At 38.7% G+C, this 66,882-nt stretch overlaps 3 protein-coding genes and 1 pseudogene across 4 annotated transcripts; 3 read left to right on the forward strand and 1 right to left on the reverse strand.

Moving 5' to 3' along the window:
- Positions 1 to 10,096: 10,096 nt before the first annotated feature.
- LOC104426326 (pentatricopeptide repeat-containing protein At1g74750) lies at positions 10,097 to 14,828 on the reverse strand. Of its 2 annotated transcripts, none has more exons than XM_010039327.3 (2): positions 14,597 to 14,828; positions 10,097 to 13,207 (listed from the first exon to the last, which is right to left on the reverse strand). In XM_010039327.3, the coding sequence occupies exon 2, from the start codon at positions 13,040 to 13,042 to the stop codon at positions 10,409 to 10,411; it is 2,634 nt and encodes an 877-aa protein (XP_010037629.2). In that variant the 5' UTR covers positions 13,043 to 13,207; positions 14,597 to 14,828; the 3' UTR covers positions 10,097 to 10,408. The 2 variants fall into 2 exon arrangements, with proteins under 2 accessions (XP_010037629.2, XP_010037630.2); XM_010039328.3 differs by lacking the exon at positions 14,597 to 14,828 and adding an exon at positions 13,917 to 13,939.
- Positions 14,829 to 25,986: 11,158 nt separating this feature from the next.
- LOC120289346 lies at positions 25,987 to 28,263 on the forward strand (annotated as a pseudogene).
- Positions 28,264 to 38,753: 10,490 nt separating this feature from the next.
- LOC104426329 (calcium-dependent protein kinase 10) lies at positions 38,754 to 44,045 on the forward strand. The gene is given in 9 exon segments (XM_010039331.3): positions 38,754 to 39,328; positions 39,964 to 40,282; positions 40,421 to 40,564; positions 40,691 to 40,843; positions 41,470 to 41,585; positions 41,691 to 41,858; positions 42,757 to 42,987; positions 43,417 to 43,480; positions 43,483 to 44,045. Coding segments are annotated over 9 exon segments (1,635 nt in total). The 5' UTR covers positions 38,754 to 38,995; the 3' UTR covers positions 43,590 to 44,045.
- Positions 44,046 to 53,563: 9,518 nt separating this feature from the next.
- On the forward strand, positions 53,564 to 57,309 carry LOC104426327 (protein NRT1/ PTR FAMILY 2.9). Its single transcript, XM_010039329.3, is given in 5 exon segments — positions 53,564 to 53,742; positions 53,839 to 54,056; positions 54,333 to 54,898; positions 56,282 to 56,672; positions 56,674 to 57,309. Coding segments are annotated over 5 exon segments (1,770 nt in total). The 5' UTR covers positions 53,564 to 53,657; the 3' UTR covers positions 57,184 to 57,309.
- Positions 57,310 to 66,882: the final 9,573 nt, after the last annotated feature.

The following is a 66,882-nucleotide window of genomic DNA, read 5'->3' on the forward strand; positions in this document are numbered from 1 at the left end:
AGGCAAATTGTATGGAGCAATTAGAATTGTATTGGAATTCTTTGAAGACAGATAAAAAGAAACAGTTGCTTTTGTCAAGGTTTCTGACTTTAAGCATTTTTATGAATATTAGTCAAGGTCTCTTTTTAAGCATTTTTATGGATATTCAAAAATTTATTTATTGACGAGTTTATAACAGTCTTTGAAATTGACAGTTCATGGAACATGATTTTATTTGTTTGTTGCAAATGCCAAGAGAAGTTTGGGAATTCAAATCGTTATAAGCTGTTCCAACAGAGCATTAGGATAACCACTTGAAAGAAATATAACTTGGTGTTGTTGGAAAGTGTTGCTGATACTTTGGATAAGATGATTGACAACTACCCTTGGGAACACTTGAATATTTTCTCAGCGTTAAACATGCTTGAAAATCAATCACAATGCTAGGATGTTGGAGAATCAGCTTTGTCCATACTCCAATTGGTAATTAGCTGACATATGAGGACTCAACGTAGAGCTCCTAAGAAAATTCAACAAAGGTTTAAGGAGTTAATAAAGCGTAAATTCCTGGCAGTCAGTTTTGCAATTTACAATGGATGATCTACAAGGCAGGTCCTCTATTTTAGAAATATGGACTAGGTCTCATGCCAATATGCTTCCTAGGAGAAATCCAACTTCGGAAAATCCTCAAATTCTTGGAGATATTCGATCGCTGTATTTGTTTTTAGATTCGGAGAAAAGTTGTACTTTTTTGGAGAAAGCAATCAACACCATTGGTGGATGAGAAAAGTTTCATCATTCCTAGTGGAGGATTTCCCTTGATATCTGGTTTTAAAAGGTCAAAGCTAACGCTGTTATCCTCTCATGATATACACATAATTGTACACAAGAAAAACATTGAAATCTTGGAAGAATACTACCAAAGAGAAAAGGCACAGGAGCTATACCACCGCAGCGTTTGCAAGTTAGAGCAAAGCAGAGGAGCTAGGAGCGCCTTTGGCTTAGTAGAGATTGCGTTCGCAAGTTAAAGCAAGGTGGGGTAGCTAGAATCACCGGGTTCAATAGAGACTGCGTTCGAATTGGGAGTTGGGACCTCCGAAAACAGTTCCAACTCTAGAAACGGAGAAACTGTCGGAGATGACTCAAGTCCCATGGTTTCAAGCAATGGTCACTTAATGTGAGTAGGAAGTTTCTTATGCTGGCAAGATTTAGGATGTGTAGTGCTTGTGACGAAGGAGAGGAGGAGGAAGTTGTGAGGAGTGAGTTGCAGGGCAAAATTCGAGCTTGACAGGACGGTAAATAAACGTTGAGGTGATTAGTTCCAGGTGGATCAGTTTCCACGCAAGAACCAGGAGCCGAATCGGTTCCCATTTAGGTGGTCCTGGACCTACTTGGTAACCAGACCGACTGGTCCAACTAATCTCACGACTCAGATGGAAGAAAGATCGGACAAGGTGCGCGTACTAAAACAAACAACTACACAGGAAAACAACTCCTCTCTCTCTCTTCTGTCCCTCATCCACCACCAACAGTTATTTGTGGTGTGCACCAACACAGAGAGAGGTGGAGAAATGGTGGAGGTGGCAAAAGTTCTGTACATGGTGGCAAAAGTTCTGGCAAAAAAAAAATCAGCCAAGGACAAATGCCAAATCAGCTGACCAATTTAGGCACCGGACCAAACTTCACGTGCCACCGAGGACGGAAAAGAACAACCAGCAAACGTCCGAGACCGACAAAAAAACCAAAAAAAAAACAAAGAAAGGAGAAAATGCCGCAGCCGAGGGCCGGAGATAATGCGGGGGAGAGGGCAATTACCAGGGCAATGCATGTGACTCAAGACGCGAGGGGAGGCGATAGAGGATAGAACCTGAAGGAAGAATTCAGAGAAGTGCTCGCTCTAGGTCTAGGGCTCGTGAATCCCGATCGCGAAGTTTGCTCTGCGCAAGAGAAACTAGAAAGGGAGAGTGGATTAGGCGTTTGTTTTTATTGTTGTAAAAATAATAGTTAAATACATACATACATATTTATTTATTTATTTATTTATATAGAAATAAGTGCACATGAAATCTTATCCAGTTTTAAAATTTTTAAAAAATACAATTAAATCCCAAAACTCAATCACGAAAATGAAATTGAGTCGTAAAATTTTAAAAAGTGCAATCAAGTAAATTAGTATAATCTAGTCATCCATTATGCATTATTTTAACTTTATTTTTTATTTTATTTATTATTCTTAATAACTCGTGCCCACTTCTAAATGACTAGCAATTAACATAGAAATTATTTAAGTTATATTTAGTGATAGTATCATTTAAGTTGTCAATTTCGCTACCATTGGATCAGGCATAATACAAAGGAGTATAAAGTAAAGCCTAATCCTATGGTCTAATATTAGTTTGAATGTTAAATTCACTGAATGGTAGAAACTAGAAACTCTCGACTGTCTACACAAAATGTAAAACGTCCATATTGTGAAAAAAAAAATTTAGCGGCATTTGATAATGACGACAAAGAGAGATTGCATGTGCTGATTGCTTAGATGCCCCACCGTACATTCGCCGCAAGGTCATACCTCATGTTAGGGTCCGCTTGCGGTCGGTAGCAACGGTGACTTGTGCTAGGACATCCCTCCGTGGCAGCAATTTCAGCAAATGCTTGGGCGACATAAATCGTGTTTGGTAACGATTCTGTTCTGGAGAATAATTTTTGATGAAAAATGATTTTTTCTGTTTTTGTTATTGGAAATAATTTCGAGTAAAAGAACACGTTTGGTAACTTCTCCAAATTTCTATTCTCGGGATAGAAATACTTTTGGTAAGATTCTTAAATTTTTTTATTTCTTTAATTTTTAATTCTTTTATTATTTTTTTACCAACGACCAACTTGGCGACGTTCGTTGAGCTTGCTGGAAGGAAGAAGAAGAAGAAGAGAAGAAGAAGAAGAAGAAGGAAGAAGAAAAAGAAAATCGACTCTAGAAATTGTTCCCAAGAACAAAAAGCTACTTTTTTCTACTTCTTATTTTTATTCCAAATATATTCCTGGGAATAAAAGTTTTACCAAACACGTTTTCATTTTTTTTTTCGGTTCCTTGGAACAAAAAAATAGAAATTTTTATTCGGAAAACATAAAAAATTTTAACAAACAGCCCATAATGACCATGGCAATGGCCGCAGCTATTTCGGCAACCAGCTAGGGGTTTGGATTAGGTTCCATGGACATGGAATTTTGGTTAGTGGATAATCTTGTGAACAATCTAGTATGTGTTTTTTTTTTACTTTCTATTCTACTTATCCTATTTGAACCTCATTAAATTGTCGCTCTAGTAAAGCTCATTTCACTACTTTAGAAGATGATCAAACAGTTTCATTACTTTTTTCTTACTAGGAAAAAAAAACCCTTAATTTAGTTACTTTTACAAATATAAATAACTTCTCATTAAACCACCACATTAGTGACCGCGATAGTTTGGGCTCTCTCCCCCTCCCGAAAGGGAGGAGTTTGAATCCCCTCACGATCGCTTGGGTCGTAAGTGGGACGCCGGGGGTGGTAGGTCCTCTCACTTACATGTCCCCCTAGGTTTACTCACCGGCTGCCAGCTATACGGGGTTCCTGGGTCACCAAAATAAAATAAAAAAATAATAATAATAACTTCTCATTAAAAATTTAAACGAGAGATTTTAAGTGCTCAAAGACTATCAACACGTTTTAATTAATTGCATGGAAATGTAAAGCATTAAGGTAATGAAAAATGATTACAATTGCACAGTCCACGTCAATAGGTTGTATTGCCTAAAAAACAAGCCTATAGCCCTCGATTAACTGCGAACTCTCCCAAGCCCATATAACTTCAATGGATTCTTGAGGATATTGTAATGAGAAATCGCCATTAGTCTATTCAGATTGACTAAAACCAAAGTAAGATATGAAAGTATACATCACTTCCTACAATACTAGAAAGTGTAAGGCTTGGGACTTAATTACACTAATTAATCAACTAGTATCATTTCAGTATATAAACTTGTTAATTTCAAGAAGATATTTGTTAGACAATTTGGATTGATTTTAAACCGATTCATTAACAAGGTGATTATGTATGTGCATAATCATTAAAATGATAATCAACAACCAAAGAATCATTAAATAAATTGTAAGGAAAGGCAAGAATCCAACATTAAGAAATATGAAAAATGTCATTCCTAACTAGACTTGAGGGAAACAATAATCAACATATTGAAAGTGCGCAATCCAGCGAAAATCGAAATATAATTGCACAATGACGACCTTGTATTTGTCTCTAAGAACATTAACACCCTATTATAAAATTCTAAGAGCTTGTTCAATGTTGAACACAATTTTTTTATTTTCAGACATTTTAAAAGAAAATGACTCAAAAACTAATATTTGAGCTTCTTCCTAATTTTCAGAAAAATAAAATAAAATTTTCTCACAATTTTTTTATTTTTAGAAACTGTTAAATATTTTGAATTTTTTAAATTTTTTTGAAAATAATTTTTAATCTGGAAAATAGTGACTCAGATTGGGCCTTAAGGCCCGGTCAGAACATGGGCTGAACTTCTACTCACGGCCTAAGCTAAAGGGCACAATTCAGCTAATCCTCAAACCCACTCCAATTCTTACCTTTCTAAGCCCAATTCATTAAAGTTTGACCAAAAAAGCCCAATTCATTAAAGAACAGACCTGGTCCAAATCAAGTCCTACCTAAACAAGGCCGACCACGCCAAGTAAAGCCCAATTAAGCCTAAGCTCAATAAGCCCAAAATCTACCAAACCTAGCTACACCCCGAAGCTCAATCTCTCCCTCTCTCACCCACTTCATCGCCGACTCCTCACACGCCCAGCTGCTTTCAACGCCTCGCCTGACATTTCCAGAACAACAAGACCCAAACGTCGATCTATATTGAGCCAGAAATCACGCGAATTATCGTTGACCACCACCAATTTTCGGAATAGGAAACAAATAAACCGTTTAGCTAGTTTACCTAATCTACCGCGACCACTGATGATTAATTTTCATGTACAACACTACTTAATTGGCAACAAGCTCAAAATTACGGGGAAAAAAAGTTGCTCCAACAGTTCCATGGTCATTGGTTGTTGGAAAAGAAAAGTTCCTCTAAAAACCTCAAGAAGCATGGGAAACTGTCTGTGTGGAAAACCCAAACGACAACTAGAAGGACGAGCAAATACAAACAGCTTTCATGGGGTGCACTCTTCAAGCATGGGATGCTAGATTTATCCATGTCCAAGAAAAAAATTTCAGGCTAGCAAATTGAAGGTCAATAAAGCAAGTGAACATACCAGAAATCATCGTAGTGATTCTCGATGCATGATAAATCGGAGGCAGTTATTGCAACTGAAGCACCACCCCCTGCGTGCTTCTTCACATGCTTTTTTTTTTTTTTTTTTTTTTTAATGGTTTTGATGGTATCAGGAAGTTCAAATAAATAACCTTCAACGATGAGGACATTTGTTTTGGAAACCATGCCAGCCAGGGATGAATCATAGTTAACAGAATGCCCTAACCACGTAAAAAGAAAGGTAATAGTAAGGGAGAAAATATTACATACCTTAACGGTGCCACCTCATTTTTACTCTGAAACATTCAGAGCGTAACAATTGTTTGGGCGGGTCCACATCGTCCCAGTTCAAACGGCCGAAGACAGGGCATTCTCTCTCCTCTTTACCTGCTCTCTCTTCCTCCTCCTCCGCTCGACGCTTTCTCAGCACTCCACCCCAACGCACTGAATTTGGCCATCGGGAGAGAGTGCGATTTTGGTAGAAAGACGTCGCAGGAGTGTGCCAAGAGAATGCAACCCTGAGGATGAGGCCATTGAGTGGAGAGAGAAAGGCCGTCGTCGGGAGAGAGTGATGGCTGTCGGAGGAAGCGCTAGACAAGAAGGTTCAGTGCGTTGGGGTAGAGTGCATAGAGAAGCATCGAGCGAGGAAGAAAGAAGGTAAAGAGGAGAGAGAAGACAGAGAATGCCCTGCCCTCCACCCGCGCTCTGGTTTGAAGTGGGACAACATGAACCTGCCCGGCAGGTGTCACATGTTGAATGGTTAAAAGTAAAAATGAGATGGCACTGTTACAGTATGTAATATTTTCTCAATAGTAAGGAGTGATTTACCATTAGTAACACACAAAACGAGATTTAAATTCAGGAAATAATAGTCTTTGGTACACATGCAGGATAAATGAGACAACTTTACAAGGCCCTTCCAGAGATCTTACGAGTTAGATTTCTGCCAGCTGAAAACCTTAAAAATCCATCTTCTGATGATTCGACAACAAAAGGAAAAGACCTTGCACAAAAAAGAATAGCACTATACTTTGGATGCTCATTGTCTTGCCCAGTGCCCACAATCTCCAGAACAACAAACTGGCTATTCCTTTATGCCTTAGTTACATGTCATCTAAAAAACAAAGTCATTCTTCTCGAAGCAGCGCTGCATAGTAGATTATGCCTCATCTTAATAGATCTTACAACTAATACTCAATCCATCAGATATTTTGGTACTTAGCCTATGTTTCCTGCACACTCTAAATCTTTTTCCATGTGTAAGCCCAATATCGTTTTGCATTTTAACTTTTCTATCTTGTTTTACTGAACAATGAGAAGAAGCCTACCCCTGATTACTCTCAGTAAATGACCTCTACGCTCTCAGCATCTGATGTGTTAGAGTGACTAAAGTTAAAATTAGTTCTGCAAATTTTCCTTTTCAGCCGTGTCGCTTGAGAACAACAGCTCTTGGCTTTTGTCTACCTACGCCAAGCAAAAGATGAGATAGGGTTTGACTAAATTGGATGATAAGGCTTGGCTTATTGAAGGAAAGAGAACCGAAGTAGGGAAGGATATGTTATCGGGAGAATTACCACAAAATGAAAAATCCCAACTTTAAGTCCTTAGATAGTTATATGCATCTTTCAGGCAGCCTTCAGTTTCCTGCATTTACTTGGATTTTCATTGTTGAATTAGGAACAGAGTGGGACCAGAGATGAAGATAATATAAGCAAAAAATTATGGGAACGAAGCATGAAACCTCCGGAAATTTTATTTTAATTTTTTAAAAAAGAAAGATTTTGCAATCAATCAACATCTCTGACTGATATCTCCAAGTTTAGGCCAAAACTTCAAAGCCACTGAACCGCTGTATCAGAGACGTATAAACTTTTTGGCTGGCCGGCTAAGACATTGCATTCTCTTGAAGAAGCATCAATCATCAAAGGTGAGAAGGGATGTTTAGGTTCGAATTTGGAAAGAGATGAGGGGGCCAGACCTGTAAAATCTACCCAAAGGGTCGCTCCCGACACTCCCAGCCATATCAATGCTCAAAGGAGGACCTCCAATGGGCCGAGTGCCAAGCCTCGACAGGGCGGCCAGGCTATTGGAGAGAGAGAGAGAGAGCCACCGGCGGAAGCTTTGTAACTGCAGCCAGCCATCCATGCGCGCAGCACCCGGCCCCCGCTCCTCGTGGCTCACCATCTTTCGGCTTACACTTTTCCAGTCCTAACCTCTCTAAGAAAGCATCATCGACCACTCCCGAAAAACCCACCTAAGGACGCAATAGAGAAAGCACATAAGCAGATACAAGAGGAGTAGGAAAAGTGAAAGTAGGGTGGGAAGTAGAGAGGGAAGGAACCATGTGTCGGGCACGGCAGAGGGAGAGGTGCTCGTGCTGCCCTCCCTGACATGGAAAGCCAAGTCTCCTTCCTCTTCATCGTCGTCTCCGTCTCCGTCTCCGTCGTCGCCTGCAGCAGCGGAATCCGGCCGGCGTTCCCCCGTCGCCCCGAAAGCTAGAGCAGGCAGAGGAGGAGGAGGATGGAGAAAATCCATGGGGAGAGGGAGCGTCGTAAAAGCTTTTTGTACCGCCGTCCTTTAACATGCATGTGGATGGCGAGCGTGAATAGGGGGAGTAGGTGGAAGGGACCAAAAAGCTAGGCTGGGAAAAGAAAGAAAATGGGCTGGGCTGGCTTGCCCTCGGCCCGGTTTCGCTTTTTTCTTTTTTTCTTTTTAAATTAATTATATTTGATTTTAAAAAAATTAATAAACTATATTGTTATCAATGCAAATGTTTCAACACCAATATGCTTATATAATATGGTAATGATATTTTTTGTTTAGAAGTTAGAAATTAATTTCTAATATTCTATGCAATCAAAATTTTAAATGAATAACCAAAATTAAGATATTAACACACATATAATTCCTTTTGATAAGTCATCGTGCAACTAAAGCTAAAAGTTGTGTAAGGTTAAACTTTTTTGACTTAACACAACCCCCCAATTAGAAATCCAACACGGACGCACACGTACGCACATAGACACATCTTTTCCATATTAGCAAACATATAAGCCATGGACAACAATAGTCCTGCTAGCGACAATAACGGCAACGCCATGTCCATTTCGTCAAAAGGAGGACTAGGTTAGCTCAAAGCAACGTTCCGAAAAATCGGATCATACTAGACCAATCGATTTGATCAGGTACTTGTCGGACCCTAGTCCATTCCTCACCTTAGTACAATTGGAGGTCAAAACCCTAGTTTGACCCGGTTTGGCAGGTTTCGCTATTGTACTGGATCTCACCTTTTTTTTTTTTTGGTCATTAAAAAAAAAGACGATTTAACGAACTTGCAGCGCATGCGACTCAACTATTGCCCAGTTAAAAAAGGAAAAAATCCCGTTTTTTCAATCTCCTGGGCAAATGTCCATTGTTCTAAGTTAGGCAAATCATAAAATTCGAATCGGTTTTGAAAATCCGAGAGAGACTGCGAGGGACAAAACTCCACCGTGCAACCTCAATCTCATCAACCAAACGCCCACGCCATGCGAGCTGTGCAATCTCTACACTAAACTACTCCATGCCACCCCTTAATCTTTATCACAAGACCCTGTTGCAGTATATGTTCAGCTCGAAACATACGGCTTATACACTACATCCCTGGTGGGAACCTATCTCTATAATCCAAACGCGAAATTACTTTGCTATTGGGCTGCCACGAGCAATGGTAATGAGACATCTAATTTACCGTCCGTTAACTAGGCATATGCCAAACTGAATAATGGGGTGGAAACAACTTTTGGACTGATTGCACACAAAGGGGCCCAAGGATCTACCCACCTTGATTTAGAGTTCATTAGATAAAATTTAAAGTTCCTAGGATCTAAATACTATAAATCTTAAAATTGCAAGAGCTCTATCTGTGTATATGTCCTTTTCCTCTTTTCCTCTTGCTTTATCGGCGATTGCAAGAGCTGCTCTAACATCTCGCTAAACCATGAAAAATTGCTCTTATAAATGTTAAATTGGTGTGTGTTCAACCTCTGTTTTGGTTGTCTCCTTATGATAATGGTGAAAACAAAGTCGAATCTAAGGGTACATCGCCGACTAGTAATGTTGACAATTTAGCTTGATAGATCTATCATTGTGAAATGAGTGTATGTTTAACCATGCCAATACTCTATCGATCCTCTTTGTTAATGCAGTATTCTAAACTTTACTCTATTTTGATTCGCTTTGCCATCATGCATTATTTTGGGCAACAAATACAATTTTTCTTCATTAAAAAAAAAAAATAAGTATATGGCTCATTGTTGTCATTCCATTTTAAATTCAAACCGTAATCAAAGAAAAACTACGTCTAATAAAATTGAATGTGTCATATTTAAAAGAACAGCCCTTTTGCAGTGACTTTACAGCTTTTATAAATCTTGTAGCGCACTCATTTTAACTTTTCTTCAATGTAAAACGCTCGAACCTTTTAAAATTTATCTTTCACCGACAACTAGAGAAATATGTAATTTTTCCTAAGATTTCAAAATTTTAATAACATCTTAAATTTTTTATAGGAAAATTATAAAAAAATACATCACTGCTAGAAGTTGCAACTAACAAACCTTGACGAAAGCTTTATCACTTTATAGCCAAGGATAAAATGGATCTCATACCATAACTTCCATCATCCACATCGGGAGCAAATGATCCCAAGGAAAACTCCTCGTTGGTTTCACTCTCGTGCTCGGTCAGGGGGCGGAGAGATTAGTCCTTAATTCACGTACTGTCATGCAAGTGCTCATCTACCGTGCTCGCAGGACTCATTCAAAGCAATGCAACTTCACCTTTAAAAAAGGCGATCCACAATTCACATGTCAAGAGGACCGATTATATCTACCAGTCATTGCAACTCGCGCGAAGCCAAGAGCAGTAGTACCATAAGAATCTCAACACACCTAATTATTATATCCCATACATACGCATTTAGAATAGATAAATTAGCAGCACTGGAATGCTAAAATTCAAGTGATGCCTACAGCCGCATGCTTCAGCCTGACATCGGCAACAAAATTGTTGGAAGCTGTGAGTTTCTGATGAAGAATAAACATAGCAAAAAGCATACCATTGTCGGTCTACTATAGTAGATGCATGCGCTCCACATAAGACTGAAGCAACCATCTATTGAGTGGTTCCCCACACCCGATGAAACAGCCGGAGTTGCCATTCTCGGTGAAGAAGGGGAAGCTGAATATGTGCAGCAGCTCCTGCACGGCATTCCTCACCAGAGAAGTCCCTGTCACCCGGCTGCGCCGACCCCACCCAGTAACTATGTCAATCCGGTGTGGGCTCCTTCCTGACATAAGCATCTGCCGACGAAACCAAGCAAGGGTCCTTGAAAGTGCTGTCACAGCAGTGCCATCCGACATTACATGCAAGTTTATAAGCCAATACATTGAGCTTTTCTCTCTGACGACATCTGGATACACATTATTCTCAGCAGCCACTTCCCAAACAGAGCCAGCCTCCTCTTTGAGCCCGGACTTGTGTAGGAAGTCCACGACTGCATCCACAAGTCCCCTCTTGCTCTCTCTATCCTCGCTATGCATCAGTTCCAAGAACCTGCTCATGTGATCCCTCACATTTTGGCCATCTGGTCCAGCTGCTGGCATGGACAGCAAGAACATGTGCGCCGGGTGGCCTGTTATTGCCATGAGCTGGCAACAGGACCCCATGTCCAACGGCGATTCAGCTTCTGTACAGCAACTGAGAAGCAAAGTGTAAGTCTGGAGAGACGGATGTAAACCTAAAGCCAGCATGCTCTCCAGGAGGTGAAAAGCATCTGATAGCCTGTGAAGCCTAAGGAAGGTCCCGAGCAATGAATTGCAAGTGGGTACATTTGGGCGCAGGCCCTCATTCAGCATGGTCTGATACCATTCCCAGGCCTTGTCAATGTTACCAGCCTTCCCCCACAAATCCACCAAGAGACCATATACTGGCTCGTCTGGCACCCAATTCTTCTGCCTCATCTCAACAAAAATTGCTTCCGCTTCCTCAAGATACCCACAATGGCCAAGCACTTCCATAACAATGCTGTAAGTCACTTTGTCAGGTTCATATCCAGCACTTAGCATGTCCCGATAGAGCTGCAAAGAATTCTCATAGTTCCTTGCCTTTGCCTGCAAAGCAATCAAGATGTTATAGGTAACTAGGTTAGGAGCACAACCATGATCGACCATCTCATGGAACAAACGGTTGGCATCAGCCAGATGGCCAGCTTTTCCAAGGCAGTTAATCATCACACTGTAGGTGAATGTGTCAGGAGAAAGACCAGCCATTTGCATTCTTTTATACATATCCATCGCAATATCAAGAAACCCAGCTTTTGCATGAATGTCAATAAGTGTGCTGTAAGTGACACGATCTGGTTCACAACCTGCTGCTTGCATTTGATTAAAGACATTCATCGCATCATTCAGGTAATTTGCTCGGCCATAACTATGAATAAGCCGATTATAAGTCACCACATTTGGCTGGCATCCATCCCTCACCATTTGTTCAAGCAATTTGTTTATTGCACCAAACTGCTTGGCACGACCAAGGATGCCAATCATCGTGGTATAAGTATGCCCATCATGCTTGTATCCAGGCTGCTGTTTCAACCAGTTAAAAAAGCCAAGGGCGACTTTATGGTCTTGTAGTTGCTTGAGTACTTGGTTTGCTTGATATGCATCCATTGCATAATTTAGCCGTCGCAGAGCCTCCTCTGTGGCAGAACCCCACTCTTTCTGCAGCAATATGCGAGAAACACTTTCTACGATATGAGCGGCATTTGAAAAATGCCTTGGAGTCGGAGCAATTCTTGAAAGCGCTCTAGTATCTCTTGTTGGTCTATTGAATCCTTCTACAGAGTACTCTACAACCTTCCTTTCAGAAGAATGAATAGAACTAGTAGTTGACGCAGACCTATCTGGATATGCTTTTGGTTTCTGAGAATAATGGGTATTTCTTCTCTTATTGTGAGTATCCGAATATACATTTCTTGTATTTTCAACATGATTTCTAGCCCCAGCATCATAAACACCTCTAAAACCTTCAAAATTAGATCTCCCACCTTTCTCCCCTCTATCATGGGCATAGTTATAAGTAGAAGTATCTGAAGCAGCTACTGTGTTGGCTGATGATTTTGGACGAACCTTTGAGAAGTTCTCTCTCTTGACGGATTTCACATTAGATGATTTTACATTTGCAGCCGGCCTGCTTGGATCAACCATACAGCTTTTGGGCAAGTTCAAAATGCCACTATCTGAGCTGGGAACCTTATAATTTACCAGATCAGATAGGATATTTACCGCTGCAATGCCTGCCCTAAAAACCTGATCAGCCATGAGTGGTGCTGATTTCCCTGCATCCCTTTGGGAAAGGTTTGTATCACTTGCATAAATGACAGACTCAGATTTCTGCAAGATAGGAACAGATGCAGCATTTGGTAAGAGACTCGAGTGCTTAACATTCTCAGCTTTACAAGGGCCCACATATTTAACAGGATCTCTTGAAGTCAAGGCTCCCACTCTTGCTGAAGTTTTGGACACAAAGGTAGCTGATTCTTGTGGAAAAGGAACATCAGTAGTTGTCTGTTGTCTTCTCGGGATGCAGGTTTCATCTTCCGAGCATGAGCAGGAGCTTCCATCTGTGGTGCCACAACGTGAACCACTGACAAAAAAGGATCTTGCACTATTGGAGAGGTTATATATCTGCTTTGCCCGTAACATAGCTGTATATCTTGTGATCCTTCAGACGAATGTCGAGATGATACAAGTCAGCCCCAAATGTTGAGATGATACAAGTCAGTCCCAACTGACCAAAAAGGACCTTGCACTATTGGGGAGGTGAGAGATCTGCTTTGCCCATAACAGAGCTGTGAATCTGGTGATCCTCTAGAAGAAAATTTTAAGATAATGTAAGTTAGTTACGACTTTCCATAAAAACGTGATGTGATCATCAGCTTTATTGAGCAATACAGGATAATTTTATCAACTTGGATCCCAAGTAAATAGCATTTTTTATCTAGAGTTTTACAAGTCAAACAGTGTGAAGGAACTCATGCAGAGAAGCATTACTAGATTCACAAAACGGAAAGATAAGAATCTAATATATTGTAAGAAGTTGACAATATATGCACGCAGGGAAGTTTTCAAGTTGACCAGAATCCAGATCCAAAAGGAACATTGATAACTATGAGGAAAGTGTCCCTTTAGAAAATTTAAGACTGAGGTAACATCGGAATCTAATGTTCTCAACATTGTATATTTCAAAACAATCAGCACTTGACAACCATGTAGTGCATATTTCACTTGTAACGTAGCCAAAAAGCAGCAATCAAATTCATGGAAGCAATGAACAAGCATGCTGGAGCAGAATGGTCGTTGACAAGTTATCCCATGAATGTGGGAGCAATTTACTGCCATATGATCCTCCCTTTAAAATCATGGATAACCGTTATTAAAAGCATGCAAAAGATGCAAAGCTAACTTCATAGTCCACATGGAACATTTCACGGTTCGATGGCAGAAGTGAGCAATTACAAGGTAAGGGCAGCTTTTTCACAGAGCCAAGAAAATTCGGCATATGGGTGAACACACCTACCTAGACTTTCTCACATTCTTGAGATTCAGCTAGAAGCAACTAGTAACTAAAAGTCTTCCGTCCCCCCAAAAAAATAAACAGCAGCCTCCGCGGTTACAAATTTCCCACTTCCCGTGTATCCTCCACAGCCATGGACATCCAACACGTGAATCCGAAAGTCATCTCACCAATTTCCAAAATCGACCTCCACTTCAACGATTGTCAAGTTTGAACCCAAAGGAACTGCCTCTAGCGGGGGCAAACAAGAATGACTGGATATCATCTGACCTGCCCTTGCAATTCCAGATTCTTGACATTTTACCGTTACGCAGACCATCAAGACACCAAATTTACAATCCAAGAATCAAGAATCATACTTTCTTCCAGAATACTCGCCCAAAGAACCTCGTAAAAACAAAAGATCGGCAATGAACCACTCATATCCCATCGAACCCGCAACCTCGTTCTCCGGACCCGGACAAGCGCCACTCACCAAGAAGCACAGAAGATTCCATTTCTAAACGCGCGCTCGCTGACCAAAAAGCACCGAACAACCGTAAAGTCAACCCGAGACAAGCAAGACGCCGCCGATCAACGGAACAATCACGCGCGCGGACGAACCGAAGCGGGCAACAATCAGCAGCGGCGTCCAACGACGCGGAGTCCAGTACAGAGAGGAGGAGGAGGAGAGAGAGAGAGACCTGAAAAATGCGCGGCTTCCTCCGGTCAGCGCACGGCGGCGAGCGAGAGCTCCATGGAGAAGGGGGGAGTCCTCTTCCCCGCGCCGTCGGCCGGTAAAAAGCTTCTCTTTTCTTCTCCAAGCAAGCTGGGTCCAAGAAGAAGAGGAGGAGAGGGAGAGAGAGAGAGAAAGAGAGGGGCTGCGAGGTGAAAAAGTTTGACGTACTGCTCCGCCCAGGAATCGGGCTCTTCTGTTTCTCTTTTCTTTGCGCGTTTCTTATATCGACGGGCCGGGGGCGGGGGTGCACGGGCTCGCGCGACCTACTGAGGCCGAGCGATCGACACGTGGCGGGCTGCGGTCGTGGTTCCCACGTGACCGGCCAGCGGGGCTTTTAGTTTTGCTTTCCCACTGTGGCGGAGCGATCATCCGGTGGGCGGGAGCGCACGGGCGGCCCGGTGGAGCGGCCTGTACGGCAGGTCCTCAGCCGGATGATCGGGTTGTCCCCCAAGATTCGCGCGAAGTCAACTCTATCCATTTTTTTCCCCTCTTTGTCCGTTATTTACTCGATTTTCCGGGGATCTTCCTTTTTTAAAACAGAATATACATATATATACGTGTGTATAGTGACCTGAGTAAGTCCTTAAACTACTTCCTCATAACTCCTAAAATAGTAAACTGTATTCCATCCTAGGTGGGAAAATGAAATATTTACTTAGAAATTGTACATGTTATTTTAAAATGAGGCTATCGCCAAGTAAGTTAGTGTATATATATATTTAAAAACAATCGATCTAACAAAAAGTTCATGATCAATATACGAAAATTTCATGCCATTTTCGATGCTTTTTCATGAGAGTTTGCCTTGCAAGTCCACGCTTGTATTTAGACTCCTTATCATAGGAAAGAAGTTAGTGGGCAATTTTGTCACGGCACCACCACTCTCTTTCTATTATGTATATATATATTTTTTAAAAGGGACGCATTCCTTGGTATTCTATGCAAAAGTTCCCATGATGAAGTGGACATAGGCTAATCACTTTACAAGGAAAATCAATTAAGCAAATGAACAAAATAATTGAATAAGCTTTTCAAACTTTATTGATAACGCATGTGCACACAATTAATTGAAACCAGCAATATATCATGATACATTATTGATATGTCCGATGAATTGGGTATAACACACTTAATATATCCATTAAAGACGTTTTGAATGTGCTATGTGAAATCTCTCTTTATCCTCACTAGATCCATCACAATCCAACTTGGCCTTAGGGCTTCGTTGTCGGGACTAACCTTGAAGGATGGGAGGGTCGGATTGGTGGAGGACGAGATGGAAGCCGTGGCACAAGTCGCAGGGTGCGGAGAGGGTAAGGAGATCTTTGTTATTTCTTAGAAATGGTCCGACAATTCCACGAACTAATTATTTTTCTTTATCTTGTGATGAGTGCTATCTCGGTACAAGAAAGACCAAGTCAAGCTCATGTCTCTTGCTTTTCGACGGAAGAAAACTCCATCTTCCATTCTTTAATTTAATATATATTTTTCACGGTAGTGCTTTCCTCCGATCGGATCACGCTATGATTAAGTTAATCCCACCCAATGTTCAAGCAAGGGTTAAAGAGCTTCTTAGAAACTAAGCACCCCTAATCTTCCACGCGTTTTCAGACAACAAAGCCAATCAATCAATCAATCAAAGCTTTGAGCAATCATGTTATGCCCTCCGCGAAACACTTTTATTTCGCTTTTGCATCTATTGTATTCTATTCAATAAATTTTACATATATTTCCTTTCCCTGGCACAGTCAAATCAGGGCGTCTCTCGTCACTTCGTTCGACCGGGTCGCCCCAGACCCCACCCCCTTCGACGTCACCGCTGATGGCCCTTTCGGCATCCAACGGCTGCGATCTCGCCCGGGCGACGAAGGATTCGGAGAGGATGCCCGCACCGGAGGAGTATCACTTGGGGGAGAGCAGCTGTCGACGTGGAGCGAGGATGGCCTCAAAAAAGGGACATCTCGATTCTTGCTCTTCAAGCAAAAGATCCTTCTGGGAATGTTGAGAGGAGGCGCTTCCGCGTTCAGACAAGAGCCACTTGTCCAGCTCATCGTCCGCCGCGCCCCCCTGGCCCATGTGGGGGCCCCAGTTAGACCATGGGCCGGCGGTTCTGTTTGGGCCTTCAAGAAACCGGGAATCTTTCTTTTTCTGTTTGATGATTTAGAGACTTAATTATCCGGCAGCCCTATTTTTTTTTTTTTTTTGGTACCGTTCGTAGGGTGGAAGTAAACCCAGGAATCGTGAAACCACCACCCACGTTCGGGTGATGACGAGACGCCGTGGATCGAACTCGGGATCTCGTGAAAAGTTTCTTGCTCAACCACCTACGCCACCACACGGGTTTCAGCAGCCCTATTTTCATCCCTATTTTGGCGAAGATACTAATTTTTTCAATTAATTGACAGAAATACCTTCCCCATTCTCTCTTCAATTTGTGTTTCTATTTTTATCAGGCTAAGGGAAAAAAACTGAATTTATTTCTATCACCTCTTTTATTGATATCAATATATAAATTGATATATTACACCCAACAAGATATCATCTTATTTTGTATCATGTCATCACTTTGCCTAGAGAAAATTATTAACTATAATTTAACTTATCATAATTTTTTTTATCACAAAAGATGCATAGAAGATTAACACTTTATTTTTATGATGGCTTATGGATACACAATTAATTGCCTATTTTTATCTAATAGTTTGAGTGAAACTATATATCTAATTATCTAGCCGAGTCTTGATTAAAAAAAAGAAAATTTATCAAAATATGAAACGGGTTAATTTGTTAGACACATAGTCAAATGTCAAATGTATTTATATTTAGACCACGTTTAGATACTAACAAAAGACAAGCACATAAAGCAAAAAAAAGGAATTTCTTGTTGTTCTACTTCTACCGTAAAGAAAGTCATTTATATTGGTTGTAAATTTAATCTCATAACAAGTGAATCAAAACTTTAAAATAAACTTAGAATTTTCCTCTAAAATAATCTGATGTGAGTTTGAAAGTGAAGAAGGTGTAGCTAGACTTCCAACTCTCATTTTGCAATTCAAATTAAAGTGTGAAAAATTCAAACAAGAGTTTATAAAATTAGACCATCTCGCAATTCAACTTTAAAATAAATTTTGGTTTTAATTATTTGACAAAAAGTAAGTAATTAATTATGTGGTTGTAAGCCGTTATGACAATCACAAATAGAAATTTATAATCTCCTACATAGCTTTTGTGATTACATCTACGATGCCTTAAATTAAAAATAACAACTTCCTTCAGGCAAAGTGATAAAATGAGGTAGGACAAGATGATAGATTGTTAAGTGTAATTAGACTTTTATATGACGAGAGAGATGATAGAAATAAGAGCAGTTTTGTTTAAAAAAAATTAAACTGAAGAGAGAGGAAGGGTATTTTGTTCAATTAATCAAAAATATGAGTGTCTTAACTAAAATGATGGTGGAAATAGTGAAAAATTATGACTCACCAAACAAATCTTATGACGTGGCTAAGCTCAACAACTTTGATCCCTAACCTTACCAAAAAAAAGAAACACCTTTGATCCCTAGAATAGTTTGCACGGAGGAAGAATTACGACACACCCAACGACTTTTCCACGCCCTTCGCGAAACGCTTTATTTTGCCTTTTCCCTCAATTCTGCTGTATTCAATAAAATTTACATTTATTTCCTTTTCTTGCACAGTTAAATCGGGGCCTGTATTTGCCATTTTGTTTGACCTAGCCTCCCAGCCCCCACCCCCAACTTAAACGCACCACCGTCGACCGTCTCGGCATCCAACGGTCGCGATCTTACGAGCTCGAAGAAGGGATTCAGGAAGACGCCGCAGCGGAGAATTACCACCGGGGAGTAGCTGCCGACGTGGAGCAAGGACGGCCTCAAAATAAAGAGATCTTGAATCTTGCTCTTCAAGCAAAAGATCCTTCCGGGAATGTTCGGCGCGGTGCTACTGCCTTGAGAAAAGAGCCACTTGTCCAGCTCATCATCTGCCGCGCCCCGCTGGCCCATTTAGTGGCCCATTTATACCGTGGGCCGGGGTTCTCTTTGGGCCTTCAATTATCAAAGTAGTCAGGTATTCGGCCCGATGCCATTGTAGGATCTAAGAAACCGGTAATCTTTCCTTTTTTGTTTGATGATTCAGTGGCACAAGCGCAGATACTTGATTATCTTGAAAAGTTATACGACGCACCAAATAAATGTTATGAACCGGCTAAGTTGCGACGTTTGAGCCCTAGAGTAGTTTCCACAAAGGAAAGTAGTAATCTTTACAAGTCTTTTTAAGGATTCTTATTTTGTTTATCCCATAGAGAAAAAAAAGATTTTGCACAGGATGTACCCAAACAAGACCCATGATGTTAGGTAGAGATATTTACGCCATATTAATGGTTAAACGTAATGCGTGCAAACTTGTTGCATTATGTGGTCGTGACGGAGGAAAATGAGTTTGTTATTATCCAATAATTTTGTTGGGATAAGTATGTCGATGGTTTTCTTCTTTTCGAAAATCAAAATCAAGCTGGGCAAGCGTCGGGACTTATGCATGCGACATGGATCGAGACGCTAAACACGGATAGAAGATCTTCATGCTGTTAATTGCGAAGAGACTCTTGAGTTGGGCCAATCCCAGAACACAACATCATTTACTTGTGTAGGAGCATGTCATGGTGACACGATGATCATTTGACCTTTTAGGCTTGTTGGGCTCAGAGCTTCTTCTAGACCCATGACAATAATGTCTTCCATAGGAAGCCACATCCATTGGCTTGTCGTCGGAGCACACGAAGTAGCACAAATGACCAATATAATGAAGAGAATGGAGGCTTACTTTGAATGCGTTCATTTTGAGAAAAATGAATATTTTGAAAAGTATTTTCTAAGAATAATCATCCATATTACTTACAAAAACGAATTAAAAAATATTTTTACCATGTACGAAACTGTTTAGGTATATATTGTTGTTAATAATGAAAAAAATTATTAATTGATTATTCAAATGAAACAAGCAATTATTTTAAGAAATTTTTTTCATAATCATTCATTCTTTGAGAAACAAATGAAGCCTTTTATTTTGTTTGTGTTATATAAAAAAATTGACTTTGCATAATCCCTAAGTTTGATAGTGAATGATCTTCTCCATTCATGTCACCTCATCAAGTTCTTGCATTTCAATCACACAAAAATAATAGCCAGATAAATTCACAGTACATGAGGACCGTCATGAGATTTTATTAGATCTGTCCCTGATTCAACATATATAATATGATCGACCAATCTTAAATTGTTGCTAACTTACGATGATATACAGTGGCATGTTTCTATTGATCGACCTTATCCAAAACCTACTGTAGTGAAGAAAAGCCACTAGCCAGGACATAAAGTCTTCTGCGCTTCTTTCCAATTGAACTTTTAGTAATTGCGTGCATGCATTGCCTTGGCAATAAAGTCCTCCTCTCAAAAGGTAGCAATTTACGAGTTCTCATCGTTTCAAAAAAAAAAAAAAAAAAAAGCCCCTCTATCGCTTTCCCTCTCCTTTTTTTTTTTTTTTTTTCATTTTAATAGTTCTAGGTATTAAATATCACGGTTGGATAGATCGCAAATGGTTAGTATAACATTAATGATCGTCAATAAGAGTGTCACATGCAATTTAACATGCTAATTTTGTAGGCCATTTTATATCTGACTTGTTTGTAAGAAGAGAGGTGTTAAGACATCACACATCGTTTGTTTGTGGGGTCGGTCTTTCTTTACTTATTAGTTTAGGTTTTTCAGTTAAACATTTCAATAGTTGTAATTGATCGCTAATGGGAATCACTCAATATTTAAGTTGTGACCTTTGAAAAATAGTACATAAGAAAAAAGAAGTAGCTAATATGTAGATTTAGATTACGTTCCTGATTAGTCCATCTCGAAATAACGATTGATTATTTAAGCAATTTCATGAAGAAGTGAAATTCTAGTAGGCATTGTATTTACTTTGGGGGCTAAGCAAATTTGTAATGCTTCTCAAACAAAAGTTCATGCACTAGATTATTTAAGGGCCTCAATAACTTTGTCCTCGGTAGAATGTCAAATGACAAGTGCTTTTAGTTAGTTGATTGTGAATCTCTCTCTCTCTCCTCATACGATAAATAGATTAATTTCTTAAGTTTATTGATTTGTGAAAAGCAAAGGGATAGATTGATTTTTCGAAACTGATAACGAATTTATAAATGTGAAATCTATTGTACAATCTGTAATCTTGTAGTATTGCTCGTCCTGCACAATCCCATAACTATGACACTCCATGTATATTCATGAGCCCAAATAAGTTACATAAATTCATTTGGTTAGTACCTTCGGACTTCATATTGCAGCCCTAATTATTTCGTAAGATACCAAATTATTTATGTGATTTCGTGAGTCTTAAAAACTCAATAATTGTTATTTACGTTTCGTGCAATGACTCATGACCATCCGAGGCTTGTTTGCAGTCACGATTGCAAGAGACCATGGCATTGGATCAAATTGAAAGATAAGTCACCTACCTCACAATATCTAGTTCATGCCTCAAACTTTCATCTTCACAGAATATAGTTCGCCTACTATTGTGCCACTATTGATGATGAATTCGATTATAAGTTATTGCAAGTTTTAGCTGACTAAATAGTGCGAGTTCGTTGCTCACCTTATTACAGACACGTTAGGGTTTCACATGACTTGTCTGCCTTTTCTCCTTGGGATGCAAGATGCTCGGCATAAAGCGCGAGATAGTCCACAGATGTTCTTTCGTGAGGTGCAACATCGTCACGGAGAAAAAACAATTTGGTTGGACCGTTGGTTGGATTGCATCACCGAAAAACCTCAGCATCTGACTACAAAAGTGAGGGCCCGAGTGACGTGTTGACTGGAATGATAATAGGATTAGACTTCGGTGGCAGCTTCCTTGGATTGCTATTATAATATCATACACAGTGCACTTTCACCACCCTTGGGATGGTTTTAATTGTTTCGTGATCCTTTTAGACTCCCCACTTGGACGTTCCAACCGCTTATAGAAGAAAAGTTGTCTGCCTTCTTGGACAGCAATGGCGACCTGTGGTCCACCAAAAGCTTCAACCTGCCAGATTGAGACAAACAATTGTAAAGATTTCCATATTGAATTACGACAGAATCTTCCAAACCGTGTTATCTTTCACGAGAAATATCCACATGAGAGAGAGAGAGAGAGAGAGAGAGAGAGAGAGAGAGAGAGAGAGAGAGAGAGGTTTTAATTGTTTCGTGATCCTTTTAGACTCCCCACTTGGACGTTCCAACCACTTATAGAAGAAAAATTGTCTGCCTTCTTGGACAGCAATGGCGACCTGTGGTCCACCAAAAGCCTCAACTTGCCAGATTGAGACAAACAATTGTAAAGATTTCCAAATTGAATTATGACAGAATCTTCCAAACCGTGTTACCTTTCACGAGAAATATCCACATGAGAGAGAGAGAGAGAGAGAGAGAGAGAGAGAGAGAGAGAGAGCATTACGCCTCCCGATCAAGAGGGGGTGGAAGGAAAATGCATCAAAATTCTGCTCCCACTCAATAATTAAGTGAATTCTACCATTCACATTGACTATTTGGTCACCATTGCAACCCCATAAACTACTTATAGAAAAACACATCTCATCTTGACTCTTACAGATTCTAGTCACATGCCAAAAATTATTGAACTGAAGGTGAGAAGGGTGGGATAGAAAGACATCATTTGATGTGCTTTTGGAAAAGCAACTTTGGGATAAAAAAGTTTATGAACAAAGTATAAATGGATATTCCACCAGTGAAGGATAAAAAAACTATAAAAAAAATTGTAGGTTCACCATCAACAAATTGGACAAATAGCTTGAGGTTTTTAAGACTCACTATCAACCAATTGGATAAAAAATCGAAGAAATCGCTCACTTGAGAGATATTCATGTGTTATCAAATCAAAATTGTACCCTTTGAAATGAAAAAAAAAAAAATTGAGAATGCAACCCCCATTTATACAGGGACTTTGATAGATTAACATACATACGTTAAATTTCATGTGACTAATTTGCCTTCTCTTCATGAGCAAAACGTGTCGCTTGGAAAAACCATTCGGTTCACTATTCGTGCCATGGCATCACGTGGAAACTTCGACATCATCGGCCACATGTTGGACTTTTGTGGCCGGCCTCCTCGGACCAGATTGCCGTTATTATGTTATATCCAAATGCATTTACCTGCTGTTGTCGGCGGGTCGTTCCAAAGGCTCTAACGTGCATCCGCAATCACAACTGGTGGCCCACCTGGAAATTTTCAGATTGAGACATAATTCAAAACAGACGTCGTGTCTGACCAGATTGTACCGTGACGGCATTCTCCAAACCCAATTTATCGACACATTTAAAAAAAAAAATACAATCGTTCATATAATTTATAAAAATAAATCAAACGAAAAAACTCTTTTCATCATCAATAAAATATTTTCATTAAATTATTATTTCAAACGATATAAATGATCACATTTTAACAAAACATTTTTCAAATCTCCTATTTTTTATAAAATAAACGAAACCTAAAATAATTTTCCACTTTATATTGATTATTTGAATTTTGGTCCCCACAAATCCCTAGATAGCTAACACTTTAAAATCTATTCGACTTTTCTCGTATCGACGGTCTATAGATTTTCTTATGAGTTAAACTCATGACAAAGAAAAAAATTCATTTTCCTAATAGTTGCATTGCATCGTGTGGAAGCTTTGACGTCGTTTCTGATGGTGATACCCTAGTAACATGTTGACTCGAAACATTGGAACAAGCTTCCGTGGCAGCTTCCTTGTAATGCTACTGTAATGTCATATCCAGTGCATTTTCATCACCCTTACGATAATTTAATTGTTTTTTTTTTTTTGGGGTCCTTTCGTACTCCGCACTAGGACGTTTCGGCCGCCCATGGAAGAAGAAATCTCTGCCTTCATGGACTCTTAAGTAAGCAATGACGCGTCCACCAAGAGCTACTGACACCCCTAAAATTATCAGATTGAAACATACCGTAAATACTCTTTTAGTATCGGTCATATTTTATTGTTGACGCTGTGGACGTATCCAATTGCAGTATAAAAAAATTCAAAGAAGACATGTCACACAGTATGAGCAAATTTGTTATGCTTCTCAAACAGAAATGCATGCACTAGATTAATTATGGGTCACGGTAACTTTGTCCTAGGTAGAATGTGAAATAATAAGTGCTTTTAGTTAGTTGATTGGGAAACTCCCTCCCTCCCTCCCTCTTTACATATGCTAAATTTCTTAATTTTATTTATTTGTGAAAAGCAAAATGATAAATTGATTTTTCAAAGCTGAAAACGGGAAATCTATCTTATAGTCTTTAATCTCGTAGTATTGCTCATCTTGCACAATATCTTGACTATGACACTCCACGTATATTCATAAGCCCTAAATAAGTTACATAGATTCATTTGGTTGGTATCTCCGAACTTTACATTACTAAGCTCATTCTTTAGTAATATAGATTTCGTGAATCCTAAAAGTTGCTCTTTCGCATTTAAGTCTGCTCGATAATTGTCATTCACCTTTCGTGCAACAACTTGTGACCATCTGAGGCTTGTTTGGAGCAACGATTGTAGGAGACCACGCATTGGATCAGATTGAAAGATAAACTCACCGGACTCACAGCATTTAGCTTAGGCCTCAAATTTTCATCCCTTTTGCAGATTATGTTTTGCCTAATATTAACGCGACCGTCGATGATGAATTCAACTAAGTTACTGCAAGTTTTGGGTGATTAGAGATTGTGGGTTCCTCGCCCACCTGATTTAAAATACGAAGAGAATTTGCGACAGCGGAAGTCATCCACCATTACCATCGTTACAACGTGCAGTTCATGTTAGAAAATTACATGTATAATAATGGCCATGCCTCCAATCTTAAGTGACATTCGACTGAAGAAAACCTGTTGGAAAGCAACACTAAAACATGTCACGAAGAAAAAATAATTGGTTGGATTGCATCACATGGAAACTTCGACATCGGTCTAAAGGCAAGACCATAGTGACAATGAAGACTTTCGTGGCGCTTCCTGGAGTTGCCATGATAATATCAGATCCAAAGCATTTTCGATGATTAGATCTTTTTTTGGTTACTCAACACGTTGGACGTTTCAACCGCTCGTCGAAAGCCAGAATCTTCTGATCTGATGGACTCTGGTGACCCACCCAATTATAATGTTCGTGGCTCCAAAAACGGATAATGGAAAGCCCCAGTCCCACTAACAACTTCATTCATGAATTTCGTATCAATAAAAATACATTCTTCCACCCTTTTTTGCCCGACTCTTTGTTCTTAAGACTGTTGGCTTCCCCATTGTCCAAGTTCAGAAGTGACCACAACGTCATTGCATCGGCTTGTCTTCGGAGCGTAAAAAGTTGCATAAATGACCAACAATTGTATCCTACCCAAGGACCATCTTAAGATTCTATTAAATTTGGCCTCATTCAATTAATCTGATAAGATCGACCAATTTCAATTAGCGAAGAAACCGATAGCCACCGGGAGAATTTGCAGCTTTTTTTTTTTTTTTTGGTGACCTAGGAACCGCCATACAGCCAGCAGCGGCGGTGTAAACCCGGAGCGACCCGCAGGGACCCACCTCCCATGGGCCGTAGGTGAATCGCGCAATGAGGGCAAGAAGTTTCAAACCCCTTCTCTGCCGGTTGAGGGGCGAGGCGCGAACCATCCGTTCACCGCGGAGTGGGTTTCAGTGATTGTACTTTTTCTAATTGAAATATCAACAATTGTGTCATGAATTGCCTGGCGATAAAGTCCTCCCCTTAAAAGGTGGCAAATACGAGTTCTCGTCATTTCATTTGCCAAGAAAATAGCACCTCTCTCTCTCTCACACACACACACATAATGGTAAGTATCAAATATTAAGATTGGGTAGATCACAAATGGTAAGACCATTTGCCAAGAAAAACCATTTGGTTGGACTGTTGGTTGGAATGCATCAACTTCACCATCGGTTTTCAAAGTAAGACCCGAGTGACCTGTTTTCAAAGTAAGACCCGAATCAACTTCACCATCGGCTAACGGTGACGGATTCAGAGAGAGAGAGAGAGAGGGAAGAAAATAGGGAGTGGAAGGAAATTTCGGGGGGTGGGATATAAGGAAGTGGCATGAAAATCTGCTCCCACCCAATTATAAATGAATTCTACCGTTCACATTGACTATTTGCTCAGCATGCAACACCATAAAGCCCAGAGGGACAGGGAGACAGGAGGCATATATAACAAAGGATGGAGGAGGAGAGGAAGAATGAGAGAGCACAGACCATCCACCCCCCCTTTGGAGAAGCAACGGAGAGAGAGCACGAGCTTGTCAACGACAGCGCCATAGAAATGGAGGTGGAGGAAAAAGCTGTCACAGGTGAAGAGACCATCAACTACAGAGGATGGAAGGCCATGCCCTTCATCATAGGTGACCCCAAAGACAGGACGTTCTTGTTTTATTTTTCCTCGCAAATTGTCCTTCATAGTGTCCCGTATAGACAAATTGAAAAATCTTCTCAGGATCTGAGACTTTCGAAAAACTGGGAGCAATTGGGACCTTGGCCAACCTCTTGATCTACCTCACCACTGTGTTCAACCTGAAGAGCATCACGGCCACCAACATCATCAACATCTTCAATGGCACCACCAATATCTCCGCCTTGGTTGGTGCTTTCTTGTGTGACACGTACTTTGGCCGCTTCAAGACTCTTGGGTTCTGTACAGTCGCTTCTTTCCTGGTAATCTATGTTTACTTCTTCTTGATCTCTCTCATGTTGTATCAATGTTGCCAGGACACCAGTGGCTCGAAGCAGTTACTCGTTGGTGCAAAACAGATAACTTATTTTCAGGAATATGTACAGATTTGTCGCATGCTTGAATTTTTAATTTCCATAGGCATAGCACACATATTATTTCGGATCTGACACCCTCTCAATAGGCAGCGGCAATTACTATATGGTTCAGAATACTAGATCTAGGGTTTTCGTTTGAGCAAATATCTGTCCGAATGCAGCTGATTGACTGCCTTGTTCAATTAGGGCTTGCAAATGATACAACTAACAGCAACCTTTAAGGAGCTGCATCCGCCCAACTGTGGTGAGAACCCCACTTGCGTCGGACCAACAGCTGGCCAGATGGCCTTCCTAATTGCCAGCTTCGGGCTGCTGATTCTGGGGGCAGGCGGCATCGGCACCTGCAAGTTAGCATTTGGAGATGACCAATTTAATGTGGCGACCGAATCAGGAAAGAGAGGGATCAACAGCTTCTTCAGTTGGTACTTCTTCACCTTTACTTTTGCACAGGTGATCTCATTGACGTTTATCGTGTATGTGCAATCGGAGGTGAGCTGGACAGCCGGGTTTTTGATCTCGACAATTCTGACGCTCGTATCATGTGTAGTCTTCTTCATGGGTTCAAAGGTATATGTGAAAGTAAAAGCACAAGGTAGTCCATTAACAAGTGTAGCACAGGTCATCATCGCGGCCAGAAGAAAAAGGGGAGTTCCACCACCCAGGGAACCCAGGCTCTCTCTTCATGATTATACTCCTCGGGAAGCTCTCAACTCTAGGCTTCATTACACAGATCAATTCAGGTACTGAAAATGAGCCGCTTTTGACAAGTGCTAGATCTGCAATCGTGTTCAGAGATGAAGCGTAATTAACTCTTTTTTGTTTTTGTTTTTGTTTTAATCAGGTGCCTCGACAAAGCAGCAATCGTGACCCCTGAAGACAAGAAAAGGCCAGATGGATCATCGGCCAATCCATGGAGACTCTGCAGCATGCAGCAAGTGGAGGTTGTGAAGCGCATTATCAGAGTGGCCCCCATTTGGGTGGCGGCGTGTTCTATTACCTTGTCATCGCACAACAACAAACCTACGCAGTGTTCCAGGCCACTCAAATGGACAGACGCCTTGGGAACACTAAAATCAAGATCCCCGCTACATCGTACGTCATCTTCATGATGTTGAGTCACACAATCTTTGCATTCGTCTATGACCGACTGATCGTCCCATTCCTCCGGAGGCTCACGGGAAAGAAAGGCAGCATCTCGCTCCTCCAGATGATGGGCATCGGCTTGTGTTTTGGCATGCTGACCATGTTGGTGTCTGCCATAGTGGAAGAGCGCCGAAGATCCATAGCTCTGATGAAGCCAACTCTGGAGGAGTATCAGAGGCAAGGTGCAATTTCATCAATGTCAGCCTTGTGGTTAATCCCTCAGTTCACACTTGCAGGCCTCGCCCAAGCATTTGCACAGATCAGCCTTCTCGAGTTTTACTACAAGCAGTTCCCCAAGAACATGAGGAGCATTGCAGATTCTCTGTACTATTGTGGCATGGCGGTCTCGAGTTACTTGAGCAGTCTAATCATAACGATTGTTCACAAGAACACCAAAGGAGCGGAAGGCGGAAATTGGTTGCCGGAGGATCTGAATGAAGGAAGATTGGACTATTTCTATTACCTGATTGCTGCGTTGGAGTTGCTGAACTTGGTGTATTTTCTAGTTTTTGCACGGTGGTACAAGTATAAAGGAACATATTTGCTAGCTCAGAAGCAGGCATAAGAAAGAAGCAACATGAGCAGACTCATGTCCCAATCGTAATCTCAGAGGATCGTATCGTCACATTTCATCCCACTAGTAGATATGCCTCTTACTAGGATTGTTGTATTAATTTGACTGTAAACCTTGTGATGCTTTGTGTAGTGACGTTGGTTATACACAGCCATTATGGATTTGACTTCTTTGCACAATGATTTAGCACCAACCAAAGAGTTTCACCCATTAAGCTAACTCCTACAAGATATCAGCTGTTTTTATCAGATGAGGCCAGAAGCTCAAATATCATCAATGAATATTGTCAAAAGTTTGCAACACATGTAGGTCTTAGTGGCTATGTCCATTGACTGCTGATAGAAACATGCCTACTTAGTATTTAGAGTGGTTTTTAGGCTTTTGGCATTGTAATTTGAGTTCTGATACTGACCATAACATTCATCAAACTATGAGTTTGGGAAGAGATGGCTTGCAATGCCGGTGAGTATGCCTTATTGTGAAGAATTTAAACATCTGCCACGTCCAATCTTAATAGAAACAAAGATAATTCGACTTATTGTGTCACTACATTTTTATCAGTAGATATTTCATATGATTTTAGCATATTTTTAGAGCAATGATGCAAATTGAGAATGTTTGGCAGGGAAGAAGCCAAAGTTTACAGGCTAAGAGACCCCAGAAACACACAAACTGTAATGACTTACGTGCATTCATCATAGTTTTCTTATTTTCAACAGCCATATTACAATTTCTGCCTCACCTCCATTAACCACCATATCTCTCTCTCTCTCTCTCTCTTTCTCTCTCTCTCTCTCTCTATATATATATATATAAGAACGCGTGCAACATATGATCCTCATTTTCTATACTTTGCCACGCCTAACCACCTAACCATAGCACCCTTATCGAAGCTCAATCCGTTAGAATAGCACCCATGGAAGCTCATGCTTGTGTTCTATTTTGATAAGATAACACTTCGTGCGAAGACAACGTAGTGTCAAGTCTCAGGAGTTGGAAGATGAATGACCTTAACTGCTTCTAAATTGGCCATTTGCACACGCATCATGTGAAAGACCATGGCATGTCAATTAGATTTGTCAATGCAGAGCCATATAAAACGACCGATCTCAATGCTCTCTCTCTAAGACATCTTCCTTATTACTGACAACTAACTTTAGGCACAATCCATAATAAATCAGCTGCTATTAGAAGCTGGAGGTAGTTTCAAGCAAACAAAAAAAGCGCAAAATTTGCAGAAGTTCAAAGACAGGAGTTTTGAAAATCAATATAGGCGGCTCATAGCTCATACGAACTTGGATGGACGGAGGGTGCGATTTCGCGTACCTGTCACGACTCCTCTGGAAGACTTCTCGACGGGTTTACGAGAAAAGTCCAAGTTTCCTCAACGGGTCAAGCAGAAACCCTAACCTCCTTCAAACCCTAAAAGGCCTTCAGACTTGAAAGCACGAAGCCATATTAGTTGAGTCAGATAATCTATATCTGGTCAACGCATTGAATAAATTTCGACAAGTCCCTGCGCTTGTCTCTCATTGCAATGATCTAATATTCCACTTATCCTATCTAGGTAGCCCACATTTTATAGAGGCCAACTTAGTGGCTGAATCACCAAAGTCCACAAGAAAAAAATAAAAATCTTAATCTTTCTCTAAATTATATTTATGGTAATATGAAGATTAACCAACTCCCAAAATAGAAGCAGCTTAAACTTACCTTCTGTCATTTTGATTATAAAAAAAAAAAAAGAAAATATAACTGTAGCTATCGTCTAGCAAATCATGGAACAATAGTTGGCTTTTATTTCTCTCGGTAACATTGTCATTACTAATTCGATGCTGATAGTAAAAAGAGTCTATTGAAGATCAGCTCTTAGCCAACCGCCAAGGATCCGATCTTTAGAGTCTATTGATCAGCCAAGCTTTGGTGGATGGAGTCGGCGCAAAGGGAGGTGAGGTCGTCAGAGATGGCAGTGGTGGTGGTGGTGGAGAGGAGGAAGGAGTGGTGGGTGAGGTGGAGAGGCGGGTGGGAGGGAGAAGGATAAAGGAAAAAAGAAAGAAAAAAAAAACAATCGAAAAATTTGAGAAGAGTAATTCCAAAAAGTGTATTCACTTCTTTAGATTTAGAATTCAATTTTCTAAATTCATGTGTAAATATTTTTGCTGATCGAAAATTATTTTTGATTAACTAGTCAATTTTCAAAATTTTGGAAAATCAATTCCTAAAAAATACCTTTTTCGAAACAAAACACATTCTGAGTTAACCAATTTAATACGCAAGGGCAGAGCTTCTTGGAAACCAAACAGCACCCAATAATTCACGCGCTTTCGGACCACAGAGCTTATTAAAGAAGCTTGATCCACTTTTCTTTTTGCATTTATTTTTACTCAATAAATAAAGACATAGTTCCTTTTCTTGCACGGTCAAATCAGGGCCTCTTTGTTATTTAAACCAGATAAGGACTAAAGAAGGGAGGTTAATTGAATTTCTTGGTCGGCTTGGGTCCAATGAATCAAGTGAATCAAAGTTGTTAGTTTTGTGGATCTCATACAAATCTTATATGCGTTCCAATGAGATTAACATCTATGATTCCGATGAGATCAACATCTATGACTTATTTGATCTTCTCAACCCTGATTCAAACGGTTATTAATCAAAATTGAAAAATCAGTACATTAATTTGTACAAACCTGATTAGCAGTTAATTCGTATAGGTAGCTGTTCGGCTTGATCTTTGTGAAGAAGGGTTTAAAGGTAAGACATCAAAAGGACAGCCATCAGCCATGCAACGTTCTGGCATAATTCTATCGAGTTCAAAACACATCTCCTTGACCGAAGAAATAGTGAAGAAGCATTCACTTTCTCCTAACATTAGTGTGAAGATATTAAAGATATTTCTCCATACCTATATTTATCTTCTTTTGTTTTTTTTATCAAATACCCTATTGCCATCAAAGATACACATACCTATATGTATCTTTGATGGCAAATAGTGGACGCAAAAGATTAGCAATCCCTATCTCAATAAATTTCATAAGTTAATTGTTAATTAATAAATGCTTATAGAAATCATTACACGAGCCTAATATATACATAATTGCAGTTCTTGATAAGTGGAGTCAAGCAATTCTGTTGTCGTTTCTGTCTGAGTCACATATGACCAAAGAAACGACATTTGCATCTCTGGGTCCTGGACTTGTAGAACTTGGGAATCTCAAATTATCAAACCAATCGATCGAAACGGGTGTTCAACGAATTGATTATGGGCTCCAAAAGCCTATAATGCTGGCCTATATGGGGCTCAGTTGGACCATCACAATGGTTCTATTTGGGCCGTAAATCATTTAAAAGGTCGGTCTTGGGCCCGATATCAAGTTAAAACGACCGGCCTTGCTTGTAAGATCAATAAAACAGTTATCTTTCCTCTCTTTTTCTTTTTTCTTTTTCCTTTTTGATGATTCAGGAGCGTGGGCATAGAGACCCGATTTATCGGAGGGATATGAAACGCCCTACAAATCTCATGAACCAGTTCAGTTCGATCTATGAACTGTGCCGGTGAAAACCCAAAGCGCAACTTCATTTGCTTGTTTATGAGCATGTCATGGTGACCTGATCATTTGACCTTTTAGCTTGTTTGACTCAGAGCTTCTTCTAGCTCAATAGTAATATCTTCGGTGAAGCTTCATGCATTGGCTTGTCATCGGAGAATGGCCAAACATAATGATTTAGGGGCACAGTGTAGAAGCTGATCCGCTGAAAAATTATAATATACCAAATGTATCCAATAAACTAGTTAAGTTCAAACCTTCAAACTGTGCAGGTAAGCCTAATTTGAAATATTTTGCACGAAGAAAGATTGTAACCTTTATGGTCTTTTTAAGGATCCCTATTTCATTCATCTTGTAGAAAAGAAATATGATTGTGCATAGAATGTACCCAAACAACACATACAGTGTTACATAGAGAAATTTATGCCATGTTAATGAGTTAAATGTAATGCTTGCAAATTTGTCGTAGTATGTGGTCATGAAGGTAAATGGATTTGATATGATCTAAGAAAATAGTTGCCCAGTATTTTTGTTAGGATAGGCATGTCGTTAATTTTCTTTTCGAAAATCAAAATCAAGATGGGGAAGCATATAGTTCTGTGCATGCATAAGAGATGGATTGAGCATGTCCGGGTGACTTGATGAACATTTGACCTTTGGGCTTGTTGGGCTCAAAGCTTCTCCTAGCCAAATGATGATGTCTTCCATGAAGCTATATGCATTCGCTTGTCATCGGAGAATGACCAAACATAATGAAGAGGATGAAAGCTTACTTTGTTTTGTTTGTGGTACATAAGAAGAATAGACGGCCGATGACATTTCCATTCACATGGCCGCATAAAGTCTTTGCATTTCGATTATGCAAAAAACAATAGCCTGATAATTGTACAGTACCTAAGGACCGTCATGAGATCGTATTGGATTTGTTTCCAAGTTCGATTGATATGATTAAGTGGACCAATTTCTTACATTGTTGCTAAATTACAATGACATACACGGCATGTTTCCATAAACAAACCTTCTTGAAAACCTCCTATAGCAAAGAAATTAGCCACTGAGCGCATTCATGAAAAAGTTTGCAAAACATTTATCCAATAAATTCGCTACCCATCTACAAGCTTGGTGATACTTATAAACTATTTTAAAACACTATGCTTTCGCCAAATCAATTACCTAGCATATTCGTGCTCAAAGATGCTGATTGAAACACAGATTTGACTGATGTTATTAGGGGATGAAACATACAGTGCAACGGACGGGAAAAAGTGGAGGAAAAAGGCGAAGAACTGTTGCTAGGGATGAGGTTCGGTTGGCAGAAATGACATGAGCTTTTAGTATTTAAATGAAGCCGAAAGAATGAGAAAAAGGTTTGCGAATGTTGCTTTTGATGCTAAGAGGAAGAAGGAGGAGGAGGGCACATGATATCTGGCCACGCATCAATCAAGAAAAACACAATGATGGTGTCATGTTGAAGGGGACTTTTCTCTTTTTCAGTTGAAATGAAAATGATTGCATGCATGCATTGCCAGGGCATAAAGTCCTCCACGTAAAAGGTGCCAATGTATTATTTCTCATCATTTCATTTGCCAAGAATCTCTCTCTCCCTCTCTTTTTCCTTTGGAATAATTGGAATAATGCTAGGTATCATATTGTGTGTACAATTAGATTCTAAGTAGATCGCAAATGGTCATCAATAATAGTGTTATCATACTTATTGGTAGACCATTCCTAGTATACCTAACATTAAGTTTCTTTCTTTAATTTTGTGTTCTTTCATTAAGTTTTACTTTTCTTGTACCACAATTCAGAGCTAACCATTCTAAATATGTGGATGAGTTAGTACAGTTTTGGATTGCTTTTACATATAGCTTAATAATTAGATTCTTGATTCCTAATTGACTAAACGCATGAAATAAAGAGAAGTTCCTTTCCTGGAAGAGCGTTGCAAATGCCTTGTAAGTGGGTGATTTTAGCACACTTCGACTGTTCATTCATGATGAGTTTAAATATAACTCTATACTAGATCATTCAATTAGACATGAATCGGGTCTCACTCAAATCATGATATAAATAAGGAATTTCATAGTCTTATTTAATATTCTTAAGTCGACCTTTATTAACGAAAAAAATTCCACATAATAAAAAAATAAAAGAACCGACCAAAAAAATAAATAAAATAAAAGCAGAAAGTAGATTATCGCCCGGAACAGAATTTGAACTTGGCAATCATAGATAAGAGGTGTTGTCTACGACATGCAAAGCAAAATCAATTATTTCTAGGATCAGTTTTGTCATGGCTTCATTTGCTTAAGTAATCAACACCCACGGTTGTTCTCTCCCATGCCATGTGGAAAGAAAAAGAAGTGTTATTGCTCATAATAATTCGTTTACTTCTACATTACAACTGAAGTTTGATATAATGCGATGTAATAATGGTGGTATGATCATTTCAGATGGCGTAAAAATTGAAAAAGGTCATCTAAAATTTGAGTGCCTATCTTACCATCTGTCACTAAAAGGAATAGAAAAGAAAGAAGTCATGTTAATGGAGAAAATTATCTACAAATCCTAAACCTACCGTATGACCATCAATTCAGTTACAAATTTTTAATTGTGTCGATTTTAGTTATACACATTTTGATGATTTATCAATTTAATTCTAAATCTTTGGCGATTTACCAAATTAGTGATTTCAGCTAATTTTGACCAGAAACTACTAATTCGGCAGTTTAATCAGCACCAGTCGCCCTACACGACACGGCTGGCATTAACATGGATAACTTTTTTATTTTTAAATATTCTGAATTTTTCTTTTCTTTTGCCTTTTTTGCCCTTATCGGCCACCAGCGATGGCGTCGACGTGGTTGACTTGTGTATCTCTACCACTTGACCTGTGTTCCTCGTGTTGGAAGATAATTTGGTCGTCCATTGATGACCCCAATCGAGTGGTCAATCTTGATGCTTTGGGACGAAGGTGCAGAGGTGAGAACTCGTTGGAGAATGATGGAAGACTTAAGCTTATAGCAACAAAAATAGGGTCGAGTCTTTCTGGCGAAGGAAGCAATCATTTGCTGTTGACTTCGACAGAGGAAAGTTCTCGGGGCTGAGGTTTTGGACATTTTTTGGCTGCCGCCCCTGGACCAAGTCCTCGCCGGCCTATTCATTCACGAGATATAGCCGTTCCATCAAGCTAACTTTTCTTAATCGATGCCATCTAATCGCTCACAAACACTTGACATGTTGCGCATGCCCCCTGCCCACCCAATGAAATAAGCATGACATCTCAATGCACGATGTAGCCTCATGTATATCTTTACCTCGAAAAAATTGACTGACGTGTGACAATATCCTTTAATGAAATGCCGTATCTTAGAAGAGTATTTCACAGAAATGGTTGACTTTGTTATGGGCAAACGATGACAATTTTCTAATCCCTCTATTCTTGAAATAAATGTAACGTAAATGAAATTTTATTCATGAATTCCCACTACTTCTTCGCTTATAGAGATAGTTTGGCAATTGATTCCTCTCTCTCTATCTCTCTATCTCTTTCTCCATGCATGTTGCTCATTCATTGGGCAATGATTGCAAAATTTCTCCGTTCTCCACGCATGCTTTTGTAAAGTGAACGATAGAAGATCGCCAGGACATCAGAGGAAAAATGCTTAGGACAGGTTAATCTTCATCTAAGTTGGAGTTAGTAAGAAAGCAATTGGGACAAGCAACATTAGCGTGGATGAGGAAAAATCAATCGTAGAGGGCTGCCATGTTGACACCTCGTCGAACACCAAAATGTCAACATCAAGTTGGCCGATTTTTTTCTTTCAATTTCACCCACCCAATTTGAGATTCAACATCACCCAGTAAAACCGAAAATTTGAGATTCAACAACCATTGTATAGCATCCGCACAGAACAAATTCATGAGAGGAAAGGGAGAAGAGCCCAACTACAAAAGAAGTTCTATTATGGGTATGATTTCGACAGAACCCTAGCGATAGATAGCCGATACTTAGTGGGGTGAATTTGAATTTGTATGAACAAAAGCAAGCAAGCAATTAATTGTCCTATTCATCCTTGTCATAAGGATTTTATTGCCACAAGGATTTTGTTAAAAAGGGGTTTAAATTCCTCAAGAGTGGGGATAAGTAAGTTTCAGGAAGAAAATCCCAGTAAGCGCGGGGCAAACTTAGGAATAGAAAACTAACAAAAAAAAAAAAAAACTTGTGTATTTATGATAACATGCTAAAGAGATAATAAATTTTCAATCTTTAATGTCCTTTGATTTGCTTTAAAAATTCTTAACATGTGATTTTTACTTTTAATTCCTCGATTCGTTTGGGGTTTGAGATCCGACTCTTATTTGATATTTGATGTCAAATGCATCATATCCTTAGAGTATCTATACATATGGATATATATGGTTATCTATAATCGCGTCAAAATTGTTTCATAAATTCAAAGGTAAAAATTGTTATTATTTAGGAGGTGAAGAAGCTAGTTGAATTGATGGGAGGAAAGCCATCCTTCCAAGCAACAATCCACATTTTTACCAAATCACCAATTTCTTTTTCATTGTTTATATCTTAACTTTTGTATGTATTCCATGAGAAGAGAGAAAGTCAATCGGAGGGGCTACAAATTGTTCGGAAGTGGTTGACAAAAGTCAACGTCAATTTGACCCTTCCGTTTCAACCCCACCAATCGAAACATTGAAAACCTAACACATGGACAAATAATTGTCGGCATTAAAGCCTAATCTATGTCCACTAGGATGGTCCGAGATCACCATATGCACCAGTGAATCCTGTGTTCGCGCGAGATCTATAATCGAGGTACTCATTATTAAAAATTTGTACAGTTATTTCATGAATTTTAATAACGAAGTTGTCTACTTTTATTAATTTTTTTTTGGTGGAAAGAAAATTATATTTATTATTCAAAAGGATGCAAAACTACAGTCTTCATGACAAAGCAAATCGAAACATAGCATAAATATGTATGGTCATTTATTGGATCCTATATTTTTGTCAGTGATGAGCAAATGTTGAAAATTTCTTCTTCAATAATTACGACGTTGCTAGCGAGCGGATTGCCCCTAAGTTTGGCTTGTTGTACACTATTGTCATATGGAAATAGCCATAATAGATTAAATAAAAACAAATCTAATATGTGGAGGAGCAAATCTTTGTAATTTAATGAGATGCTAAGATTCCTACAATCATCATTAAGACTTGAGATAGAGAACCTGTACATGAACAGAAAGAGGGGCATCAAATTTCCAAAAGCATTTTTATTAAATTCTCAAATCTAGATTGGGAGAGAAAAACATCCAAATTTAGAACTAAATCAAGAGAATTCAAATTCTCAAATTAAGAACTAGATCAGGAGAAGGGAACTTCCAAATCTAAATCGCGAGAGAAAAAAAGTAAGAAAAGAACAATAAGCCGTAGATAAAATCAACAAAATAGAGAGGGGAGGGTGAGACTAGCTCAAACCCTCCACGAAGGTTGAAGAAGACAGTATGGAAAGAAAGAGAAGAGAGAAAAGAAGACTTTTCAGCTCCCTCGAGAAGGTATCCAGGTTTATTTCCTTATTCAAAAGTAAACGCGCCGTCGCATAATGTTATGTCCCCCAAATTTGCTTGCCATGTAATGCTTTCGTTAGGCAAGAATAAAGGAAGGTTGAAATCCAACATGAAGGAACACCGTAGATTCCATGTTCCACACGCACACCGAATGCTTCCCCTCCAAACCATTGAAAACCACACCCCCCAAAAAAAAAAATCGCCCTTAAACTAAACGAAATTCCACGTCAGCAGAAGTGGATAGACAGTAAAATACCAAAATGCTCCTTTCCGTCATAGGTAAAAAAAAAATTTCCGGGATGCTCTCCTTATTCTTCCCCTGTAGCTGTTCGTTTGTTTTGCACCCACGGGAAAAATCTGTCGCAGTCAACAGTCAACGGTCAGCACTGGCGACCGGCCTAATGCAAATAAAAATTGTTGGAAAAAAAATGAGCTGACGTAAATAACCTTCAATTCCGACTAATAATTTTTATTTTACTTTAGTTAATTTCCCGATTATCAATCTGGCTTCCACGGTAAAATGAAGTTGAGGTGAGGCGCTTTTAAACTTTTCATCAACTCCTTGGCACTGAAAATTATCTTCCCTACTCAATCACGGCATAAACTTTTCTCTCACCTTTTGTCACATAAAAAAGAAATCATATTTAGAAAAATATTATTTCCCAACAAAATAGATTGTGAAATCTTTTTTTAATTAGTGCTTGATAAAATATCATATAATTTGTGATATCAAGTTTTAATAGAGGTGGAGTGCCCTCGTTATAATTTGAATTGGCCCATGTACAAATCTAATTATGCAAATTTAGTAATACATGGAAAAGTTTGGGCTTGAAAAACATTTCTTGATTTGTCAAGAGATGGAGATAATAGACTCTCTTCGTTGCTTCTTTCTTCATTTTTTTTATATGTTTTTTTTTTGGGGTAAATTATTTCTTTCATTGGCTAATGTATTCAATTGTGAAAAAAAGAAAGTCAAACCGTAGAGCTGGGCCGCTCAACAACCATCATGATGACTCGCAGAGAGTGACCACATTGGAGGATTGACCGAGTCAATCTACTTTCACTAATCGCCAAATCTTTATCTCCACTTCAAAAATCGATTTCATTGTTCAGTCGCCAAGTTAAACATGATCTTTCACTAATCCCTTTATATAATCCCGCCGGTAAATTATGCTTTAAATTAAAATTAAATCACAAAACATAACTAAATCATCCCCAATTTATTTTTGAAAGAAAAGAATAAAAGTCTGCTCCTTTTCTCAACCGAACCCGCGTTCTCTCTCTCTCTCTCCTCTCCCTCCTCTCCCTCCCTCCCTCTCTCTCTCTCTCTCTCTCTCTCTCTCTCTCTGCTTCTCCTACTTCTTCTACCCACCAACCACCACCTCCGCCACCACCACCGCCGTCGCCGCCGCCGCCGCCGCCGCCGTCGTCACCACCAAGAACCGCCGCCGCTGCCTCCGCATCCCCAAAGCGCACCGTTTTCAACTGCGCAAGATCGAGAAAACCAGCGTCGAGAACCTCCATTTTCAGCTTGGAACACTCTTCTCTCTCTCTCTCTCTCTCTCTCTCTCTCTCTGTGACAAGAAGTCGCCATGGGCAACTGCAACGCGTGCGTGAGGACGGAGTCGACGGAGGAGTCCAACAGCAAGCACCGCAAGAAGGGGAGCAGGGAGCGGAAGCCCAACCCGTACGCGGAGGACCCGGTCCGCTCGCCGGCGCCGATCCGGGTCCTGAAGGACGTGATCCCGCTGAGCCACCGCACCCGGATCGTCGACAAGTACACGCTCGGCCGCGAGCTCGGGCGCGGCGAGTTTGGGATAACGTATCTGTGCACGGACAGAGAGACCCGGGAAGCTCTGGCCTGCAAATCTATCTCCAAGAGGAAGCTCAGGACCGCTATTGATGTTGAGGATGTTAGGCGTGAGGTCCGCGTTTCAGTTTCGATCTCAGCTCTTTTGCTGGGAAAGATTTTTCCTTTTTGCTCCTTTTATTTTATTTTATTATCCTGGTTTGGGAACTTCCCTTCTTGAATTCGAGAGTTGGGAGAGGTGGTTTCGTTTTTTTCAGTTCTATTCTTTCTAAATTTTCCTGCTTTTGGTTGTGGGTATTTCTTTTTTTGGTTGTTGGGAGTGCTTTCTTGATTTCGTGAGGAGCTGCAACTTCTACTAGTTGGACTGCATGCCAGTATGGAACTGGGGAGTTCAGATTCCATTTTTCTTTCCTTGTATATTCGGCTGAAATTGTTCTGTTGATGGCATGCTTAATTGTATCTTGCATAAACTAATTTCGTCGAATCTTTGGTTCTTTGTTTATTCAAAACCTCTTTCTGTAACAATTTTTCGGTTTGTGTATCTGGTTTTCGGTTTTTTCACCTGGATTTCGGAGTGTTTCTATTCTGTTGTCTCAAATTGAGAAAATATAATCTGGGTATAGGTAGCGTCGTCAGTGTGTTCTTCGTGTTTTCGTATTGTCCTTGTTCTTGTGTTCATAGTGTGTTGGCTTTGCATGTTTTGTCGCATATATCTCGGGTAAGATTGTGCTTTCCATCTCCAAAATGTAGGTTGCTATCATGTCCACACTACCTGAGCACCCAAATATAGTGAAGCTGAAGGCAACTTACGAGGACAGTGATAATGTGCATTTGGTGATGGAGCTGTGCGAGGGAGGAGAACTGTTTGATAGAATTGTTGCGAGGGGGCATTACAGTGAAAGAGCGGCTGCCAGTGTCGCGAGGACCATAGCAGAAGTTGTGAAAATGTGTCACGCGAATGGAGTGATGCACAGAGACCTGAAGCCCGAGAATTTCCTATTTGCAAACAAGAAGGAGAATTCCGCACTCAAGGCCATTGATTTTGGCCTTTCAGTATTCTTTAAGCCTGGTATGCTGGTTATTTGGCCGAAAAGACGAAACTGGGTTTTGGATAGATAATGGGTCGTGAGTTCATTCCAATTTTAATCGGTGAACATATAAGATTGTTTCAGCTCTAGAGCTGAAGTTGGATTGCGATTGATTTCAGGTGAGCGATTTTCAGAAATTGTAGGGAGTCCATACTACATGGCACCTGAGGTATTGAAGCGGAACTATGGGCCAGAGGTTGATGTGTGGAGCGCTGGCGTAATTCTTTACATTTTGTTATGTGGGGTTCCTCCTTTTTGGGCAGGTAATCTTGTCCGTTTCTTCCTTGGTGAGAAACTTATTGGTTGTTGATGTAAATTCTTCAAACTAAAAGAATGTAGTAATCGAACACAAGATTAAAGTACGTTTGCTGTTTAAAACTTCCTTGTAGAAACGGAGCAGGGTGTTGCTCTTGCCATTTTAAGGGGAAATATTGATTTTAAGAGGGAGCCATGGCCTCAGGTTTCAGACACTGCCAAGAATCTTGTCCGCCAAATGTTGGAACCTGATCCCCGAAAAAGATTAACTGCTCGGGACGTGCTCGGTAAGTCCTATTCAGGCGGTGGAAAAACTGAATTCTTTAAATTTGATCATTTGAGGTGGAGTGCTAGTTTTGAGGGTAGTTTTTCTGATAGACTATGAGAGTGAGCAAAAATTGACTTGTCTATGTCACTTTTGTTGGAAGAGAAACTTTGGGCTTGGGACATCTGGCTATCTGCTTGCCTTTGTTGGAATGAAGGAACTAAAGAAATTATTTGTTTATGCAGATTATAAGCCTATTGAAGGCCTAACTCTACTGATAGCGCCATTTTCTTATCCTACTAAGCAAAGTTAGCTAGATGGACCTCTTTGAGAAATTCACCCTTTAAGGTTGTGTCTGTGCAGTATATGATTTTGAGAGCTTAATAGGCAAGTCAGAGATTGCTTTTCTGTCTGTCTTGGATGAGGGCTTTGTAGGCCATCTTTAGAATGCCTACAATTTCTGTTTTCTCCTTTACATGCCTGTAGCCTTGTTATTGTCAGCTTAAGTAAATTTCACTGGCTGGATGTTTTCTGTTCTTGTCACGTTGCCCTACACACTCTCTTGTACAGTTTTATGCTTTTAATTTTGTAACAAATGGTCTGCTTTTCAAGGAACTTGGACCCATTATACTTTTTCCTTTTTGCTAGACCATCCCTGGATTCAGAATGCCAAGAAAGCTTCAAATGTCCCTCTAGGAGATATAGTGAGGACAAGGCTCAAGCAGTTCTCTGTGATGAATAGGTTCAAGAAAAGAGCCCTGCGAGTAAGAATTAGGTTTTATTCACATTAAATCACTGCCAATTCCCACTCCCTCTTTCTTTCTGCAGCAAAAAGCTATAGATTATATCAATTAATTCTGAACTTGCAGGTAATTGCAGAACATTTATCCATAGAAGAGGTAGAAGTAATTAGAGAGATGTTTACACTGATGGATACTGATAGTGATGGCAAGGTAACATATACAGAACTGAAGGCTGGTCTTCAGAAGGTTGGTTCGCAGTTGGCAGAACCAGAGATCAAGATGCTGATGGAAGTGGTAATTATATTTAGTCAATGCCGATAAATGACAATTGTTTTACCTTAAGTGCTGCGTTGCTTGCAAATATCATTCCATTTTTCTAAGATGTTAATGAATCCTCTCTAGAGTCATCTTGAATAACTCTGTTCTTAAATTTAAATAAAAGAGACTGGATTTTCTCCTTTCCATATTTTTTTTCTTAGCAATCGAGCACTATACAGAGCAAGTTGTCATGCCACCATGCTGCCAACACCTAAGAAGCGATTGTTATATTATTTCACATACCAGGAGTCTGTCTCCTCTCGCCCAAACTTATAATTCTTGTCCAGCACTCCATCGCCATATCTAAGATTGTTGATATCTGATTCTGAGACCATTAGCAAGCATGTCTCCAATCATAGTGGACCTTAACATCAGCTTTTGCTGTCTGATTGAGGTTTTAGCTCAGATTTACTTGTCATCAGCTATGATTAGAGAACAAGAAGTTCGAGAGTTTACTGATAGCACTGAATTGGTTTTAAGCAGTGGAGAGTTTGTGTTTGACCAGTAAGTGAGAGATGGATTATTTGATGTGGTGCTCTAGTGCATGGATAAACATTAAGTTCAGAACTTAATTTTCAATTGGCAATTGTTAAGTCATCAAAATTTTCATTGGCCTGACTTTTTTTCATGATACGTGTGATAAATTTCTTTTTAAAATTTAATGTCCTTTAAATAGTGAGGATTGAATCACGTTTCCCCTTCCCCCACGCCCTAAAGAAAGACCTTATTCCATCATTGCTGGGAGCATATAAGCCAAAGTAGCCATTTATTAAAGAAGACAAATAGCTGAGTAATATTAGTAAGTGATAAAAATTCTCTCTTTAAGATAGATGAGGAGATTTCAGGCTTACTCTCTTCTGATTGTTTGTTTTAGGCTGATGTTGATGGTAATGGAGTGCTGGATTACGGGGAGTTTGCTGCAGTGACTATTCACTTGCAGAGGATGGAGAATGATGAGCATCTTCGCCGAGCTTTTATGTTTTTTGATAAGGATGACAGTGGATACATTGAATTTGGGGAGCTGAGCGAAGCTTTGGCAGATGAATCCGGCGTAATGGATGCTGATGTCGTGAACGAGATCATGCGGGAAGTTGACACAGACAAGGTTTGACTTTGAAACATGAAAATCCTTTCTTTTTCCATGACGTAGCCATATTGTCTAGTTGTACCTAGAACAAAGAATATTGCCTTTCCTTCAATTGCCCTTTTCCTCCCATCACCATCACACCCTGAGAAAGAGGGGGGTGGGGTGGGCGACATATTTTCACCCAATTTGTTCTTTTCACCAAAAACGTCACTCTGGTCTGAAGGAGAGTTTAATGTCGAAGAAAGTAGATACTCTGTGGAACAATTATAGATTTTGAATTAGCAGGACATATCAGAGAATCCAAATGCATAGGAACTTCTAGTGGCTAACAGGAAGGCAAAATGCCGGAACTTTAAAATTTACCTCAGTGACCACGATCTCTTTTTGCTAGTTCTTGCATTTGCAGCATCTTTTGAATTGCACTAATTTCTGTCAAACTCATTACAGGACGGGCGTATCAGCTATGAAGAATTTGTTGCAATGATGAAAACTGGAACGGATTGGCGAAAGGCATCCGGCAATATTCAAGGGAGAGATTCAAGAGCTTGAGTCTTAACTTGATGAAAGATGGTTCATTGCATCTCCATGATGCTCTTACTGGACAGTCTGTCGTGGTATAATCAAAATGGTTTGCAATCTTCCTTTTTACATGCCCAAATGTTGAAGGAAAAAGCACGTGTCAACTATAATCTCTTCAGATGATCAAAGTGCGCCTTGTGGGCTTGTACTAACTGGAAATCTTGAGCCTAAAGCACAAGCTTTGGAGAGTGGTTGCCAGTTTTTGTGTTCGACGAGCTCGATTTGCTGGGTTTTGGCTGCTACGGAGTGGAAGGTCTGGGTCGGGTTTTAACTTTCTCAGCAGTCGTAAAGGCTGGCTAGTCAATGCATACGTAAAATCTTTGAAAGAAATTCTCATTTACCTGTATATCTGACTGACAATTGATCATTTATTGTTGTATTTAAGCGTTTCTGTAGTTGTCGGGAAGCAGTAAGAGTTGTTTGTGGGATATGCCAAAATTTGAGTCATGATAGATTTTTTAGTGTCGCAGTATAATAATTGTTTGATGAATCTTACGGGATATCATGTTTCTATTCCTGGGTCGACGGCCTAATTTGCCTGGAAATGATGTTGCTAGCCCAAATCACGTAGAGAGGGTAAATAGGTGAATATAAAATCTTGGCAAATTAATGTAGAATAGAACAAATTAAAATCAATGTTTGCACAAGGTCCAGATTTAAGAATAAGGTTCAGAATCTTTTTAAGAGCAGCTTGCTAGTGTACAATAGACCTTAATAATAAACAATAAGAGAATAAAGGTAGGAGAAGGTGCACACAACCTATTATAGTGATTTGGCTTGAATTACGTCTATGTCCACTTTCCTATGTTGATAGTCTAGTGGCTGGATACTACATGATCAACGAGAGATTATAATTTTGAGTGTAAACACTCAGTGGTAGATCACAATATCTTATTAAGTTATTATTTTGGTAATTTTCTCATTTCATCAAGGATTAATTGAACCATGAGATTCTCAATGGGTTTGTGAAGTATTCCATGTTAACAAGCAAGTGGAGCAAAACAGAGGAAAGATTGGTTATTAATCATCAACCTCTCAATCAATTTTTACAAGATGACAAGTTTCCTTTGTCATATCGGAATTTTTATTCTCCAATCTCACCCAAGCCAAAGTATATTCTAAGTTCGATCTTAAAGCTGGATTTTGGCAATTGAGAATTCATCCGGAAGATAGATACAAAACTCAGTTTTGTATCAAGAATCAACATTTATAGTTGATGGTACTCCATTTTGGCCTCAAAATAGCTCCTTCATTGTTCTAGAAGGCTATGTACAAAAATTTTCCAACCTATTCTGGCCCAAGCTCAAATTTACATTGATGATATTCTCCCTTATAGTTTAGATGTGGATTATCATTGTAAATTATTGGCTTAATTGCAGACTTGATGTGAAAGTATGGCATCATGTTATCTCTAAAGAAGATGATCATTGCCCAGAAAGAATTGAATTTCTTAGGATGCATCTTAAAGATAGAACTTATTATCCTGGTTCTCATATTGCTGAAGAATTGCAAAAGTTTCTTGATGAAAATCTTTCTCACAAGCAGATTCAATAATTCCTTGGGATTGGAACTTATCTCAGGGATTTTATCCCAAAAATCACAGAGTTTATAAGTCCACTATAATAAATGCTCAAAAAAGATATTCCTTCATGGGAACCACAACAAACTAAGTCTATATGTAAACTTAAGGAAATCAGCATTTTCCTCCCTTGCAAATCTCTTCCACGGAAAAAAAGAGTATTGCAAACAGATGCCGGTGATGAATATTGGGGTTTTTTTTTTTTTTTTGAAGAAATTAATGGGAAACAACGAGTTTGTGGACACATGAGTGGGAGATTTACGCGCGTAGAAATGCATTATCACTCCTCATTTAAAGAAATTTTGGTGGTAAAATATGACAAAAAGGTTTGAATTCCATCTTACATGACATCATTTCCTTATGGAGATGGACATGTCATCATTCTCTCAAATATTGAAGTTCAAGTGAAAGCAAATTCCACATCCATAGCTTCTTAGAGGGATAAAATAGTTTTCAAAATATTCTTTTGAGACCAAATATATTACAGGAAAAAAATAAGAGATAGTAATAAAAATCCTAAAACTTGTCATGAAAATGTAATTGAGTCATAAACTTGCAAAAAGTGCAATCAAGTCCTAAAACTTGTCAAATTCTTTCAATTGAGTCATAAAGTTAACACCGTCAAACTTAGTAACGGAAAATGCTAACGTGGCGCGGACGTGACATTTTAAATAAATTTTCGTTTTCCACTTGGATTTTTTTAATTATTTTTATTCAAAAATAGATTTTAAAACTAAAAAGAAAAGCTAAAAATTATTTTAAAAAATTGTTAAAAAAAAAACATAAAAATGGCAGCTCCTCCCCACCGTTGTGGCCCCCATCGCCGGAGGGGCCGACGACAAAATAAATTTAAGCTTTTCTTTTTAGTTTTTAAATCTATTTTTGAATAAAAAATAATTAAAAAGCCACGTTGAAAATAAAAATTTATTTAAAATACCACGTCCGCACCACGTCAGCATTTTCCGTTACTAAGTTTAACAGTGTTAATTTTAGGACTCGATTGAAATAATTTGATAAGTTTAAGGACTTGATTACACTTTTATAAGTTTTAGGACTTAATTGCATTTTCGTGACAAGTTTTAGGACTTCTATTGCACTTATCCCAAAAAAAAATATACTTGTTGATTTTTTGTCCAGACTAAAAGAATTTGCAGCTACCAAATTGATAAATATGTATTTGGTGGGAAATCCAAGAGGTGGTTTTAAGTACCTAAATATAAAACCCAAACGGCCTTCGTATTCATATTTGCCAAAAATCCCTGAGCTAATCCAAGACAATATTCTTGTTGAAAATCTTAGAAGACTTATGTAGCAATATCATTTCCATATTTTTAGTGAATATGGTGGTTTTCTCCTCGGACCCGACGGATTGCATCCAAAATATCCATTAATTCATCCTCTCACTTTTTTCCTAGAAGAGGAATTTTCAAAAAAACTCAAATGGTTTTATTGGTATTTGTTTAATCTGTATATCATTGCCATTGAGTTTCCTATAGCCAAGATACCTCTTATTATCAGCAAGATTATCCAAGGCAAAGCCAAGTATAAATATTTTGGGAAAATGCTTAATTGATTCAAACTATTAGGTGCATGGAAAAATATTTTTTAGGCCCAACTTAGAGTATGCAGGCCTGACCTAGAACTTTGTACAATTGTTTTATTTTTCAGGCCATAGATATTTGTTTGACCCAATGGAGATATATATAAAACTGCAACAGATATTAGAAGATTCACATATAAGCCCCAATTCCAAATGAGATTTTTACAATGCTCCTTTGTAGAATCTCAGCTCATTTTGAGAATTGCTGAAGATATTGTGCCAACGCAATCAAGTCATTCCGCCAAGAGCATGGCCAACGGAAGATGATCCGTTTCTTGGGATCATTATGATGACCATCGTGCAACCCATTCAGCGACTGATGCTTTGCCTAAAGAAATATTATGGAATGGATGTATCAAACACTTCTGAGTTTCTAGCAAATTCACACGATCTAACTTCATCATCACAAGATTAATGGAGAGGATCACTATCACAAGATCCTTTTAATCACAATGAATTGCAGCTTGTACTTAGTTTAGGTCTTGACAGAGAAAGTTCATCATTTCAACTTGGCTATCTATCATAAGCCAGCATTCTAGCAAGTTCTATTAATGTCCTGTCAAGTTCTCATTAGTCATCCAAAAAAAAAAAAGGCCATCTAAATTAAATATGGAGATTACTATAGTAATTGAAGAAGTAGAGAAGCTCCTTGAAGTAGTCAGACAATAGTATCTCGAAAAAATCACCTTCAATCCTCCTAACATTCCATCCAGTTCATACCAACCTCTATATGATACAGGTACCAAACATCTTGAAACTCTCTAGAAATCAAAAAAATTCTCAAGGAATATCGAAGATAAAAATATGGAGAAAACTACGATGATTCAGACAATAGTACTGAAGAGCCTATTGTCACGACCTCTCTTTTTTCGTCTGGGGGAAAAGGAAGAGGTTTAGGGGTATTTGCCTAAAGAGGCATACCAGCGGCCCTGGATTAGGTGCGGGCTCTCCTAAACCCATATTTCATGCGATGTTGGATTTTATATTTTAATTATTAACAACTTATGTATTTCTAGGAATCGCCACTAACCTATTGGGGTCGACTAGAAACCAATCAAGATGCGGAAGTGTTATCTCAATTCTTATGCAACTAGAGATTTTTCAGAATGGTGACTTGTTTACGTCAATATTTCTATTAGCACTCTTACGGTATCACTAACTTGGAAGGTTGTTTATCTAAATGGCCACACAATCTTGATTTCCACTTATAATCATTATGAAACCACTAGGCATCAATGCAAATGTTTTTGTAGGTTTGTTTTCCTTAATGTCTAGACTAATCCTAACCTAATTTAGAAGAGAAATTTACACTCAAATTATTGAAAAGCGGTGCGATAAGTAAACATCCAAAAAATTGAAATGACTTGTAAATTAAATGTGGAAAAGGAAAACCCAATACAAGTTAGGCAAATAATATTACATGGCCTTGTTATCATGCCCTGTGACAGGACCTCAATGAGCAAAATGTGAATTCAAATATTCATGAAATTATTCTAAATGCATGAAACTACTCTAAATAATTTTAATCTATGCAACATGGATTATTTACAAAAAATGATTATAAAATACTAAAATAACATTAAATTAGGAAAAATGACCTTATAAAATTAGGAAAATCTCCTAGATGTCATTTTTGCCTTAATTTGATACCATCCATAATTTATATAATTATATATATATATATATATATTGAAATTTTTGGATTTTTATTTATTTTTTATTTGAAAATAATTCCCTAAACCGATCTATGCTTGATTTATACTAATATGGAAGAGCCAAGTACATGAATATCATAAGAACCGAGCTCGAATCGATTGTTTCAAGATTGAAGCTTAGTTTGGGCATTTCATCGAACACTTGATATGCATTAAACTAGCCCAAGCAGCTTCCTCGAGCCATGTTCGTGGCCTTCAATCTTGACCCATAAACAATCTCATGTGGAACTAAAATATCAATGTTATATTACCACATGCAAAGAGCAAGATTAGACAGATTTCATAGCCTAAAACACACAAGAACTAAATTGAAATCGGTCTCAAATATGCGAGTTTGAGCTGATTTTGCAAATCTGGGTTTGAACCCAAGTCAAGCAAACAGGTTGCATGCCCATATTCAAGCCCCGACACTCATCACATACGAGATCTAAGGGAAACATTACATGATCTAAATGAAAGTTGGTAACATGGACTTTTAAATGTAATAAATATCACAGAGAATGATTAATCGAACACATCAAAACGATCTCTCCAAGAAGCGCACAAGCAAAGTCCACACTGACCAGCCATGAATTAATGTGGATAGGCTTGGTTTTTGGCTCAAGTTTTAGACGGTCTTATGATTCGCACGGGGATTTAAAGAGCAATCCAAGATAACCTCAGCATCATTTGTACTCTCATAGGACATTCATCAAGCTCGTGAAGATAGAAAACGCATGCCAAGGGGAGTAGCAAGTCAAACATTTATGACTCTTGAAGATGCTTCAAATACTTAGAAAAATTTCAGCCTCAGAAATCAGTCTTCCGAGATGGTTTTCCTCTTGCTTTTTCATGTTTAAAACATATTCAAACTTGACCAAAAATACATTTAAGGTTTTTACCTTGCTTCCCAGTTTTTTTTGCAAGTGGCTTTTGGCCAAGGAAACCAAGAAATTATCCTCTGGGGGCACGTGAAAGTTGATGAGGTCTATAGAGAAAAAACTTATAATAGAGGTTTTTGTTGGTTTCCAAAATTAGACTTCGAGACCTATTTTGTTGGCCAAATTAACACTAAGCCAAACTATTATGTATTCTAGTTTGGGCCACAAATCATGTTTTTCCCCATTTGTCTCTCAATTTTCTCAAAAAACACTCGCTTTCCCTCACTCGTGACCAACCGGGTTCAACACAGAGAAAAAAATTTGGACTTTTTTGGTCCGCCAAGAGGGTACTGTTTCGGGGGGCTTTAGGAGGCCTTCATGATCTCCATTTGGAACATACGACCTATGATTGGAAAGATCTTTGAATGAAGTTTCACTCTCTGGTTAAAGGTTTTGGCTAATTCTGGCCGCAAGTCTGCGAAAATTTCACTTTTCTTTACAAAAGTCAATCTGGAATTTCTAGGTTTTACCTTTCTGGAGTTGCTTCTGGGGGTGTCTTTGGGGAACAATTGTGAATTCCCTCTTCTCCTTCTTGTCTCCTACCTTTCATGCCCTAAAAGAACTTGCTTCAGTGATCTTATCCCCTGAATTAAGGGATCTTTTGATCAGTCTTTTGTCCACCTACCAAGCCTCCCAACAAGGCTACTTCAACAACTTTCTAACTTGGCCGAATTTTCAACTTTTGTACCTGTTGAGTGTGTAGATTTCGCTATGATTTTCATATGCTTCCAGCTGCTCATCCCTAGCCAATTTTTGTCAACTTGTACTACTCATAATAGTTTTCCATCACGTGCAAAGATCAAGCTGATTGGGCAGCTAAGTGGGATATGGTGGGGCCACCAAGTGGCTTACTCAGCAGCTCTAAATTGAGACCAAATTATGGATTAGGTATTGGTAGCTGATTTGTGTGCTCTAATCCATCAATTTGGCTGGGATTTTTGATTAACTAGCATGCCTATCTATAGTAATTTAAGATCTTGATAAGCTTTTGCAATTGTCCCCACCCAATTTTGTAAGGAAGTCCCTCAAAGTTGGTCATTTTCCTATTCGAGAATGCCCAATTCAATGCAATTTGATCCTTTTGGCTATATTTGATTAATTCGATCTAGCCCAAGTTCAATTTCAACTTAATTAGGGGCCAAGATGATGATTTAAGGGCTTGGACGAATTTTTGCAAAATTTGTGAATTGGTCCCTCGACTTTTGGAAATTACATTTTAGCCACAACTTGCTATTTCTAATTACAATTTGATCTCCCGGGCTTGACTAGTCACATTTAGATCATTGGCCCCAACTTGCTTCTTCTTTTTTTTTTTTTTTTTTTTTTTAAATTTTTTTCTTTTCTTTCTTTTTTTTTTTTTTGGAAAAACATCTTCCATTTAAAAAAGCTATATTAAATGCCTAGATAATCTATATGCAATAATTTGACATGAAATATTTTTGTGGAAAAACAAGTTTCCATTTTTTGGAAATGATTTTTGGGCAAAAATTTAGGTGTCAACACCTATTCATAGGCATAATAAGTTATAAAGCTGAAAAAACTACTAAGAGCCTGTCCATGACAAACCAAAAAGAGTAAAAAAATTCATTTGAAGGAGCTGAAAGTTTTGGCCTAAGGTATTATTCATGTATTGTTCATAATATTGTAGCGTACTATTTGTTACTGTTCATAATACTATAACATTGTAGCAGAAGCGAAAAAAGTGAGATAATAAGTGAAAAAATTAGTTTGTCCATTCTATCTGGAGGAAACTTGATAGATACAAATAATTGACCTCTATTGACCAAACGGGGTGTATAAAATTTTAGTATGTTGTCTTATGCCTATATAAGGCGGGGTATGTAAACATTAAGGGGCAGAGAGCGCACCCTCCATAAAATTAATATTGCATAGTTTTGTCATGAATCCCTAAAACAACTCCCTCTCTTCCTTTTTGCCTGAGATGATTCTTTAAAATTAAAAATATTCTAATCAATCTTGGTAGTATGCTTTGCACTTGTCACAAATGTGGAACTTGTGCATAAGAATTCTGTTACTTTAAAATTTTCTATGATATGAGTTAAAAATTAATAAAGGAATTTGGTGACTAACAAGCAGCTTCTATTCTGTGGCCAAAAAAGGGCCATGTGTGTGGGATAACATACTTACCACAAATTTTGTTTTCATTTTCCATGGCTCATATCAAAGACAAATTTTTGGTTCTATACCTCGTCTTTTACTTACTCCTCGATCCCTTGAACTCCTTATATACTCCTTCACTTCCAAACTAATCGTTAGATAGCCTCTGGAGAATCGTCTTGCACAAGAAGATTTTGTGGCCATTAAGTAACAAAAATAAAATCTCCACTTAATTCCGATTGCCTATACAATCAGAGTCTTGGTTTGCATAAATGAAGCTTCTCCATTTAGAAATAACATGTCTTTAGGATTGATTCTCCAACCAATTCGATTGAGTCAATCTTTGAAAAAGATGTGAAATTTAACCTAGATTGCCAGCCGTTGTAGAATCTATGGTAATCTCGTTTTAGACTTGTTTCTTCTTGGATGAGCGCATAGTTTAGAGTCTTTATCATTTATATATGAGTTAATACCCTAAAAAATTCCAAACTGGTACACTTGTGACAAATTTACTCTATGTTAGTTTCCATTAAATTTTACTGTCAAATTACTAAGTTGAATGATACATGACAGTTGACCGGTGTACGAATTTGCGATTTACTCTCTATTTATCACATTTATACAATTTTTTCTGATTTTTTTTAGTATTAATCCAATTTAACGAAGTGTATATTTACCACAAATGTACTAGTTTAGGGTTTTTTGTTTGTTGAATATACTAGTTTAAGGTTTTTTATGATCAATTGTGGTAAATTTGTCATATATATACTAGTTGAGATTTTTCATTATCAAAAAATTAATTTGAGGTAAATTTGTCACAAGTGTACTAGTTGGGGTTTTTCAAAATATTAACCCTTTTATATATTGAACTAACTACATTATGAGGAAGTCAGGATGGGAATAAGAAGTTTTCTCATTCTCCGACTAAAATTTGTATTGATAATATGAGAATGTGCATGAAGCTTTTCAAACATATACCCGAAATATCATTCTTCAAGACAAATATAGTTTATTGGAAAGTTTTGTCAACTTCAAAATCTATTGTGAGTTTTCTCTAACAGGACAATGATTAGTCCGACCGACCAAGTAAGGTACAAATGATAACAATTTCATTCCATAAATCAATTTTTATTCCAAAAATAGATTTTTTTTTTTATTCTCGGGATGAGTTTCTGAACAAAAATACACGTTAGATAATGACACAAAATTTTGTTCCTGAAATAAAAATTTATTTGTTAACGATACAAAATTTATCTCTCTTGGGTGATGATGGCAGATGGTGACCAAAGGCAGTGGGTGGTAGTGGCACGGCGACTAGAAGCGGTAGACAACAAGGGGTGATGGAAAATGGCGAGTGCGGCAAGTGGACAGCCGGCTAATAGAGAGAATGAGTAAAATAGTTTTTATTTTTCATTTCTATTTTAAAAATAATGAAGTATAAACTTTTTTATTTTTCATTTTTATTCAAATCCATTTTTGGATTAAAAATTTGTTCTAAAAAAAAAAAATTACTTTATCAAATAGATTTCTGCTTCAAATTAATTTTCAAGAATAGAAAAATAGTGTTGACCAGAGTCAAATGCTTATGGTGCGCCTTCCTGACGTCAACCAGTTTCCCAGTGCGTTCCTTTTTCGTTGCGTACACTTTGGCTTGTTGCGGCGTGCAAGGCTCACGGAAGTATTCCCTGGCCTTATCCTTGTTAGTCATCTTCTGACCGACTCCAAAGACGGTGACTTGTTAACTCCTCCTTACCGTTTATTATTGAAGATGTTGTGTGTCACGTTGGTCTGAATCACGACGAACGCTACCCTCCATTCTCCATTGGACTGGCCCTTGGAGTTATTCGGAATGATTGCCCCCATTCAAAGATCTTTAGATTTCAGTACCACGTACAAACACAAGACAAGTGGAGCGTGTTACAGCCATTACTTTAAACTTAAAAAGACTTTCTATAGGCATGTAAGCTGGTCAGCATTTATGACCACGTGGTTTGATGGTTGACACGAAACGAAAGGAAAAAAAAAAAAAACTACTTTCTCGTTCGTCTATTACGATGTTGGCCACTCATGTGAAGTATATAACTCTCTGTTTCTGAATGACATTATTGTGCGCTAACTGAGCTTTTCCAGCGTCGAACTTGAGACACCACAACGAACGGGTTCCAATTGTCGCAACAATGGAGCAGAAGGAGAAGAGCATGGCAACCGATGAGACAGCTAAAGTTCACTACCGTGGATGGAAAGCCATGCCTTTTGTCATAGGTATATATATGAGAATAACTAGCGAGTTCTGTCATATTCATGCATTTCCCTGCGAAAATTTTGGAATCATGAGGTTCTAATCCGGTACAAGCGCAGGAAATGAGACTTTTGAGAAGCTCGGGACGATCGGAACCTTGTCCAACCTATTGGTTTATCTCACTACTGTCTTCAACATGAAGAGCATAGCTGCTACTAATCTCATCAACATTTTCAATGGCACCGCCAACTTCTCCACGTTGCTCGGAGCTTTCCTCTGCGACACTTACTTTGGGCGCTATAAGACGCTAGTTTTTGCCACCATTTCCTCAGTTCTGGTAACGTTCCTAATTCTCTTTTTCACACATGCAAGCAATCTCTACGTTTATATGACTCAATCTTTTTAGGTAATAAATACACATTAAGTTCGATGTCAAGCTACGTTAGCGTAATTTAATTCGTTTTTTACTATCTACGATACCCTAAACTCCGCAGCGCACTATAATAACCCGAGATAAAAAGAATATGCCTTCTCTGCTCATGAACACTATACAGGAAAATTTCCAAAAGAAAAATAATCAGAATCTGACATACTTTTTACCTTATTTTCGAAGGGATTGCTTGCACTTGCTCTAACAGCTGCAATTCCGAAGTTGCATCCCCTCCCCTGTGGATCAGAGAAGAGCAGTACATGCCCCAGCGCTAATGCGTGGCAAATGGCTTTCCTACTAAGCGCGTTTGGTCTTCTAGTGATTGGTGGTGCTGGTATTAGACCCTGTAATCTAGCATTTGGTGCTGATCAGTTCGATCCCAGTACAGAATCCGGAAGGATGGGAACTACCAGCTTCTTCAATTGGTACTATTTCACCTACACTTTTGCCGTGTTGATGTCGTTGACCGTTATCGTTTATGTGCAGTCCGACGTGAGTTGGGCTTGGGGGTTAGCCATTCCTGCAATTCTTATGTTCATTTCGCTACTACTCTTCTTCACGGGTTCAAGAATTTTTGTGAAAGTGAAACCGGAGGGTAGCCCCCTGACAAGCTTGTTGCGGGTGATAGTGGCTTCAATCAAGAAGAGGAAGTTGACGTTACATTCTCAATCTCAACCTTGTCTCTCCCTTTTTCATTACATTCCCCACAGCTCTTTGAACTCCAAGCTCCCCAGCACTAATCAATTCAGGTAATCTCTCTGGATTTCCTGCAGACTTCCTTTAGCTACGCCCTTCTACAGTCCTTAGCAGCGTTTGCATACGAGCTTGCAAAGTATACTTATCTACATGTTGATCGCTGAGCCTTGAGAATTACTATCTAGAAGCCGAATGATAGGAGCATACTTACTGAGATGAACCAATTGCTAACCCAACTTTTAACAAGGAGAAAAGAAGCCTAAAATTGGAACAAAGTGTTGATCCAGCTCAATTGGTCATCGCTTAGACACTTTGATCGGATCATCATTTTGTTTAGACTTTGACAGTGGGTACCTTGCACCTAAATCACTTATTGTTTCAAGTTGGCATACACTGCAGCTAATTCAATTATTGTTTGAATCTTTCTGGTATGCATATATAAAATGGGGTATAAATTGCACATTAATTTGGTTTTTAGATTAATATACATTCTGTCCTCACTTGGATGATTGTCTACTAGGATATTTATATCAACCCTCACTTGTCAGCAAAAAAATTGGCGTCTTACCTAACAGAAGTCAGAGAGAGAGAACGCCGTCCCGGTTATGAGGAGATTACTAAATGTCATATGATTGCTCTACGGTAGAAAATAATCATTTCACCACATAAACCCTATCATGGCCTTGACAAACTTGCCATGTCCGACAAGCCCGCCGTTATTCTAACACACTCTTTGACAAGCGGGCACCGCGAAAAATAAACAAAGAGGTTTTAGCATCCTATGGTTGATTAGCTCTCGTACATAAGGACTTGGTAGGCCCCAGTTTGATGGGTTGAGGTAGCACCAAAGCCCAAATTGATGATGTCTGACAAATTTGCCATGTCTGACAAGCCCGTTGTTATTCTAACACGCTCTTTGACAAGCGGGCACCGCGAAAATAAACAAAGAGGTTTTAACATCCTATGGTTGGTTAGCTCTCGTACATAAAGACTTGGTAGGCCCCAGTTTGATGGGTTGACGTAGCACCAAAGCCCAAATTGATGATGTATATCGTTCAATCGGTAGGAAAATAATTCAACTTGACAATGTTGCCAACCCGAGTTTGTCCCGCCTTGACGCAAGCCTGACCACATGAGCAGCTCAGCTCACTCGGGATGATCCACTTAAGTGGAGAATGGAGGCAAACGGTTAAGATTAAACCTCGTGGACTGTGTTTTATGCCACTAAATTTGAGCATCGAAATGTTGATAATTGAAGATGATAGAACCTCTCAAAGGGTTAACAAAAGAAAGAGGATGTACAGTAGCTTTTGTCTTCCATTTTTAATTCAAAAATATGCTTGGATTGGATTCTCACAAGATACAAACAGACGGCACGTCAAGTTCTGAACTTCTGATGTTTATTGACAAGATATGGTGTTTGACGTTTTATATAGATTCCTCGATAAAGCCGCTATCATCACGGCAGAGGACCAAATCAACCAAGACGGATCAGCAGTCAATCCATGGGGTCTCTGCAGCATTCAACAGGTGGAAGAGGTGAAGTGTGTGGTGAGAATCCTTCCCATTTGGGTATCAGCCATGGTGTACAACATAGTTATAATCCAGCAGCAGACGTACGTCGTTTTCCAAGCACTTCAATCCAACCGGCGACTCGGAAACACAAGCTTCAAGATCCCGGCCGCGTCCTACTCCATTTTCAACATGATTGGCCTCACTATCTGGATCCCCTTCTATGACAGAGTCCTAGTACCGCGGCTAAGGAAAATCACCGGCAAAGATGGTGGTATCACAATACTTCAGAAGATGGGCTTTGGCATGGTACTAGGCATTCGTCACCATGATTGTGTCGGGCATCGTCGAAACAAACAGGAGAAATTCGGCGCTTGCAAAGCCCATCGGTTTCGACCCAATAAGAGGTGCAGTTTCCTCTATGTCAGGGCTGTGGCTGGCGCCTCAGCTGATACTTGTGGGCATATCGGAAGCATTCACAGTGGTTGCTCTTGTGGAATTCTATTACAAGCAGTTCCCAGAGAACATGAGGAGCGTTGGTGGGTCCTTCACCTTCCTGGGCTTTGCTGGGTCGAGTTACTTGAGCAGTTTCCTCATATCCATTGTTCACCGAACCACTGGTGGAGGAGATGGAAATGGCGGATGGTTGGCTCAAGATCTGAACAAGGGGAAGTTGGATTATTTCTATTACTTGGTTACTGCACTGATGGGCTTGAATCTATGTTACTTCATTACGTGCGCTAGGTGGTATAAGTACAAAGGCAGTGAAGACACTGTTCTTGCAGGTGACGATGAAAAAGTGAACTCAGAGAAAGTTACCGTGTGATCCCTCTCGAGGGTATTGTATGTATGTTACTACTGACTTTCTTGTATCAACCAATAAGAAATGTAATGCATATCCACTCGATAGGATGTTCCACTTAATGAAAGTTTCAATGACAATTGGGGAGTACATGCTGTTCCTATGAAAAGCTGATAAATTTGAGATTTAGTTAAATAATGTAAATAAAATTTGGTAAAAAGAAAGTAAAGTAGCTGATAAGCCCAAAACCAGTTGTTAACTTAACCGAAAAAATTGGATAAACACTCTAGTTAAGGTTGGTGATTTCCAAAGAAAAAAAAAAATCCTTGTAAATCGTAAGAAATATCGGTAAGTAACTCAAATAACATTTGCTAACCCCCAAAACTCTATAAATAATTAGCAATTTAGAGGGGAAAAAATCGGCGAGTCATGCTTATTAGTAATCTCCACAAAGTTATTATATTTTAATCGGTAGTCAATGCAAATAAAAGTTGATACCTAAACAAAAAGATGGTAAATTAACAAAAATTATTAAATGTCAGTAAGTGACTCAAATCTAATTGGAATTTGATCTAAAAAATTGGTAAATCACTCTAATTTAAATTGGTAACTTCATGTAAGGGTTGGTAAATTTAAAATATAGTAAGCAATGTAAAAATTTGATAAAAGAGAAGAAAATTTGGTAATTAAAAGAAAAGTAAATTTGGTAAGCAACTAAAATGGGAGTTGATAATCTAGAACTAATCAGTGACTTAATCGAGGAATTCTTGGTAAATCGCTCTAATAAAGGTTGGTAGTTTCCATTAAAAAAACTAGCGAACCATAAGAAAAGTCAACAAATAAAAAAAAAAATCAAATAAACACCGGTAAATAAGTCAAATAAGAGTTACTAGCCATTACCATATGGTAACTTAAAAAGGGAAAAAGTTGTCAGTCACGTTAATTTGGGTTAGCAATCTCTAAAAAGAGCTAGTAAGTTCTAATGAGTTGCTAATTAATGCAAATACAAGTGGATAACTCAATATAAAATTGGCAAATTAATACAAATAATAAAACTTTGATAAGTAACTTAAATGAGAATTAATAATCCAAAATTAGTTAGTAATTTAATCTAACAAAAGTTAACTGTATTTAACGATTTACTTGCTCATAGGAAACTTCTCCTTATAAGTGTGCCCTCTCCTTAACGAATTATGTTTTTTTTTTTTTTTTTTTTTTTTGCATGTTTCAAGTTGTTTTCTATCACGTATAAACTAATCAACCTCCGCAACTAGAGCCATCACCACGTCAAATATTTATTCCATACTTTGTTGATTTATCTACTTTAATCTTATTTAGGGTAGGCAGTAACAATAAAAGAAAAAAAGTCGACTTGGTGATCTTCTACACACGTATACGCAATTATATTAAAGCATTCCCCTTGTAGACCGGCATTGATGCTCTCTCACAAGTCAATATATGAAGGTCGATAATATTGATTCGGTATACATGCATGTAGATGGCTTCAAAAATTGACTTCCCCTTGGGAATTTGCATCCTTTTCGTTGTGCATTGTGCTCATTAAGTCCTCCGATAGGGCAGCTGCAGAAGATGATGCTGTCGCGTAAGTTCCGGGAGAACTTTCTAATTGGTTAAACTTGATGATTTTCGTACACGATTTTAGTTCATTTACTCATGTTGGTTATTTAGATGAAGAAGACGTTAGAAGCGAAGAGCGCAGAGGCCGTCTCCGATTAAGAGAAAAAGAAAATTTGATTGCGAATTTTTTGCCATACACAGGATCCAAAGGAGCGAGGTTGGAGCATATGATCAGATATTGAAGGGAGTTTATCGAGTGTACAAAGTGTGCAGCAGAAGAAAGAAGGCACTTGATGTGGTGAGCATAACAACGGCGGAGGCGGCGAGGCGCGTCATATGGAGTGCCGGCAATATCCTCCTGAGTATTGCTGCTTGGGGAACAATCCTTATCTCAACTGTCTCCAATGCAGACTCGGTCCACGCCCTGAAGGGTCATTGCTCTCGTTCTCACCTACTCCTCCGTCTCCGTCGCCCTCTCCTTCCAAGGGATTTTCACTTTTCCCCACCTTCTTCAATGGATCCAGCCCAACCTCCTCCTCATTTTTGCTTATAAACTCATGTGATCCTGAATATGTATAATCCATTCATTTCGCGGAAAATACGACATATCCATAAATTATTTTTCAGAAAGCCATTTTCAGGAAAATAACCATATTTTCTTGTGTTCGACTAAAATCTGAAAATGAATTCTGCTGTTTAGTAAGGAAAATCTTTTCTTCCATGGACTCCTTTTCAATAATTATTTTTAGGGAAAATTCCAAAAAAAAGGACCTAAAGTGTCATCGTTTTCTTAAATAAAGCTCAAAGTGCATCTTATTTCAAATAAAGGCTTGAAGTTGTCATAATATTTCAAATAAAGGCCTAAAATGGTTATGATTGTTTTAAATAAAGGTATGAAATAGCTTGGTTGTTTCAAATAAGAGTCTTACCTCGCTGGTTAACCAATGGGCTAAATTTTCCAAATGATCAAGGGCATTTTTGTCCAAATTGTGTTTTTTTTCTCTTTTCTTCTTTTTTCTTTTCCGACATTGGCCAGCTGTCGTTGGTAAAGGCTAGCAAGGGCTCAACAACCCTCGTCGATTGCTAAGAAGGGTTGGCTAGGGCTTCGTGACCTTGGCCAACCGCTAAGAAGGGCCAATGAGGGCTTGCAAACACTCGCCGACCGTGAGCGACGCCACCCCTCCCAAATTTGGCGAGGGTTGACCTCGCTTGGGGCTAGCGAGGGCTTGCAGACCCTCAAGCCCTCGTTGACCCTTACCAACGGCCGGTGAGGTCGTCGGGTCTTCGTTGGTCATGAGCAAAGCCACTCTGCCAAATTTGGTGAGGGTCGACCTCACCTAGAATCGAGAGGCCAGCCTCACCGATGGCCTCGTGGAGCGACCTCCCCCAGGGAGAGGGTCGCATTGCCCAGGTGAGGTTGTCCCTCGCCCAATCCTCTATAGGCATCTCTTGTGGCTGATCAGCCACTGGCGAAGAAGGAAGAAGGACTAGAAAAAAAAGAAAAGACAAAAAAAAGGGTAAATGACGAAAACACCATTGATTGTTGGAAAGTTAAGCTCTTATTTGAAAGAAACATAACTAGTCCGAGCTCTTAATTAAAACAAGATCCACTTCAAAGCCTTTATTTGAGAAAGTGGTCTTATTTGAGAAAATGAGGACACTTTGAGCCTTTTTTATTTTTATTTTTTTTATTTTAGCTTATCTTACCATTTTATTTTTTAAAAATCAATTTTTAATTTTTAGTTTTTAAAATTTTTGTATTCTTTTTTTTTTCTTCTTCTTCTTCTTCTTCTTCCTTAGCCTTGGCCAGTCGCCGGCTATGACAATGGTCCATGACTGGCCCTAGGCAAGCTAGGTGGGGCTCAAGCTTTGCCCAAGGTCACTAGAGGTCAACGGGGCTCTGGTGAGCTCGTTTTTGCTAGATCCCACCTCTCTAGCCTATGGCAAGGCCGAAGGTTGCCAATGGCTGATCGTCGTGGCCAACAACCGCCCAAGGAAGAAGAAGAAAAAAAATAAAGGAAAAACTCGATTTAAAAAAAAAAAACATAAAAATAAAAGGAAAATGTGTTTGGTGAAAGAAAATGAGGTGAAATAAGTTGTGGAAGATGTTTTCTCCATTTTAAAAGTGAAAAATATTTTTCTCACTTTTGAATGTGTTTTTTAATGGAAAGTGTTTTCCTTGGTTGATCCATGTTCCATGAAATGAACAACAAAAAATCTACAAAACGTTTTATGTAAGTTATTTTCCATGAAACAAATAGAAAAGCACCCTGAGAAATTCAAGTTTTTGTAAAATAAGGGCCCAAAATGAAAGATCTCCACATTTTTGCTCGCTTAATTGTCTTGTCCTCACATTGCCATGACATCAAATAAAATAGTCACCTTCAACCTCCCCTCACGAAGTTACTCAACCCAAGGTAAATCAGCGCATCTAGACAAATCAATTTCCAGAAAAATATAATTATTTTCAAGTATTCAGTTGAAACCTAAAAGAAGCATAAAATTTTTCCGTTGTTCGGTAAGAAGTTTTTTCCTCCATGCAATCTTTTTTGATAATTTTTTATTATTTTATTTTTAAATCTGATTTTTAATTATTTAAAAAAAACTGATTTTGAAAGTATTTTCTATTTTTAATTTTCTTTTCTTTATTTTTGCCTCCTTTCTCTTTGGCGTGTCGCCGGCCATGGCGCTTGGCCAAAGGCAAGCTCGAGCTCACTGATACTAGCGAGCTAGCTTGCCAAGGTCTTGAGCTCACCCCTTGCTAAATGGACAAGCCTATAGCCCAAGCTTGCCGCCCGATCGGCGAGCAAAGCAAACTAGGGCTCGAGCTCATCGCCGATCGAGCGAGCATTGAGCCTCGAGCTCACCCGAGGCCGGTGAGCTCGAGGCTCACTTGTGGCCAATCGCCGATGGTCATCATGGCTAGTGACCGGTCAAGACATATTTTTTTTAAAAATAAAAAATAATAAAAAAAGAACAATTAATTTTTAAAAAGAAAAAAAGAAAAAGAAAGATGGAAAGTTTAACATAGGTGTTAGGTAAGAGAAATAGGTGTTAGTAAGAAAAATGAGTGAGGAAAATGTTTTCATTTTTCTCAAAAATGAAAAATGTTTTTCCCTATTCTAGAAGACATTTTTCTTTTCATAAAAAATGTTATATCCAACTTATTTATTTTCTGTGAAATGAATATTGAAAAATTTGAAAAACGTTTTTTTTTTTTGGAAATTAGTTTTCGACGAACGGAGAAGGGAATAAATTTTTCCTCTTTTGCTCCAGAACCTGTGCTCTCTAAAGTACTACCAGATTTGGAAGAAGGGATGAGCTTCACTTCAATTTCACCAGTTGCCCTAAGCCAGAGTGGTGGATATCTAAAACAGGGTTTTTTTTTTTTTTTTTGGTCAGAATCTAAAACAGCGTTGATAAATTAAATATGATTTGAGCTTCGGATACTTGAACTAGGGCTGTTTGTTTCTAGTTCGGATCTCGTCGTCAGTGACTTGTTGGAGTCTTTGCCGTTTACTCCAGTCCATAACAACGTTCTAGATGAAAGAACTTTGATTAGATCAACGAGGATACTTATGTACATATTTTCATACGCAGGGACATCACTACTTCTCTTTCCTCTCTTCTCTAATCACTTGTTTTCCTAATTAATCAATATGAAGGAGGTCATTTCCTACTAGTAGATTAGTGTATAAGGAGAAGCCATTCTTTAATGGTCAGGAACGGTAACACTACTGCTCTTCCATACACACAAAAATTCCGTTATTCAAAAACTTCTTGGCCATGCCCTCTCATGGTTGGGAGGAGTATGTCTAGAAGGACAGGCTAAGGCCCAAGAAGAAAATGGCTTGTTAAGCGAGCCTAGGTTTTTGCGATTCGAGATTATGAAGCATAGAGTCGCTAGACTCATTGTCACCTCTAGCGTGAATCAGGCACATAACATGTGTTCGGCTTGTCATGCTGCCCAAGTTTAAATGATCTCTAGTTTAAGCCGCGCACTCCAGTTTTAACTCGAGTCTTATTTAAATTGCAAGACTAGATGAATTTTTAATTGGCTTTTGTTATTTTTTCATCAAGAAACCAAAACCTATTTTCAAACATCAATAGTATGATGTTGGATGATACAGATCCAAGATCCGAATGACTTAAATTGATCAGTCCACGGTCAACAATGGCCTGTTCAATTACTATGATCAACAAGCCCGCCGTCATTAACCTATTAAACGGATGTTAAACAATCATAAACTTTTCAATTTAGCTAATTTAATTTTAAACATTTCAACAATTTGCTAATATAGTCATTCTGGCTAATTTGGCCAAAAATCTTTGACGTGAATGTTAGCCATCCTACGTGACAATTAATGTTGACATAAATAAATTTTATAATTTTTTTTAAATTGAATTTTAATTTTTTTTTCCTTTTTTTTTTAATCATTGGGAGGCCAGGACCTTTCTACAAGCCCTTGCCAGCAACCAAGGCCTTGCTTGTGTTCTATGAGGGGGCAACTCTTGCTAGCCACAATGAACCAAAAAAATGAAAAAAAAAATTCAAAAAATTCAAAAATATTGTGAGAGGTGTCTATATCATCACCGATTGTTCCACAATGTTAGCAATTTGCAGCCTAAATTAGGTGGAAGGACTAAATTATCACAAGGTTTATAAATTAGCAAAAAAAAAAAAGTTTGAGACCGAATTGATTTTCATATAATAAGTTTATGACTTTTTTTGGTAATTTTCCCGATAATAAGTAAACTGGTACCTCGATTAATTATCTATTGGTTAGTCTCTCACAAGTTATCTAAAATAAGTCAACGGTCAATTTTTCTAGCAACAATGTGTTTGATGCTTATTAAAACTTATTAAATTAAACCACCCGTCTGAGTGGCATTGCTGGCGACAAGCTTCTCCTCCTAATGCAAGAGGAGGAGTTCAATTCCGGGTGTCACAAGGCGACTTACCCGGGGCATGAGGGTGGTAGTGACTCACGTGCCTCCCCAGGGTTTACTCCGCCGCGCTACCAGCGTACGGGGCTTTCCTGGGTCATAAAAAAAAAAAAAAAACTTATTAAATTAATCAATACAAAGAAAATTATCCATATATATTATCAAGTAAAAAACATGTAACAAATATGTTAGCTAGGCAGGCTAGCCTCAGGCCCAATCGGGCTTGGCCAGGTCGGCCTTGTAACTAATCAACACTTGTCTAAGCCTGGCCCAAAGTGCCTTCAAGCCTTTGTGGGGCGGCCCAACCCTAAGTAGGCCGTGGATCGCTAGACCCATGAGCATGTGTAGAATTGAGCCAGTCATCAGCTTTATGAAGATACTCTTGGGGGGAAAGGTGTAATCTAAAAGCAATGGGCGACGCTTTCTACTTCTCTTTTGGCTTAGCTACTCTCTTTTTTCCGTCTTTCGCTCATATTATTCCTCATGGGACTCATTACTTTTGATACAACTTTACAAAAATGATATTTTTTTATTATTTGATGAACGCTGCTTATTTTGTTTCCTTTTTTTTTTTTTTTTTGAGTCCCACTTTCCTTCTTCTTCTTTCTTTTCATGCTTTTAACGTTTGAGTTCTACGTTCACGTCTCAGTGTTTTCTCTCTTACAAGCCATTCTCTCCTTTATACTCCTCCCACTGTTTCTTCTTCCTCTTCTTCCACAAATCTCTCCTACATCTACAATCTCCAAAAGAACTAGTTACATCGACATAATCAAATTAAATTATAAATTCGAATCCTACTTCATATTACCTAAAATAACATGAGTCGCTTATTGCCCTTGACTTTTATGCGTGCACATGGTGGACACACCCTTTCTTTCTCTAGACACTCACATGTTCAAGAAGAGTAGAGAAGTATTTAAAAAAAAAGGGAAGAGAGAAGCAATACTTCTCAATATTACCTTCCATAGCGCAAGAAGAGTTTGTGTATGGCGAAGAAAAAAGGCTTGTTAGGGAGGTCATTGGTGAACCCACTGTCGGTGCTAGTGAAAGTGTGGAGGACCATAAGATTGGCATCATAGATTGAAAACATAGGATGACGAGGTTTATGGAAGAAGGAAAGAGTGGAAGGTGTAGAAAGAAAAGACTGGCCTACAAAAGAGAGAATAAAGAGATGAATTGCAAAAATGGAGGCTGAGATGTCAAAGGAGTGGTAAAAAAGAAGAAGGAAAGTAGGATCGAGAGGAAAAGAAGAAGAAACAAAATAAAAATTGTTCATCAAATAATAAAAAAGAAAAATATGACTTTTATAAGGTTATATTAGAAGTAGCGGGTCCCATAATGGATTTTATGGTCAAAACACAGAAAAAATGAGTCTCTAAACCAATTGAAGAGTGGAAAAAACATGGTCGTTCTTCAAAATTACGAAGCAAATAGCGTTTTTCGTTACTTGACAAGCATTCAAGGATTCTTCAGTGAACAATTTTCACAGAATATAGAGGGTGACAACTCCCGACAGCAGTAATTATGACAGGGAGATCTCGCTGGAGTCAAGAGGCGGCAGCGGCATTGGCATCGGCATCGGCGGTGGAGGAAGAGGCGGTACGGGATGCCGCCTCCATGGCTGAGTAAGGACTAAAAGAGCGGAGTGAGTGGAAGGACGCTCGTCTTTCGGAAAATGCATTAGGAAAGACGATTCTGAATTGGGCCGTGATATGGAAATGTGGCCCAACTCAGCCGGACCTTCAAAGGGCAAATGAAAAGTTCCCTCTTTGCAAATTTTTCTAAATTCCTTACTCGGATGGCGTGTTGTTATTACCTTTATCACATCGAAGCAGCGGACTTAGGCTGTATTTGGCAATCGGGATAAAATTCGGGATGTGATATAATTTATCTTATCCTATGTTTGGTGCTCATTCGGGATAGGATAAAGTCGGATATAAGGAGGATATAGACGAGGATAAAATTATCATGGGGAGAGGTGAGATAAAGGTAGATAGAATTTTAATGTCCATAATAGGAAAGTTATTTTTCTTGAATAAAAAACTTATTAAATTAACAAAATTGAAATTATATTTCAATATAAATAATATTTGAATTCTAATTTAAGAAAATAAAAATAAAAATAAAAATAAAAATTTATTTTTAATTAATCTTATTTTAATTTCTATATTCAATTTTAATTCTATTTTATAATAAACATTCAATCTATAAATTAAATATTTATATTTATTATATATTTTAGGTATTTTTTTATTTTAAATATGTTAGTACAATTTACCATTTGATAATTTTTTTATTAAAAAATGATGAAAGGGAAAAAGAAATAATAATGAAAATAATATAAAAAAGAGGAAAAATATAATAAATAATAAATAATAAATAAATTAAGGAATAGTGTTACGAGATATTTTCACCGTCTTCATTTATGAAGATTTAGGTTCATTTATAATGATATGTCATTTATATATATAAATATATAAAAAAATATACATGATGTGAACATATCCGACTTTAATATCTTGCGATTCACCAAACACTTGGACGGGATATAAAAAAATTCCAGGTTTTTATATCATATCCTATCCAATTCTATCCCGATTATAAATCCGAACGACCAAACGTAGCCTTAGTCCCTTCATCACGTATCTCGGAAGGGTCTTTGGTTTGTCTTTAATGGTTCTGATTTTTAGGCCTTGTTGTTGGGCTCATTGAGGATGTCGCCAAACGAAAGCAAAAGCCTGCCATTTTCCACAAAATTAAGGCAAGATGGGACATTGCAATTCACGTCGATGTGTTTGGTTCGTATGGTAGGCGTCCAACAAGAACTATGGGCCCATTTGGTTCGGCTTTTGGGGAATGCATTTGCCAAAATGAAAATACTTTTGGTAAATGGGGTTTTCGAAATGCAAATATCGTTTGGTAAATTTGCATTTATAAAGGACTTTTATTAAATTAAAAAAACAAAAAAACTTTTGTATTAATTTTTTGAAGTCCGGCCACCAGACTACCTGGCGGCTGGATGGCCGGGCGCGACCTAGTGACGGTCGCTGGGTTGCTCACCGAGGTCGCGCGACACGGGGGCGTCGCCTTTGGGTCGCGTGACGCCGCGACCATTGCCGGGGGTCACTCGCGTCACGCGACACCGGCGACGCTTGGGTCGCACGCCGGGGTCACGCGACCGGGTCATGCGACCTAGAC

Source organism: Eucalyptus grandis, chromosome 11 (assembly GCF_016545825.1).
Source record: "Eucalyptus grandis isolate ANBG69807.140 chromosome 11, ASM1654582v1, whole genome shotgun sequence".
Classification (NCBI taxonomy): Eukaryota; Viridiplantae; Streptophyta; class Magnoliopsida; order Myrtales; family Myrtaceae; genus Eucalyptus; species Eucalyptus grandis.

Coding starts and splice junctions, on each gene's coding strand:
- LOC104426326 (XM_010039327.3), bottom strand. CDS start 13,042: ATGTTACGGGCAAAGCAGATATATAACCTCTCCAATAGTGCAAGATCC.